Source organism: Peromyscus eremicus, chromosome 4 (genome assembly GCF_949786415.1).
Source record: "Peromyscus eremicus chromosome 4, PerEre_H2_v1, whole genome shotgun sequence".
Classification (NCBI taxonomy): domain Eukaryota; kingdom Metazoa; phylum Chordata; class Mammalia; order Rodentia; family Cricetidae; genus Peromyscus; species Peromyscus eremicus.
The window spans coordinates 128,209,825-128,270,023 of NC_081419.1; the positions used below are offsets into that span (position 1 = coordinate 128,209,825).

At 44.1% G+C, this 60,199-nt stretch overlaps 1 protein-coding gene and 1 long non-coding RNA gene across 3 annotated transcripts; one reads left to right on the forward strand and one right to left on the reverse strand.

Annotated features, from left to right (window-relative positions):
* Nucleotides 1-40,568: 40,568 nt before the first annotated feature.
* Nucleotides 40,569-54,367, reverse strand: LOC131909836 (uncharacterized). Of its 2 annotated transcripts, none has more exons than XR_009378936.1 (3): nt 52,283-54,367; nt 50,644-52,189; nt 40,569-41,031 (listed from the first exon to the last, which is right to left on the reverse strand). It is a non-coding gene; the product is annotated as an uncharacterized LOC131909836 (long non-coding RNA). The 2 variants fall into 2 exon arrangements; XR_009378935.1 differs by having other exon boundaries at nt 50,644-51,804; nt 52,075-54,367.
* On the forward strand, nt 51,166-56,220 carry Asip (agouti signaling protein). The gene is made up of 3 exons (XM_059261705.1): nt 51,166-51,328; nt 53,038-53,126; nt 56,050-56,220. The coding sequence occupies exons 1-3, from the start codon at nt 51,169-51,171 to the stop codon at nt 56,218-56,220; spliced, it is 420 nt and encodes a 139-aa protein (XP_059117688.1). The 5' UTR covers nt 51,166-51,168.
* The last annotated feature ends 3,979 nt before the right edge of the window (nt 56,221-60,199 follow it).

Below are 60,199 nucleotides of genomic sequence, written 5' to 3' on the forward strand. Positions count from 1 at the left end.
AGGGCTCCTCCTCCATAAGGGATCATCCCAGGGCTGATGTCAGATCTGAGCTCCTGATTGGATGCTGGTAAAAAAGAGTCAAGGTTCCTCCCTCATGTGTCTAAGCACTAGGGCTGAGTGTCTTGTGGCATATTGTCATGTTTTAGTTGTCAATATGACACAGCCTAGAATCATTTGGGAAGGGAGTCTCAGTGAGCGGCTGTGTAAATTAGATTGGCTTGTGGGCACATTTGTGAGAAATTATCTTGATTATGTTACCTGAGTGGGAAGACTCATCCTCTGTGAGTGGCACCATTCCCTAGGCAGGGGATCCTGGGTTATATAAGAGAGGAGAAAACAAGCTGAGCACTTGTATCCATGTATGAATTCACTGCTGTCTGCTCTTGACTGTGGATGTAGTATAACCAGCTGCTTTAAGCTCCTGGCACCTGGTGTCCTCACAGTGATCCAAATAAACCTCTTTTTCCATAAGCTGCTTTTATCAGGATATTTCATCACAGCAACAGTGTAGTGGGTAGCTGTTCCAGCTTTGACCTGGAAGTACTACCCGCATTGAGACTTCCAGTAACTGTCACGCCTATGAGGCAGGCTGAGACAGGAGCCCTTAAGACCCGAGATCTAGATGTGCCGGCTCTTTAGGTTCCTGGATCCTGGATGCTGGATGCTGGATGTAGACCGAACAGAGTTCTCCAGAGAACACTGCTGGACAGCACTTCTCCTCTCCCGGACCCTGTAGCCTATCCCTTTACTTGTAAGTTACCCCACAAAATAAACCTCCCTTTTAACTATGTAGAGTTGCCTTAATACTTCCACCAATACAGCAGGAAACAAAACTAAAACACATGACAACTGGTTTCTTAGGCCAATAAAACTGGTGACACACGCAATTTTGGGGGAGACACTTTAAAAGCAAAGATGTGGTTGGAAATCCTGCTTCTTCTTTTCCACAAAACAGGCATATCTCAAAAAGAAGGGTAAAGGAATTGTGGATCAGAGTGGCATGGGCAGGTGGAGAAGATGAAATATAAACCATTTCTGCTACAGGCCACTAAGATTTAAATATGGTTTGTCAACCCAGCATAACCTAGCCATCATGACTACAATACCCGCTTGTCACTGGCCACAAAGAAGTACAGTAGGCACAGTAAAGCATCTAACAAGTAGCATCCCATTCAGTACTAGCATCAGTGAAGGGCCTCATTATCCCTACAATAGGTTACAGATGGGAAAGGCCAGTGTGCCAAGTGGCCATGACAGACGTGTACAGCTGTCATGGTGTCCTTTTCTTCATATGCCACTTCATTTCAACAAACCTTCCGTTTGTGTACAAACAGCTTCCTGGCCCTCAAAACAAACAAACCGTAAAACATTGCAGATTAGAGAATCCCAAGGTTAGAAGAGATCTTAAAGATCTCTTAGTGTAAATAGCTTTAAAATGTTGAGTTCAACATAGTGGTGGAGTGCTACACATAGCAAATTCAAGGTCCTGGGTTCAATCCCCAGCTGTGAATGAATGAATAAACAATATAAAGCTATAACCCCGAGTTCAGGTTGTTGTCAAATATATGTGAGAAACACCTTGTTACCAATCAGGGAGCCCATTCCATCTTGGTATTGTTCATATTGTACTCTATTTTCCTCTATATCATCGTCTCCTGTAATGGTTACTCAGTAGTCTTGGTTGGGCTCACACAAAAAGTCTCCAATGCATTCTGCCCGGTTGGTTTTCCAATAGTCTGAGACAACTCTAGAGCCTGCTGCCTATGACCGACATGTGGTCCTCTTCCTCTAATGAGATGAGTTCCCCACAGACTCCAGGCATAACTCCCTTTGCCCACTTCTTCTTCTCTTCTCCTTCTTCTTCCTTCTCCTCCTCCCCCTTTTCCTTCTTCTCCTCCTTCTCTTCCTCTTCCTTCTCCTCCTCCTTCTTCATTCTTCTTCTTCCTCCTCCTCCTTCTCCTTTTCATTAAAATTTCACTTTCTAAAAAGAAAAATATCCAATGGTTATTATTTGTCTAGCTTTGAGAAAACAAATTTTACCAGGGCAGTGATCTTTTGTTACTGGTGTATTCCACTATCAAGAATAGTACCTGGCGCTTAATAAGGACTCGATGGTGTTTACTGAGTGGTAAATCCTGGTTCCTATCTTCTCCCATTAATGCAGAATAGTTTATCTACAGATTTTCTGAATATTTTTGGTTGACGTCTGTTCTTAAGCAACTCTGACCTCAGAAGCTGAATGTGTGTGTTGGTTCTGTTCTCACTACTGTGACAGGATGTTGGTGCTGTTCTCACTGCTGTGACAGGATGTTGGTTCTGTTCTCACTGCCGTGACAGGATGTTGGTGCTGTTCTCACTGCCGTGACAGGACACATGGCAGAAGTGCCCTGGCTCACAGTTTCAGGGAACACAGTCTGTCTTGGTGGGGAAGTCATGGAGGAACAGAAATGAGCTTCAGACAGGGCAGGCTTTCACCCAAGGCCTGTTCTCAGCGACCCACTTTAGTTAGCTAGACTCACCTCTAAAATGCTCCACAGCCTCCCAAAACAGCAGGGACAAAGTGCCCAAGCACATGAACCTGGGAGGGTCACTTGACATTCAAAGTATATACTAGATTTCTAAGATCTAACTGAACTCTCCAGTAAATGTACTGACTCTGGTCAATATTGTCATGACATCTTCTGACTGTCACTGGTTGCAAGTTGTAACAGAAACTTCCACTTTCTTCTTATAGCTCTCTTTACTGTCCTTATATCTATTTTTATTCTTCTAGGGTTGTGATATTATTTGAGTATTTGTGCATTTTAACAAGCAACTTGGTCTCAGATAGTTAAAATAAAGTAAGCATTTTAGGCAACACAGAAGGTTCTTAAGAAAAATATTGTTGGCTAAACCATGTCACCCCAGAAGAGACAATGGCAACATTGTCTGCCTGACATTTGCATTAGTTCTTAGAGGAGACACAAAGATGTTACAAATCTATCCCTGAGCTTTATATAGTACACTTAAATGAAATGCATTCTCCATTTATTAAAATGTTTTTACAGAGCTAATAAAGAAACATTAAAGGCAAACCTTTTTTTATCCAATAACACTCAAGAGTGGGGTCTGCCTTTTCTCTAAAAACAACTGCTTGGTTAGATTGATTTGTAAAGAGAACAAAAGGGAAAGCTGTGTTCTGTTTGCTGACACCCTTCCTAATGACTACGGCCTGAGGAGAACTTATGGCCACCTGGGGCTGTAACAAGGAACAGAAGATAAAACACGGTAAGATGAAGTCAGTGTGTTGGAGTGAGAGAAGAAAAGACTAGAAATCTAAGATCTGCAGTCCAGTCCCTGCTTTGCCACATGTATGGCATGAGCAAACTGCCTCTTGTCTGGGTCTCAGTTTCTCTATAAAGGGTTAGGTTTAGAATGGATGGCTCAGGAGGTCTTTTATATGTGAGTGTGAATGTGGGCGTGTGTGGAGGACAGAGGACAACTCTCAGGAGCTGCTTCCCTCCTTCCACCAAGGATGGAACTCAAGTTGTCTGGCTTTGCACAGCAAGTAATTTTAAAAGAAAAACAACAACAAAAACAAGTCTCATTGTGTAGCCCTGGCACAGCCTGGAATTTGCTATGGCTATATAAACCAGGATGCCTTTAACTCATCAAAATCCACCTCTGCCTCCTGAGTGCTGAGATTCAAAGCATGAGCCACCATGGCTTCCCGCATCAAGTGCTGTTACTGTTGCGTCATCTCACTGGACCTCTGTTTGTTATTGGTATTGGTATTGTAATGAACTCTCAAACAAAAGCACCGCACAGCTAGAGTAAGGTAACCACTCACACACCAGTCCAAACTCTGTCCCTGTCAGTGAACTGCTGCACAGTCACTGTGGCCATTCTGAAACAATGGAGCTTATATACACATTTCTGGTATCAGAAGGGTGTGCAAGATATGTCTGATTATCATCTAAAATTATATAATTACTGTATCTCCTCGGAAAAACATGTACAACAAATGACGGCATAGCTGTTTCCGCTACAGTCAGTTTTCCTTTCTTTCTTCCTTCCTTTCTTTCTTTCTTTCTTTCTTTCTTTCTTTCTTTTCTTTGGCTTTCAAACTATTAATAGTCCACTAGCAAAATCCCTGAGACTCTAACCAGCAGACAATGAGAGCAGGCTGCCATCTATCACTGGACACCCATCATCCCACTTATTTAATTGACTGTTCATTCACTCAGCAAACACTCAGCATTTCCCATGTGCAAAACACTAAACAAAATAGAATGCATAATGACTCTTGTCCCCTAGGGACTCAGCCTCTAATAAACAAACAAACAAAAAAAAAACAGATAAATAGCAAACCAAAGAAAACAAGACAAATAATATAAAGTATAAATAAAGTAGTTAAAAATTCATGGGACAAAAAAGACTACTTCCTACTGAGGTTATATGGGATCCTTGAGAGGAGGAAAAGAGAAATTCAAAAGGAACTGGTTATTTTAAGGGGTTTTGTTTTGTTTATCTAAAAGAATAATAACACTGTTTTAGGAAAGTCAGAACCAGAGGAAAAAAATACTTAGAGGAAGCTAGAGATGAGGAGGCCAAGAGGTGGTTATAAGTCTGGAAGAAAATAGACACCACAGTTTCCCCTCCCTCCATTCTTCCCAGCTCCCTTCAGAAAAGAGCAGGCCTCCAAGAGACAAACACGACAAAAAAAAAAAAATACAGTAAGACAAGGCAAAAGGCCTCACACCAAGGCTGGACAAGGCAACCCAGCAGGAGGAAAAGAGTCCCAAGAGCAGGCAAAAGACGCGCCACTCCCACCATTAGGAGTCCCACAAAAACACTAAGCTAACAGCCACAACGTACACACAGAGGACCTGGTGCAGACCCCTGCAGGTCCCATGCTTGGCTCTTCAGTCTCTGTGAGCCCATATGCTCCCTGCTTAGTTGATTCAGTGGGCAGTATCCTGGTGTCCTCCATCCCCTCTGAGCCCTATGATCTTTCTGCTTCCTCTTCCATGGGACTCTGTGAGCTCCAAGAGGAGGAACCCAGTTTAGACTCTTTCTCTGATAGTGTCTGACTGTGGGTCTCTGAATCTGCTTCCCAGAGGAAGCTTCTTTGATAAAAACTGGACAAGGCACCCATCATGGTTGTCTTTCTGGGTCTGGGTTACCTCACTCAGGATAATTGTTTTTAGTTCTATCCATTTGCCTGAAAATTTCATGATGTCATTTTGTTAAACAGATGAATAATACCCCATTGCATAGATGTACCACATTTTCTTTATCCATTTTTTGGTAGAGGGATATCTAGGTTGTTTCCAGTTTCTAGCTATTATGAATAAAGCCAAAATGAACATTAGTTGATCAAGTGCCCTTGTGGTAGGATGGAGTGTCCATTGGGTATATGCCCGAAAGTGGTATAGCTGGGTCTTGAGGTAGATTGATTCCCAATTTTCTGAGGAACCACCATATTGATTTTCATAGTTACTGTACAAGTTTGCACTCCTACCAGCAATGGAGGAGTGTTCCCCTTGCTCCACATCCTCACCAACATGCTGTCACTTGTGTTATTGATCTTAGACATTCTGATAGGTGTAAGATGGAATCTCAAAGTAGTTTTGACTTGTATTTCCCTGATGGCTAAGGATGTTGAACATTTACGTGTTTCTCAGCTATTTGAGATTCCTCTATTGAGAATTCTCTGTTTAGATCTGTACCCCATTTTTCCTTTCTTTTTATTTATTCTATGTGTTTTTTACATCATGTATCTTGATCTCATTCATTTCCCCATCCCTTTGCATCTGCCCTCCACCCCTACACCACCCCCTAAAATAAAACAAAATTTAAGAGAAAAAAAGGGGGGAATTCAAATCTCATCATGGAAGCTGCAGTGTGACACAGTGAGTCACCCAGTAAACCCCTTTGTCCATGTATCATTAGTTGCAAGTGTTCATTGCAAAGAGTCATTGGTCTGGTTCCAGGCCTCTGGTTTCTACTACACATCGATGCTGGGCCCTCACTAGGACTCTTCTTGGATATTCTGTTGTTGTCCTGTGTCATAGAGATCATGGAGCTTTGGACTTGCAGGTCAGGCCCCTTCACATGCTCCAGTAGATCATAGATGGGGTGGATATTTTCAGTTTCATGAGGTCCTATTTATTAATTGTTGATCTTAGTGCCTGTCCTATCGGTGTTCTGTTCAGAAAGTTGTCCCCTGTGACAATGAGTTCAAGAATATTCCCCACTTTCAGGTGAATTCTTTTTTCTTTTTTTTTATTTTGGTTTTTCAAGACAGGGTTTCTCTGTGTAGCTCTGAGCCTTTCCTGGAACTCACTCTGTAGCCCAGGCTGGCCTCGAACTCACAGAGATCTGCCTGCCTCTGTCTCCCAAGTGCTGGGATTAAAGGCATGTGCCACCACCACCACCACCACCACCACCACCACCACCACCACCAGGCTCCTATTCCCCACTTTCACTTCTATCAGGTTCAGTGTATCTGGTTTTACAACATCTTTTAATAACAGATCAGAGAATCAATATAACCTATGCCTACAGAATTAATTTATGGCTCCAAAGTAGAAGTCATATATAAAATGGTGAGTAGCAGAACCAGACTGAAAAAAAGATATCTTCAAAGATAGTACCAGTGGTGTGATACAACTACAATGAAAAGAAAAGAGACTTGAAATATATTATCTAATAACATTTAAGATCCCATTTGGAGTGTAATGTTTCACTACTTAATCTCTTTGAGCTATTCTCCTATTTGTAATACGGAGATAACTATAGTGACTAACGGCAGAAAAATAAGATCATGTACTAAGGAACTTAGCAGGGGAGCTAAGAAGATGTCTCAGTCAATTGCTTTCAGTGCAAGTAAGAGGACCTGAGTCAAGTCCCAGCACCTGAGTAACAGCCAGGTGCTGGTAGTCCCAGCCCTGGGGAGGCAGAGACAGGGTCCTGGGGGCTTGCTGGCCAGCGGGTGTAACCAAATCAACAAGCTCCGGGTTTGTAAGATCTTGTTTCAAAAAATAAGGTGGAGCATGATTAAAAAAGAGACCAATGTGGATCTTTGGCCTCCATACATATGCACACCCATGTGTGTGCACACATATGCCATACATATGCACACAAAAACAATTTAAAAAAATAAGGGCTGGAGAGATGGCTCAGAGATTAAGAGCACTGACTGCTCTTTCAGAGGACCCAGTTCAATTCCAAACACTCATATGGCCCCTCACAGCTGCCTATACCTCCAGTTCCAGGGGACCCAACACCCTCACACAGACATACATGCAGGCAAAACACCAATGCACATAAAATAAAAATAAATCAATAAATTAAAAAATAAAAGAAAGAGCTTAGCTATAGTAACTGCCATCTGTGGTAAGCAGAAGAAATCAGAAGACCAGAGACAACAGGCTCATGCCACTGTGCCCAGGTTTATGCAATGTGGGGACTGAACCCAGGGCTCTGTACAGCCCAGCCAAGCCTTCTAGCAGCTGAGCTCCATCCCCAGCCCTCCTAGGTATTGCTTACAAATTGTCCCAAGCTGTTTCCTCTTACCCAGATGACAGAGGCTCTTGCTTATCAGGCTCCATCTTCCTTGCTATAATTCTCTTTGTTTATTGACCACAAGTTATATTGTCCCTACTAATAAGGACTTGAATAGAAGGAAGAATGGGAATTAAAATGTCTAAATCTATGCCCCGGATTTGCTTTTTCTGTACTTTGAATAAAATTTTTCCTTTCTATAAAAAAAATATAATTCATTAAGATGTTCTTTCTTTGGGAAGAAAATAGATTGTTTCGTTTTTTATGTTATTGTTTAGCTCCAACTTAATCATAAATTTAACAATGAAAATAGAATTTTCCTGCAGCAAATAAAGTCTCCTGTCATTCCAGAAAAGTGGAGGGAATTATAAGATCATATAATGAGAAACATTGTCCTGATATTAACAATCAATAAATCTTGGGAACATTTATTTGGTGCCCAATTAGAAGCAGAGCAATAATAAAGGATATCTGGGAAATTTCAGAGGCAAAGATAGAGTTGGTGATTTCAAATTCACACAGTTTAATAGAGACTGAGTTATCCTTAGCAAGTACACTGGGGGCACATGTGCCATTGAGAGGGAGTTAGCCAGAAGCAGCTCTTTTTAGACATTATTCGCCACAGCTAGCTTCTGGGGTAAACAGGGGAAGTGGGCGAGACAAAGAAAATAGTGGAGTTGAAGTCCTGGAGCCAGGAAGTGGTAGGAAGGGGATTTGAACATAGATTTTTCTAGGTCCATATAGAAGATAGTCTCATGACATTCCCTCGAGGGAAGTACCTCATGGATGATTCAAAATATCTACGACATTGAATAGACATTTAAAAGGTCAGTTACTGTGACTGAGGAGAACTAACAAAAACACCAACACCAACACCAGCCTTTCCAGCCCCTTCCTCACATTTGGGGCCCTGGTAGAACTTTTCAAACCCCAAACTAACCATGATGCCTCAAAGAAAATGGCTTAAATAGCTGGGATTTTCTCATCCTCAGACAACTCTCTAATATTCTCCCTGAACCTCACTGCAAAGGAAACTCATGATGAGCTGGAGTGAAGCCTTGGTAGTTAAGAGCATTTGCTACTCTTCCAGACAACTGAGCTCAGTTCCCAGCATCCACAGAAAAAAGGGGACCCAGTTCCCCTTCTGCTTCCAGATAGAGACATACATATATATATATATATATAATTTTAACAAAAGCAAAAAGAAAGTTCGTGTTAGTTTATATTGTAGGTCTGGGTAGATACTAAATCTCTCTAATGTTTATTGAGATAATTCTTGCAAATAGTGTTAAAAACATATGTGGGACTATGATGAAGCTGCAGTTGGAAAAATGACTGGAATATATTTTCACATGCATACACACACACACACACACACACACACACACACAAATCTATGAAACACACATACAAAATTTAAAGGTGGGAAAAGTGTCCTCCCCAAAGCCTGAAACACCCTGTGGAACTCTTTCTTCTCTTCATGATCACCAATTTTTTCCCAGATAAAACCTTTTGCCACTATCTCCTGTAGACATTTTAAACATTTGGGGGCTGCCATCCATCTTAAATTGAGTTTTGAATATGGGGAACCACAGGGCCCATGGCTGTCTTTCCCACAGACATCCATTTGTTGCAGCAGATTGTTTTTTTTTATTATTAAGAAATTTTCTATTCATTTTACATATCAACCACAGATCCTCCCTGCAGCATAGATTATTAAATAAGCTTTCTTTCCCCCATGGCACTGATGTGGCAGCCGGTTCGTAATCATTCAACTGCATGTGTACGCCTAACTATGAACCTTGTATTAGTCTATTAACTTGTACAGTGATACATCTTGAACGCAGAATCGATATTCTTCGGTGCTGTTTTGGTTGCTCAGTGTTCTTCGAATTTCCATATCAGTTTTAGAACCACACACTCTCGACATCTTCCAAAGAACCTACTCGCTCTGTAGGTGATATGAAATTCTAGATCATGGAATCTGTCCCCAGAGAGAACTTGTGTTTCTGCCACATAAAGAGGTTGACAACTGGGCAACCTCTTTATTTATTTACTGAGAAATTCAAAGCTGAGTTTGTGAGAGCTGCTTTACTGCAGCTGTCCCAATTCCCAGGGTGGAGCCAGCCCCTGGGGGCTATGGATGCCTGGAGGGGGCTGTGGATGCCTGGACATTTGTATGGTCCTTCATCTTCTCAGCCGCTTTCTGGGGGTATCTATCTGCCTTGTTGGTCCGGCTAGGACATGCCCAGAGCTCTTTGTGGGTTTGTAACTGTCAATTACCTTCAGGGTAAAGGGTCCCCAGACACTAGCCTCATCTTTCTTGGCCTCGCTTGTCTTCCAGATCTTGAACTAGCGATCTTCACTGATTTGGTAGCTCCTCCTTGCCTTAGACTTGCTGTTTAAAAACTATAATTTGTCCAGCCTTTCTCATTGTCCTCAGCAAGAGGTTTGTCTGAAACAGCCTAATTAGCCAGGCTTTGCTGGAAATGGCACCATGACATACATTTCTTAGAGCTTTAAGTTCATTAAAGTTAACTTTGTTTTGGAAAAATATGTTCAGGACTTCCCTAATGATTCTGGAAAGAACTGGAAATTCCTTAGAAGAGTGGGCATTGCTAGCATGGAGGGTTTCAGCATTGTTAAGGAGAAAAACTACCACAGACCCTCAAATTAGAGAGAGAGACCACAGCAGAACATGATCCTGGGAGCTGCCCACCAAGGCTGCTTGGTGTGCCTCCTGGATTTACTGCTCCCTCACCACCACTTCCCCCGCAAAAGAGAGGCTTGAAAAACATCCCCCTTGCTCATTACCTCCATCCAGTCCCACTGAGGCAAAGCGGCGTCATCAGCTCATCAATTTTCATTACGGAGCTGTAGCCACATGTGGGTTCACAGGCTCCAAACACGTCCATGTTACATGTCTAATGAAGCTAGACAAAAACTCAAAGCTCCTAAGGAATGGGTCACATAAGATCAGGAAGCCAAACCTTACGTTCAACTAGAAAATGCCACGTAATCCTACTAAACGTTGTACAGAAAGAAGTGACCCAAATGACTCTTCAGAAAGAACAGAACCTAGGAATAAGACCCAACTTTTGCTGAGCCTTATTGTGCACCATATATGATGCTAAGGCACCGTTAAAGATTGTTATATTTACTTATTTTGTGTGGGATAGGGGATCCATGCTTTCTCCACTGTGTTGGTCCTGGGGACGAACTCAGATCATGGCTTAACGGCAAGCATTTTGTCTTGTTAGGGTTTCTGTTGCTGTGAAGAGACTGAGAGTGTTACAGCTCTGAAGGGAGAGGTATCCTGACTTGTTGGGAAGTCAGGCTATACCTGAAGCTGGGGAGCGGTGGGGGATGGTCTCCCCACCGGATGTAACAATCCTGCTCCTCTCCTGGAGAGAGCCACTACAAGTGAGCTTTGGCTTCCCAGAAGAGCTCTGATTATTCTTCTCTCCCACCCAAGACGTTGCTTCTTCTGCTTCGCTCTGCTGAAGGGGAAACCCCTGCAGAAGTGTAGCAATCTCCTCCAGCTCCTGTGAAAAGCTGTTACTTTTTTCTGCTCAGTCTCCCTTAAGGGAACATCTCAGCAAGGTTCTTCTGTTCTGTGCAGGTGAAAAGATCTTCACCCAAAACTCTTTTAAGAAACAGATTTATTTGGGAAGGAGGAGTCCAGGGCAGCCAACAGCTAAACAGACACCGTAACCACAGCAACTCTCATTAAGGAAGGCATTTCATTGGGGCTGACTTATAGGTTCAGAGGTTTAGTCCATTGCCATCACGGCAGGAAGCATGGTAATATACCAGCAGACATGGTGCTAGAGAAGGAGCTGAGAGTTCTACATCCAGATCATCAGGCAGCAGGGAGAGAGAGTGAGACACTGGGCTGGATTGAACTTCTGAAACTCCAAAGCCTGCCCTGTTGGAGGAGTGACACACTTCCTCCAACAAGGTCATACCTCCTAAGAGTGTCACTCCCTATGGACCAAGTATTCAAATATATGAGCCTATGGGGGCCATTCCTATTCAAACCACCGCACACCTTTACTCACTGAACCATCCTGCCAGCCCTAAGGCATCTTTTTATAAAGGCAGAGAATTTACAGGATCTGAAGAGAACGCAGAGTAGAGGGACACCTTACACATATAGTCACATATTCAATCCTCATAATGATTATCTTTTTTTTTTTCTTCTTTTGAGACAGGTTCTTCATGTGTAGCCAAGGCCAGCCCTGGTCACAATCCTCCTGCCTCAGTTTCCCAAATACCCATTTTAAATTTAAAAACCATAGCAAAGGTCTGATAGCTAGTGTCTTGCAGACCGAAGATTCGAATCCAGTTCTTCCAGATCCCAAGCCTCTTTGAAAGTGTGAAAGAGAAGCAAAGAATCTTATTTAAATGAAATCCTAGCACAGTCCCTGGACAGAGGTTTAATCACAGTGTTTGTTTACAGTTTCCCTTTCACAGGCTCATTGGCATTATTTACTGTGAACAACAGTCTGCTGAACACTTAGTAAATCTTCTATTCTGAGGTTTTCACCAGTGAGGGCGAGGTTGGCACAGATGGTGTGAGGAACAGAACAACAACCATTGGCGTTCACGAACTTCTCCCATCTCTTACACATTCACAATACAAAGAAGAGATGTGTAAAATACACTTCCTATCTCCCAAATCTTTTTTTTTTCTTTTCTTTTTTTGTTGGTTTGTTTTTTGTTTTTCAAGACAGGGTTTCTCTGTGTAGCCTTGGCTGTCTTAGAACTTACTCTGTAGACCAGGCTGGCCTCGCTCTGCCTCCTGAGTGCTGGGACTAAAGGTGTTCACAGCATTTTTCCCCCCAAAATTTTTCAACCTAGACATTTGGCAATTGTTTATCTATAATGCATACAAAATTTTCATTCCTGTAAAAGGTACAAAGAATGTAAGACAAGTAAGCCTGAACTTTACCCCATGAAACTCTGTGTAAGGGGGAATTAGGTTTGTAAATGGATATTTTCATTATAAGAGACCAAGAGCCAGAACAGCCAGGGCCAGTGAGATGGCTCAGCACATAAAGGCGCTGTGGCACAAGCCTGACCACTGATGTAAGGTGGAGAGAAATGACTCCACAAAATTGTCCCCTAACCTCTACATACATTGTAGCACATGTGGCCCCCATCATGTAATACGCATACACAATAACATTTTTTTAAAATGTTAAGTAACCGCAGTATGACGGTTAATGTTGACTGTCAACTTGACAGGCTCTAGAATGCCCTAGGAGACAAGCCTCTGGTCATGCCTGTAACGAGTGTGTAGACTGGGTCCCCTGAGGTGAGAAGCCTCAATAAATGCAGGTGGCAGCAGCCCACAGGCTGCTGTCCTCCACTGACTACAAAGAGGAAAGAGGCTAAGGTAAGCCTCTCTGCTTTCTGGGGACACAACGGGGCTGACCTCCTCAAGCTCCTGCGGCCGTGACTTCACCATGTGACCCAAAAGAAGCCCTCCCTCCCTGAGCTCTTTAGTCCCAGCGATGAGAATAGTGACTAACACACACAGGATATCGTAGAACTGTGGAGAGGGACCCAGGAAGCAAGAGCAAACCGCCCCAGGCTAACATGGGGAGACAGCGTGAAGCACTGGACGCCTGGCAGGAAACACTAACTTCGGTTTGGGATGGAACCATACGGATTATACGGCACTACAGAAAGTCTGCTAGTGTGCTGCAGCTGACCCGGGCCATGAACCTGCAGTGACAGCGAGCAGGCCACCAACCTTTCTTTCTCTTGCTCTGGCTTTGCAACTCCCAAAGTTCTTCTCTATTGTGAGTTTGTTTGGGGTTGTTATTTGGGGCAAGGGAGGTTATTTGTTCTTTTCTTTTAAAAATATTTGTGTATGTATTATATATGTATGTATATGGTGTGTGTGTGTGTGTGTGTGTGTGTGTGTGTGTGTGTGCGCATGTGTGTTTGGGAATTGCGTTACTACCCTCTCAGCTAGTAATGCAATTCCCAAAGCAAGCTGGCTAGAAAGACTAGCCTTATCCATAGCTCTGAGTTTGACCGAGAGACCCTGCCTCAGTGAATAATATAGAAAGGTAATCAATGGTGATTCTTGATATCAACCTTGGGCAGATACACACACACACACACACACACACACACACACACACACACATAAAGTGAATAAATGTTATTTTTAAAATAAACAAAATATTGAAGATCCAGTTATGAAATAATTATTTAAAAATACATGGGTTTTGGCCAGGCATAGTGACATAACCTTTAATCCCAGCATTCCAGAGACAGAGGCAGTAGGAGTCTCTATGAGTTTGAGGCTAACCTGGTCTACATGGTGTGTTCTAAAATATCCAAGGCTATGTAAAAAGACCCTATCTCAAAACAAAAACAAAAACAAAAACAAACAAACAAATAAAAACCACAAAAAAAGCCCAGAAAACCCCAATCACACAAGTTTTGTGTATAGCAGAAAATATAGTAAGAAAATAGTGGTTTGCATGAGTGGTCCCCATAGTCTCATTTATTTGAATAACCTGGTGCCTGGTTGGTGCTGTGGGATGGTCTGTATGTTGTGACAAGTGTGTTGCTGATTGGTCAATAAATAAATCACTAATTGGCCAGTGGCCAGACAAAAAGTATAGATGAAACAAAAAAAAAAAAAACTAAAAAATAAAAAGTTAAGTCAGAGACACTGCCAGCCGTCACGATGACAAACAACATGTAAAGATGCCAGTAAGCCACGAGCCACGTGACAAGGTATAGATTTATAAAAATGGATTAATTTAAGCTGTAAGAAAAGTTAGCAAGAAGCCTGCCACGGCCATACAGTTTGTAACCAATATAAGTCTCTGTGTTTACTTGGTCGGGTCTAAGCAGCTGTGAGACTGGTAGGTGAGAGAGATTTGTCCTGACTGTGGGCAAGCAGGAAAACTCTAGCTACAGGTTGGTGGAGCTATTTGGAAAGAATTAGGAGGTGTGGCCTCTTTGGAGGAGACATTGTCATTGGGGGTGGGCTTTGAGGTTTCAAAAGCCTCACTTCTCAGTTAGCATGCTCTCTCTCTGCCTCATGTTTGTGGATCAGATATAAGCTCTCAACTGCTGCTCCAGTGCCATGCCTGCCTGCCTGCTTCCATGTTCCTCACCAGAATGGTCATGAACTCTGATTCTCTGGAACCATGAGCCCCAAATTAAACACTTCCTTTTATAAGTTTCCTTGGTCATGGTGTTTTGTCACAGCAATAGGAAAGTAACTAAGACAAGACCTTACTACTGATAGAAATTAAAAATACACTTAAGCAGTATGAGGATTTACATGAATAAACTACCAGGACTGGAAAGATGGCTCAGTGGTTAAGAGCACTGACTGCTGTAGTTAGAGTTTTCCTGCCTGGCCCACAGTCAGGACAAATCTCTGTCACCCGTCAGTCCCACAGCCGCTAAGACCCAACCAAGTAAACACAGAGACTTATATTGATTATAAACTGTATGGCCGTGGCAGGCTTCTTGCTAACTGTTCTTACAGCTTAAATTAATCCATTTCTATAAATCTATACCTTGCCACATGGCTTGTGGCTTACCGGCATCTTCACATGCTGTTTGTCATGGTGGCGGCTGGCAGTGTCTCTCTAACTCAGCCTTCCACTTCCCAGCTTTATTCTCCTCCTTGTCCCGCCTATACTTCCTGCCTAGCCACTGGCCAATCAGTGATTTATTTATTGACCAATCAGCAACACATTTGACATACAGACCATCCCACAGCAGACTGCTCTTCCAGAGGATCTGAGTTCAATTCCCAGCAACCACATTGTAGCTCACAACCATCTGTAACCCAGGGGATCTGATGCCCTCTTCTGGCTTTTGGCTTCCATGGGAACCAGGCATACAAATGGTTCACAGATATACTTGCAGGCAATACATCCATACACATACAAATAAAATAAATTTTAAAAACACTATCAACTCTGAGAGATACAAGAAAAAAACTTGAATTAATACAAGACAACCTATTTTCTTCAATAATGAGCATTATTATAAAACAAAATTAGCCAGGCAGTGGTGACACACTCCTTTAGTCCCAGCACTTGGGAGGTAGAGGAAGGCTGATCTCTGAGTTTGAGGCTAGCCTGGTCTACAGAACAAGTTCCAGGACAGCCAAGGCTACACAGAAAAACCCTCTCTCAAAAAAACAAAAACAAAAAACAAACAAACAAAAAATATCCCCAAAACAAAACAAAATTATTCAGATTAATATAGAAATTTAATGTAGTATCTATCAGTATTTCAGTATAACTTTATGTGTTTATTTACTTAGTTAGAAACAAGACTTCATGTAGCCCAGGCTGGCCTCAAACTTCCCATGTAACCGAGAACGACCTTGAGCTTTTGGTCCTCTGCCTTCTTCACGCTGAGATTCCAGACGTGCATCTCAATGCCTAGTTTGTTTGTTTGTTTGTTTGTTTGTTTGTTTGTGGTACTGGAGATCAAGCCCAGAGCCATGTTGTGCATATACATTAAACACACATTCTACAAACTAAGCTACAACCCCAACCCTGTACATTGATTGTTGTGTTCCCTATACCACTTAAGCTTTTTATTTCACATTACAAATTGTCCCCTGAGCTCAGTTAAGTCTCATTTATTTTTAATCTTTTCAGGCCTATAGAGTCTAGGATGTTTTATCCAAAACCACAATTTTGTCTATTTGTTTGGTTTCAGGTAGGCAAGTCAATGGTTCAGAACAGAGTCCAGCATAGACACATAGATGCATGGCTGACTGTAACCGTCAAAGGTGCAGTCTCATTTTTTCAGGAAATGGTGCTGGGATAATTAGCTACATTCTATAACTTCATGCCATATAAAAAGTTAGTTTAGAAAAGCTACTTCTCTCTCTCTCTCTCTCTCTCTGTGTGTGTGTGTGTGTGTGTGTGTGTGTGTGTGTGTACCATAGCACACTTGTAGAGATGAGAGGACAACTTTCTAGGGTTGGTTCTCTTCTTCCACTACACGAGTCCTGGGGATTGAACTCAGAATGTCAGGCTTGGCCTCAAGCACTCTTACCCTCTGAGCCATCTTGCCCATGGACCTACAAATATTTTAAAACATGGATCTCATATTTCAACTAAACATATCTAGGAAGTCACACTAGGGAGACAGAGCTGACTTCAAACTGTGAGATTACAGGTGTCACCAAAGCCACCATGCCTCGCCCAGATCTTCTAAAATTGGCCAGGGACAGGTAATGTAGCTCGGATGGCAGGGTGCTTGCCTAGCATACACAAAGCCTCAGCTTCAGACTTCAGCACCACATGAAGAGGGTGTGATAAAGCACACCTGTACCCCAGTATCAGGAAGTAGAAAGCAGGAAGTTCAAGATCAGTTTTGGCTACTGTCATAGTTAGCTTTTTTTTCTATTTTCTTTGTCTTTCTGTTGCCTTCCATTTTTTTTTATTCTTCTCTCATATGATATATCCTGACCACAGTTTCCCCTCCCTCCACTCCTTCCAGTTCCCACCCTCCCACTACCTCCTCTCTCCCTCAGATCCACTTCTCTCTGTTTCCCTTTAGAAAAGAGCGGGCCTCCCCAGGGATGCCAACCAAATACCGCATAACAAGTTACACTAAGACAAGGCACAAACTCTCATATCAAGGATGGACAAGCCAACCCACCAGGAGGAAAAAGGTCCCAAGAGCAAGAGAAAGAGTCAAGAAATACCCCCACTCCCACTGTTAGGAGTCCCACAAAACACCAAGCTAACAAATATAACATATTTGCAGAGAACCTATTGCAGACCCATGCAGGCTTCCTGACTGTTGCTTCAGTCTCTGAGCCCCTATGAGCCCTGCTTAGCTGATTCTGTGGGCCATGTTCTCCTGGTGTCCTTGACCCCTCTGGCTCCTACAATTCTTCCTCACCCTCTTCTGTGGGGTTCCCCAAGCTCTGAGGAAAGGGACCCAATGGAGATCTCTAATTTGGGCTCTCTTTCCATGTAATATTTGACTTGACACAAGCCTAGATATAACTTGGAAGATGAATTCTCAGTTAAGAAATTGCCTGCTACATCAGATGATCATCATGTGGAAAAGTCTGTGGAAGTACTTTCTTGATTGCTAATTGATGTAGAAGAGCCCAGGTCACTGTGAACCATGCCATCCCTGGATAGGTGGCCCTGAATTGTATAAGAATACCGGCTAGGCTGGGCATAGTGGAGCATGATTTTAATTTAATCCCAGCACTTGGGAGCCAGAGGCAAGTGGATCTCTATGAGTTTGAGGCCAGCCTGATCTACATAGTGAGTTCTATGCCAACCAAGACCATATATCAAGACCCTGTATCAAAAAAGCAGAATAAAACAATACTCCCTGCCCCCCCCCAAAGAATGCTAGTTAAGCACAAGCCGGGGGGAAAAGCCAGTAAGCAACTTTCCTCCAAAGTCTCTGCTTCAGTTCCTGCCTCCAGGTTCCTGCCTGAGTTCCCACCTAGGTTTCAATCAGTGACAATTGTGAGCTGGAAGTTGTCAGATGAAATAAACCTTGTCCCTCAGTCATTTTTGCTCAAGGTGACTTATAAAGTAACAGAAAGTATCCTTGAATAGCTATATAGCAAGTTTGAGCCCATCTTGGCCTACATAAGACCCTGTCTCAAAGCAAACAAACAAACCTAATTGTATTAACAAAGAGAAGATGGAACTCATAAGTGTCAGGTCTGGGGTTTTAATTTTACCCTTCCTATGAGTTAATAAGTTAGCTATTGTTTATTTATGGATGCTGGCAGAAAGATGTAACTTTTAGGTCTTTAGGTCTTGCACAGCAAGACACAAGAGCCTTTTGCATGCATTTCTTCTACTCACCACACCGCCAAGTACAATCTGAGCAACACAGAGGGCCAGATGGACCCCACACCCATGGTGATGTGTATTACAGGAGAGGAACATCCCAAACATGGGAAGTCTGTTTCACAGCAAGCAGCCTGCAACCCTGCTTTTTGTCCTAAGGAGACGATCTCAAGGCTGTTGCAGCAAACGACTCTGAGATAGAGAAAGGCTTGTGCCTACATTCTTGATTACTCTGTAAGATATGCTGGCATGTAAGGACCCATGGCAGCATGTCTCACATCTACCCTTGATTGTACGTCATCTTGACTTCTTTTTCTCATGATTATACCACCCTGTAAACCATCCAGATTAATAACTCTGTTAAAGCCGGGCGGTGGTGGCGCACGCCTTTAATCCCAGCACTCAGGAGGCAGAGCCAGGCGCATCTTTGTGAGTTCAATCTCCAAAGCAAGTTCCAGGAAAGGCGCAAAGCTACACAGAGAAACCCTGTCTCGAAAAAAAAAAAAAAAAAAGAATAACTCTGTTAATTTTACCCCACATGACACCACAAACTTTATTATTCTCTGTACAGCAAGAGACATGGGAACCTTTTGTACAACAGTAGGATAAGGCCTGCAGGATTGACCTCAGATGTAGCCTAGACTATAAATAAGTTCTGGGAGGATTGGTAGGCTGTATTTTAAGACATCCAGAATGCAGTCCAAAGCCATCTCAGTTACTATACACAGCATAGCCAAAGCTGCTGAACACCAGTGCTTCCCAACCAGTGACCATAACTTTTCTCCAATTCTTTTCCACTCATACTAACCATTTTCATCTAGGAAAAATGTGAGTCCAACAAGGGCATTTTTCAAAACCATTTAGATAGCTTGTTTTAGTTCCCCTGATCAACTTCATTAACAAAAAGGATAATCAAGACATTTACTACCCAAGGACATTCACTGCCAGATGCCAAAACTTCACTGAGAGTCTATCCCCCTGACCTTCCCACCCCCTCCGCCCCCCACAGTCAGATTTACAGTTATCAAAGAAGACGAGGGGGAGGAGGGGGAAAAATCTCAAACAATAGCCAGGTGTAATGACATAAAACCCCAGCACTTGGGATATAGAGGCAGGATCAGGAGTTCAAGTCCAGCCTGATCTACACAGAGCGAGTTTCAGGACAGCCAGGGCTGTTACACAGAGAAGTAGTAGTACACCTCTCTGGAAATCAGAAAGAAGATTCCTCATAAAACTAAAATTAGGCCAGGCGGTGGTGGCGCACGCCTTTAATCCCAGCACTCGGGAGGCAGAGCCAGGCGGATCTCTGTGAGTTCGAGGCCAGCCTGGTCTCCAAAGCGAGTTCCAGGAAAGGCGCAAAGCTACACAGAGAAACCCTGTCTCGAAAAACCAAAAAAAAAAAAAAAAACTAAACAAACAAAAAAAAAAAACTAAAATTAGAACTCCCATAAGATTCAGCTCGCCCACTCCTGAATATAAATGCCTGAAGGAACCGGAGTCAGCTTCCAGTAGTAGTGATCTGTGCACACCCATGTTTATTGAGGCGCTATTCAAAAATGACAAGTCATGCAATCAGCCTAGGTGCCCATGAACAGACGGATGAATAGAGAAAAAAAGGAGTGGTACTCTGCCATAAGAAAGAGTAAAATTATATTTTCTGTAGGAAAATGGGTAGAACAAGAGATCATGTTAAGCAAAATAAATCAGACTCAGAGAGGCAAGTACCACACATTTTCTCATGTTGTTGTGGGATACCCACCAGAGAAGACTGCTCAGGCATGAGCTTAAGCCAATAGAAAGTCTTTACTAGCTGGCTGGTGACTACACTGGGTGTTCGGATCCCACTGTAGCACTGACTGCTGAGCTTTTAAGCACAAAAACCATATTCTGAGTTGACTTACAAGAACACTAGCCAGAAGCAGAACTACAGAAGCCAAAAGCAACATTAGTGCATTTAGAGACCTTCCCAGAACTAAGGACTTCGATGGATTAGGTCTTGGTTTTAGTTTTGGCAGGTGGTGCTGTTGATGTGCTAAGTTTGACAGCCTAAATGGTACTTCTGTGATGGAAGTCAGTTGTGCTAAGATCTCAGGGTCTACTAAGCCTGGGGCCTGCTACAGTATCCAACCCCTTTGAGTGCTGAAGGGGTTATGGACAGTCCAGAGAGATACACTTCATGCCTTAGATTCCATTAGCGGGGAGGAGCCCTGAGCTTGGAAAAGCTGCCAGTTTATAACAAGCGCTGAAGCAAACCTGGGTTTTATCCCAGAGCGCAACAATACCACACCACTCAGGCTTGCTCACGGCATATGAGCACAGTCCTGAGAAATGACCTGGGTAGATGATAGTCAGTCCTTTGTACTCTTGGCACACCTAGCAAGATAATACTGGAAGAGTGTCTCACACAATATATTGATGGAAGAAGTGCAAAATGATGCAATCACTCTGAAAAATTGGCAGTTTCCAGTATATACTTTGTATACAACCCAGCCATTCCACTCCTATGTATTTACTCAAGAGAAATGAAAGTGTATATCTCTACAAAGTCTCTTACATGAATACTAATAGCACTTTATTTATAACAGCTAAAAACTAGAAATGACCTAAATTTCTGTGAATAGGTGCATGGATGAACAAATGTAATATCTATGCAAGAGATTACTACTCAGCTATAAAATGTAATGGATGAACTGTTGATATATGCAACAACATAGAAAAGCTAATATAAGCCGGGTGGTGGTAGCACACGCCTTTAATCCCAACACTGGGAGGCAGAGGCAGGTGGATCTTTGTGAGTTCGAGGCCAGCCCAGTCTACAGAGCAAGTTCCAAAACAGCCAAGACTGTTTCACAGAGAAACCCTGTCTTGAAAAAGACCAAAAATAAATAAATAAAAATAATGATAAATGGGGAACCTGGAACAGGAGGACTTGGCTCATTTTCAACCTTATAAACTGAGGTCATAACTGAATTTGAATGATCCCCAAGCCTAAATTCTGAGTCTCTCGATATACTACACTATTCCCACCTCTAGTACGGTGTTCTCCCTTTCTTTTTTAAGAACATATGTGGTGCATTGCATAGAAAGTGAATTTGGAAGAAAATGCATTCAAACGATTATATGATTTGTGGTTAGTTATGGGTATCCAATTTCTTAGACATCAATCTCTCTCCCTGACTCTTGTACATTTTAATAATGAACATATATAAAATGTCAGTTCTAAGCAAAAAAAAAAACATTTATTTTTGTGGACTAAAAAGAAAAGCATTGAACTTCTCTTTGATTATGAGATACTGTTTATGAGAAAAGTCTCGGGGATCCTGCGTGAGTTTGAACCCAGCTTTATGGATTTTCCAGCTGCAAACTCTGGAGTGCTCTAAATTCCAGTTCCCTCCTCTGTAAAATGCTGGCATCTAGAGCTACTGTCAAGACTGAGTGAGGCAAGGCACAAAAAGGGTTTATCACAAAGCCCGACATATAGAGACCTGTCAATCAATATTAATTATTTTATTATCGTTATTCTGAGTTTGACACACAAGTTGTCTGACGTTGGCTTTTTAACAAATCAGAACATCATCTTAAACACAGGATCTACTTACGTATTAGAGAAAATGTTGTATTTTTAAGTAGGTGGGAAAAAACCTTTTTGTTAACAAAAAATCAAAAGGTCAGATACATGGCCCATCTCAAGAATCTCAGCACTTGGGTGGAGGAAACAGGAAGGTGAGTGCAAGGCCAGCCTTGCTGCATAACAAGTTCAAGGCCAACCTATACCACATGAGACCCTGTCTCAAAACAAACAAACAAGAACAAAAGACTAGGAACTAGCATAGTGTAGGAACAAATGCTAGAGGATTGTTCTGCCTACTACATCTATAATTTCTGATCAGTGCAATTTAAATTAAATTAAGTGAAAATAATTTTAATTAAATTAAAATTGCTGATCTAAAACTTTTTAACACAAGTACAATAACATAAAGAAGTGGAGATTTAAGAGGATTAGTGTGAGTATTTACCCCACCACAATTAATGTGTGACGAAGAAACCCTTCAACTCTCTGGATCTGTTTCCTATTCCATATAAACTAAACCATTAGACAAAGCCAACTTGGAAGGCTTCTCAGTTCTTAAACCCAATAATTCTCACATCACACATTTACTCATCTTTCCCTGGACATTAATTCTCCATTTTAGGGCCAGGCCCTATATTAGGCCCTGGAGAATCGACATTCTTAAATGTCTCTGCTCCCATTATGAAGTTTACACTCTAAAAAGGAAATATAAAACATGTGTGTGTGTGTGTGTGTGTGTGTGTGTGTGTGTGTATTTCTTATCAAAGTACCACTGCCATGAGAGTGAGAGGGAGCCCTCACCAGTGCTAAGATTTATTAAGACAGCAATAGACAAACACTACTTATGGCTTATTCTGTCCCAACCTCTAACTGAGTATTCAGTAATAAACAGTAGCATTGAACCACGACACCCTTGGACATCTTCAGTAAGTTCACAAGTATAGAAGACCCATGAAAAATTCGGGTACAGTGCATTCCTATTCATTAGGCATTGCTAAATCTTTCAGCAATTTATGAGCCAGTTAGGTCTATAAAAACAAGGAAATGCTGTGGTGGGATAATCTGTCATATGGTGCCTCAAATGGATGGCCCCCTATCCCTCCCTAAGATGGCATGAAACCTTTTTCGAAGCGTTTGCTCCCAAAATTGAAAACAGACACTTTCTTTTACCCTCAGATTCAACTCAAACTCTGTGAAACTCCAGGTTGTAGAATCCTGAGGCAGATCCCCCAAACTCTCTCCCATTGTTTCTTAGACAAAATGAGGCCTAGGGTTCATGGCCTCAGGGGACATGGAGCATAAATGATGCTGGGTCTTGGGGCAGAGCTGGAGTCCTGGGATTGGTGTTGACTGCCAGGTCCACAGCTGGGGGGGCTCATGTCTTGGCCCTGACTCATGGTGTGACTCACATCACACCAGTCACCTCTGCTCCTCTCTGTAGTTGAAATATTTGCCTGACTCTTCCTGGAAGAAAGATGAGCTCCTTAAAATCAAGAACAAAATTTACTTTTTCTGTTTTCCCTATAGGATGAGTCCAAGGCTGTATACTTAAATGTTGCTAAGTGTATATTAGTATTTTTAGTTATTTAAACAAGACCTTCTGCTTGGATGATAATGTTTAGTAAATATGTTTGTCTTGAAAGCATACTTTATTGTAGTTTAGCTTTTTCATTCAACAAACCTAACACCCACAAAACCAGGAGTAATACAAGGTAATTGTCTGACATGTTACTGTTTTTTAAGTAACAGTTGACACAGTTATTGTAAAAATTCCAGTCCTCCACTGATGATCAGCCAAGCCCCAGACCACAGGTGGGCAAGATGATCTATGGAATCTACAAGAGCCAGATGTGGTAGCACATGCCTTTAATCCCAGCACTTGGTAGGCACAGGGAGGTGGATCTCTGTGAGTTCAAGACTATCTGGTCTGCATAAAGAATTCCAGATCAATCAAGGCTACACAGTGAGATATTGTTAAAAGAAAAAAAAACCTACAAGAGGAACAGTATGAATATATGCCAAAGTAGACCATGAAAGAGTCTATATGCAAATGAATCAATTGATTCTAAGAAGTCTAGCAAAAGGGTACTTGGCAACTTAAGAAGAATACAGCCACCCTGGGGAGGTGGTCTTACTGGAGTTAAGTACCCAAGGTTTTTAGCATCAGAAGAAATCATCTCTTCCACTGCCATGATCCTTAAATAACCTTAGAACTGCTGGAATCCATGAGAACAATCTCTGGGGTTGACAACTCTGTCAAAGTCAAACAAGAAACAGACCTCCACACAAAAAAGCTGGGGGGGGGTGCACGCCTGTAATCCCAGCACTCAGAAGGTAGAGTGTGGCATCCTCATACTGCCCAGGGACTTGACCTAAGTAGGGCAGCAAGGGAAGAGTCAGACACCAGGACTCAGAAAGAAAAGCTGGGATAGATGGGCTGAGCTCTCTAATGGAGAAGCTGCAGCAGCCAAGAAACCCAGATTTTTGTTATACACAGCTGAACAAAAGAGGTGGGGTTATTATACATGGCTGAACAGAGAGGCGGGGTTATTATACATGGCTGAACAGAGAGGCGGGGTTATTATACACAGCTGAACAAAGAGGCAGCGTTATTATACACTTCGTAACAGACAGGGTTATTATACACTGCTGAACAGAGAGGCGGGGTTATTATACACTGCTGAACAGAAGGTAGGCTTAACTAATCTTAGTAGGAACAATCTCTGTAGGGGAACAAGCAGTCTTCAGATCATTAACGTGGGGATGGGTGGAGCTAGGGTGGACATTTTCTGCACACACCACTAACATTCTCACTCAAGCCAGGAAGCTCCGAATGACTTGCCATTTCCCTGAGCTTCACCCCAGAGAAGGCTGCTCACCTAGCTCTGTCCTTTTTGTGAAGTCCAAGACCCAGCCCAGCGGTTTGTTTCCGTGGTGGTTATGAATTCCATGAAACTTTGAACACAGTTGAACCATCACAGCCTTGCCTCTTCAGCATCAGTTCTGGGAGAAATGCTCTCCTGGGGACTGAGGTAGAAATGATGGCAGGGTCACCAAGATTTCTCCCTGACTTGTGCTAGCAAACACTCAAACCGCTCTGGCTGAAGCTATGTCTTCAGGGGCTGAGGCAATCAGTTATGATTATCATGCGGTTTTTCTCCAGGTACACTCTCAAGAGGTGTTCAAAATGGTGCTGGCATAAGGGTAGCCATTTGATTGACAGCCCTTTTACAGCAAGGGAAAATCTAATGGCTGCCAGTTAGGGAGTCAAGTTGTCTCATCCCACACATCTTTGCTTATATATAAGAAAATAAACATCAGAAGGAGTACCTACAGTAGTAACATTAGTAGTGATCTTAGCAGATTTTAAAGTCTTATCAGGACTCAAGTCCAGTGTCACAGAAATAACTTCAATTTGTATAATGCATCTTCACATTTTTTTAACCTTTAAATCAGATTTAATTTTATGTGAGTGTTTTGCCTTCATGTATGTGTCTGTGCATCATGTGGTTGCTTTGTACTTGAGGAGCTCAGAAGAGAACATCAGATCCCCTGGAACTGGAGTTACAGATGACTATGAGCTGCCATGTGGGTGCTGGGAATCAAACCTGGCTCCTCTGAAAGAGCAGTCAGTACTCTTACCCACTGAGACATCTCTCCAGCCCATATCTTCACAGTTCTTACAGACTTTATCACTTTGCTGTAGGGATTCCTAAACCTTACCCTGCTGCAGGAGTCTCGAGATGCCTGCTTTAGCTACAGAATCCATAACCCGGGTGATGGAGAGTAGAGCCTAGACAGCCACACATTCTACAGCCATTGCCTCTACACCATGCCACGGGCGCAAACACAGAGTGGAGAGAACTGCTATTCAGTGTTTGAGGGTATAACAGCCCTTGTACCTTATTTTGAAGTGTCTTGAATCTGACACCATAAAGTCATTAAGCAAATTTCAAATACGTGAAAGATGATAAATGCTGGACTTGGCAGGCCGAGGCAGAAGGATTGCAAGCTCATGGGCGATAAGAGTGAGTTCAAAGCCAGCAGGGACAACTAAATAAAACTCCGTATTAAAAGGAAAGAGAGGGCTGGGGGAGGGGGGCAGATCAGGAGTAGAGCTCTTGACTAGTATGTTCCAGAGCTGGAGTGCAATCCACAGTACCAGGGGGCAAAATGCTGATAAAGTCTTGGGGACATCAGGGCTAGAGAGATGATTGGGTGGTGGAGTGCTTGTGCCTCTTCCAGAGGACCAGGGTTTGGTTCCCAGCACCCAGGTCAGGTGGTTCACAACCGCTTCTAACTAGATCCAGAGGCTCCAGCACTCTCCTCTGCCTCCTCTGGCATGCCCACTAATAAGCACATATTCACATACAGACACACACATTTACATGTGATTAAAGATAAAATAAAATATTTTTTTAAAAGCTTTGGAAACATCATGTTTCGGTACAATACACTCTGTGATTGTCCTAGCTTAAGTGTAAGTTCTGTTCAGATTTACTTTAGGCTTTCGGTCCAATTGGCTAGTGAATATTTAGAATGTAGAAAATAAATCACCTCTATATCCCTGTCCTCAGTACTTAACATAATGCCTGCTGAACACTAGGATTTATGTAAATGGGTGCCTAGGTTTTCTACTGTTACAGCATTTGTAAATCATGCTGTGGTAATTAGGTTTGCTTTATTAGCTCCAAAGATGGTTTGGGGCTAGGATTAGTCTCTGTTTTTTAATTTCTGATGCCTTTACCCTTGCAAAAGAAAAACTTATTATTCTGTTGCTGCTCTGGTTAAAATTCTTCATTATATTTCTTGACTTCTCTCAGTGCATAGTTGGCATTTGATGTAAAGTTGCTATGTTGCATCATGATGTTTACTTTAAAAATAATAAATCCTTCTTTTTTACTATCAAGATCAAAAAATTCCTTGTCATCCCCAAGACCATCAAGGTACTAAGAGACCTCTGTCATCGTAGTGCCATTTGGGACAAGGCACTAGCCAATTACAATGTAATCTAAGGTGGCTTTAATGTTGTCCTACCTTCTTTAGAATTCCATCTGTGTTTTACAACCTCTGGCCCATGCCCCTTGCTTCCCTATGCCTTGGCTAAGCCTGCCCTAAAGTTCATGCTTCCATCCTTTCCCTCAGCTCACTGCTACCATTAACCCAACAGGAGTCTCACTCTTTGAAGTCTATAGGATCTCTTTAAGACTCAGAATTTATTCACACTTTAAAGTCTCTAGCATTTAGCTAGGTTACTAAATTACTAGTACTTCTCTCCTACAGCCTTTCCAGGCCATGTTTCAGCCTATGTTTCCAAACCTTCGTACTGGGAGGCACTGAGTGAGTTCAAGACTAGCCTGGACAACTAAATACGACCCTATCTTAAAATGAAAAGGAGAGAGAGGGTTTGGGGTGTAGCTCAGCAGTGAAGCTCTTGACTAGTATGTTCAAGAGCTAGAGTGCGATCCACAGTGCCAGGGGGCAAAATGCTGATAAAGTCTTGGGGATATCAAGGCTGGAGAGATGGCTCGGTGGTGGGTTACTTGCTCCTCTTCCAGAGGACCAGGCTCTCTGCACAGCCCAGCCCATCTCAGGACAGTTTCTACCATAAAATCCTTCTTTATACTATAAACTCTCTTTCCTTGAAGATGCACTCAGTAAGTAAAGATTAACAAAGACTTTGTGCTGTGACAAGCCCTGGGCTAAGCATTAGAAATGTGGTAAATAAGGCAAACTTCTACCACAGCTGATGGTGAAAACTTTGGAGTCTGGCATCCCAAATACCAGCAAGAATGTAAGGGAACATAAACTTTCACACACTCCTATGGAGTTATTAATTAGTACAAACCCTTTAGGAGAGCAATTTGGAAATATCTAATAAAGTTTAAAACATATACTTACCTTCCATTTCTGACAGCATTCTAAATTAATGAAGTAAATATCCAAGGTATGAACTTGAGAGAAATAATAGAATAAACTTAAAGAAAAAGAGTAATATGAAAGAAGTCAATTAATGGACAGAAGGGCAAACTGACAAAGTCACACACTGACGTTTTAAAAATACCTCTAATACAATTAAATTAGCTAAAGAGATGCAGCGCAGCAGCGGGTGCTGGCCGAGCACGCAGCAGGCCTGGCTCTGTCCCCAGCAACACACGAACCAGGCACGGTGACTATTCCAGTTTGCTTTCTTGCTTCTGTGGTGAACACTATGACTAAAAGAAACTTGGGAGTGGAAAGGGTTCATTTCAACTTACAACTCTCAGGGCTCCATCATAGAGAAGTCAGGGTAGGAACTTAAGCAGAAACGAAACAGAAACCGCAGAGGAATGCCTGCTTGGAGACTGTGTCCTCTGTCTCACGCTCGGTTAGCCCTCTTGTCTGTAGAAATGGGATCACCCACAGTGGGCTGGGCTCTCCCACATCAGTTACCTGTCAGATCGGTGCCCCACAGATGTGCTCACACGCCAATCTAATCAAGAAAAGAAAAACTTTCAGCTGAGGTTCTCTCTTCCCGGGTGACTCCGGGCTATGTCAAGTTGACAAAAAACTAACCAGAAGATTGGTGCATGCCTGTAATTCTAGCACAAGAGACAGAGAGGTAAGAGGGCCAGAAGCTCAGGAGAGTTTGAGGATAGTCTGGGATGCATGAGATCCTGTGTGGGAGGGGAACAAAAATAAAATAACCATTATAAATTATTAAAGATTTCACTGCTTCTGTGCATAAATACCAAGCTACAAGATAAACAAAATACAGAGAGAGAGAGACAGAGAGAGAGACAGAGAGAGAGACAGAGACACCGACACAGAGAGAGAGAGAGAGAAGAGAGAGACAGAGAGAGAGAGAAGAGAGAGAGAGACAGAGATATCCAGGTATGATAGATCACATCTGTAATCCCAGCATAGGCCAGCCAGGGCTATACAGTGAATTCTAGAATAGCTTGGGTCACAGAATAAGACTCTGTTTCACACAACCAAAACTCAAACAGAAAAGTCTGGCCCCCTTGCCACTGCCTTTTGCTGCTAGACATCCTATGCTGGTAATAAAGAGGTTAAACAGGACCAGCACAATTATCTCAGGCCAACAAATTTGGAAAGAGACAAAAACAGAGGAATGAAAAATTGTCTTATGACAATAAAATCAATTGAGTAATAGGATAAAATATCTTGCTGCATTCTAAACAATGTACTCTGATCAGCCTAGATTGATGAGTCCTACTAAAATTTCAGGAAAGAAAAAATCTTACATACATATACAATCTTTGCATATACAGTCTTTACATATATAATATATTCATATACAGTGTTTCTAGGGGGAAAATGTAAAGAAAAGACATGGACTGCAGAGGTGGCTCAGCAATTAAAAAAGCTCTTGCAGAGGACCTGAGTTCGGTTCCCAGCACCCACGTTGGGCAGCTCACAACTTCCAGTAACTTCAGCCCCAGGAGTATCAGACACTCCTGGCCTCCAAGGGAACCTGCACCCCTGTACACATGCCCACACACAGACACACAATTGAATTTTAAAACAATTCTTTAAAGGAGAGACAAGCCTAGGAAATCAGCTCAATGGTAAAGGGCTGGCCTTGTGTGCAAAAAAGCTCTGGGTTCGATCCTACTCATGAAGCAAGGGACATTCAGCTCATTTTATGAAGGTGACATAACTTTGAGACTATAATCAAACAACAATAGTGAAATAAAGGAAAGCGTGTGTCATTTCCACTCATAAGTAAATGAAATTATTTTTAATACTAGACAATGAGATCTAGCAATCTATAAGACTTTAACACTACACTCATGAGTTTGTATTAGGATTGTAACATCTGTTTAAAAAAAGGAAATCAAATTAACCTAATTTGCCACATTAACAGATTAAAGGAAAAAAAATCACATGAATGTACCAACTAAAAAACAAAAACAGAACATCCATTTGTGATTTTGTTTTGTTTTGTTTTGTCTTTTTGTTTTGGTTTGTTTTGGTTTTTTAAGACAGGGTTTCTCTGTGTAGCTTTGCACCTTTCCTGGAACTCTGTAGCCCAGGCTGGCCTCAAACACAGAGATCCGCCTGCCTCTGCCTCCCAGGTGCTGGGGTTAAAGGCGTGCACCAATACAGCCTGGCCATTTGTGATTTTTTTCTTACATTTATTTATTTGTGTGTGTGTGTGTGTGTGTGTGTGTGTGTGTGTGTGTGTGTGTGTATACACTCAAGGGAATGTGTCATGACACAGATGTGGAGGTCAGAGGACAATTGTGGGAGGCGATTCTCTCCTTCTACCATGTAGGTTGAGGAATCAAACTCAAGCTGTCAGGATTGGTAACAATGACTTTTCCCCTGAGCCAATCTCTCTGGCCCCCGTTCATGATTTTTTTTTTAAAGACAATAGAAAAAATTCTTCTTAATCTCACAAAGGATGTGTTCATATAAAAAGAGATGAGTGGAGGCACAGACCTACAACCAAAGCACTTGGCGGGAGTAGCAGGAGTTCAGACCACCCTCAACTACAAGGAGTTTGAGAACAGCCTGGACCACATGAAACACTTGGGAAAGTGGGTGGGGTGATGAGGAGATAGTTGTACAAGCATAAGGACCTGAGTTCAGATCCCCAGCACCCATGGAAAAGTTGGGTGTGGTGATGCACATCTGTTACCCTGGTACTTTGGGAGGCAGAAATGAGGATCGCTGGCACTTACTGGCCAGTCAGTTCTAGCTGAGCTGGCAAGAACCCTGTTCAGTGAGTGTCTCAAAAACCAAGAGAGATAAAGACACCTGAGGTGAGCATCTGGCCTCCACACACGTGCATACACATACACATACACCTGCATACATGTGCACATACTCTACCCACATATACACAATCGTTAAGGAGAGATGTTCACATAAAAATATATTGTAGAGACATTTTCCTTATGCTACCTACAATTATAAAATGTTGAAAGCATTCTCTTTGTTAAAATTAACACAAATTTTATTTTAACAGCATCCTGGAGAGCCTAGTCATACCAAGAAGACAATAACAAGAAATAATATTGTAAGGATTGTGGGCTGCAGGGTTGTCTCCCCAGTCAAGAGCACTTGCTACTCTTGCAAAGGACCCAGGTTCAGTTCCCAGCACCTACATGACAGCTCACAACAATTCATAACTCTAGTTCCAGGGGATCTGATACCCTCTTCTGACCTCCTCAGGCACCAGGAGCACACATGGTACACAAACATATATGCAGGCAAAACACTTGTATACGTAAAATAAAAATAAATTAGAAAAAGCTTTTTAAAAAGAAAAATAAATCCGCTGGTCATGGGGGAGGGAGACAGCTTGGTGTGTGACATGCTCTCAGCAAACATGAGCATCCAGGTGAAAAGTGAAAGTCAAGAGTGCATAAAGTCACTCTCTTGCCTCCGTGAATGAACACTCAAGAGCATGTACACACACACACACACACATACACACACACACACACACACACACACACACACATACACGGAGGGAGGGAGAGAGAAACAGAGAGACAGAGAGAGAGAGAGAGAGAGAGAGAGAGAGAGAGAGAGAGAGAGTAGGGGAGATTCTCATGTCCTTCTTTAAAACTCCATTTTTAAATTTATCTGAATTTATTATTCTAGGCTCCTGACAAATTACCTCAAACTTGAAAAAAAAAATTTGTAATCTGCATCTGGCCTGTGGTGATGCCTGTAATGCCAGCACCTGGGGAGTAAAGACAGGAAGATCAGGAGTGAAAAGTCACCCTTGGTCCAGCCTGAGCTGCATGAGACCCTGTCTCAAAACACTAACCAACAAGTGAAAAGATTCACATCATCGAGAGGGTCCTAAATTGTGGCCTTATAAATTCTAGCTGGTTCAAGGAAAAACCAAGAGAAGAGAGGCCAGCCACAGCCTAATCCTTAACGGAGTCAGCATGGGAGCTACTCCTCCGGTGCTGAAAATTTGTAGAAATTTTAAAATTATGAGACCAATATTGATAATCCCCCGAGAGACTACCAATCGGGCAGGCCGGGCCTCAGCCAAATCTGCCTATCTAGTTGATTTAGTTTCTCTACCCACTGCTCTTCGCCCACCCAGAATCTCCCAGAGAAGCTCAACCAAGCCTTGCCTTGGTGGGATTCGTTTTTTCCAGGTTAAGTTACTAGGCCTCGGTCTCTTGTGTCTCCTGGGGTTAATTCTGAATTAAACCCTCATTAACTGTGCCTATGGAGTAACCTCAGATCAACCACTTCTCTTCCATCCTCTCCTAACCTCCGTGTCAACACCAATTTCCATTCCTAAGACTCAGGAGAAATAGAGGGTGAGCAGACCACAAAACTTGCAGCCACTGGGGTGAGTCTGAACCCACAGCATTCACTGGGCTGGGAGCAAAAGGGTAAGATGGGGAGGGCAGCCACCGGGACTTCTGGGGGCTTTAAAAGTGATCGTTTCCTCCGCTACCCAAGGACAGGGAAGCTGCTCTGGCCTGGCTTCCCTCAGAGAGGCTGATTCGGAGCTGAGTCACTTGTACTGTGGGTAGGTGGAAACTATTTTCTTTATTCTACTGCCTTCCAGGACTCTATCTCCTTCTCTGGGGTTCCCTTTCAGACAGCCTGGGCTGCTGGAGACCTGGCTATAAAATAAACAGCGCCCCTTCCTTGGGCTGCTTCAGAAGAATCTGCTCTCCTTGCTTGCTGCTCATCTACCTCTTTTCAGTGTAGACCCACCAGTCAGTACCTTGCCCTTGAGACAGAGTGAAGTTTGAAATCATGTTTATAGTATGACCGGTTGTTTTCTTGTTCTTTTTTTTTTTTAATAAATATTTTTATTTTATAATTAATTTAATTTTACATATCAGCCACAGATTCCCCTGTCTTCCCTCCTCTCACCCTCCATCCTTCCCCCCCAATCCACCCCCCATTCCCACCTCCTCCAGGGCAAGGTCTCCCCTGGGGATTCAGCCCAGCCTGGTAGATTCAGTCGAGGCAGGTCCAGCCCCCTCCTCCCTTCACCCAGGCTGAGCAAAGTGTCTCAGCATAGGCCCCAGGTTCCAAAAAGCCAGCTCATGCACCAAGGACAGGTCCCGGTCCCACTGCCTGGGGTCCTCCCAAACAGTTCAAGTTAATCAACTGTCTCACTTATCCAGAGGGCCTGGTCCAGTTCCATGGGGGCTCCTCAGCCATTGGCTCACAGTTCATATGTTTCCGATAGTCTGGCTATTTGTCCCTGTGCTTTTTCTTATATTTTAAATACCTAACAAGTGGCAAGCTCCCTCTGTTAGATGGCCCCTACTCCTTGATGGGGTACAGATGAGTTCAGTTGACAATTTGATCTGCTTCTATAACAACAAAAGAACTACTTAGCCACCCATTTCTTGGAAAGTTAAACAAAATCTATTTGATTCAGGGATGAAGGTCAGAGCTGTCAAGAGATTACCATAAAGGATGCAAAGTAACTTTTTGCTGACCAGTCCTTTATGCTCCTCACTTCTCTTTACCCTGCTTCTGCCCTTCCCTAGCCAGGAAAAACAGAAAAAGCAAATTATTCTAAGAAGTACTCCAAAGTGTCAACCTTGACCCAGAGTCACGTATGAATGCTTTTTCAGATTTTCTTCAGAGAATTGCTTGTAGGCTCTGAGTTCAACCCACTCAGACAGAGCAAAACTGAGCATCTGGGAATCCATCTGCCTGTAAATCAGCTCACCTTGTATTCATTAGAGTCAAAGCCAGTCACCAAAATGTCATTTATTCCAACGTGCCATTTCCTTCATATGTGTTGAATGTTTTAGAATTGATACCCACTTAGCCTAACTGTCCATTAGACAAAAGTTTGGGTGATGTCTGCAACTGTGGACGAGGCTGATATGTTTCACAGACATTGGATATTGGTTCTGCTGCTTCCTGTGGAGAGGCTGTGAGAAGTTAAATGGTAGACACATCGATGTCACTTTTGGTTTTCTTTGTTTGAGGGAGGCCTTAATAGATCAAGAGAATCTTGACCTACTCCAGAAAGCCCGTTTCCAGGGCTTTGGGAGCCTTTCTGCCTTCTCCAGAGTTGTCCCATATGTATTCTGAAGGTTTGCTCAGCTGCATTTCCCGGGCTCTGCCTTCTTTCCAGCAGGAAGTTGCATCTGTTATCAAGGCCTCCTCCCCTCCTTCTGCTGTGAAGTCATGGGGAGCTAAGAAGACTGGATAATTTTCATCCACACTGAGGGAGTTCAGAACACACTCCAAGTACACGGAATTCAGAGGGGCTGTGATGGAGCTCAATTGATAGAGTATTTTGCCTAACATTCATGAAACCCTGGGTTTGGTCCCTAGCACTACATAAAACTGGACATGGAGCCAGGTGTGGTGGTAAACACCCTTAATCCCAGTACTTGGGAGGCAGAGTCAGGCAGATCTCTGTGAGTTCAAGGCTGACCTAGTGTGCATAGTGAGTTCCAGGTCAGCCCAAGCTACATAGTCAGCCCCTGTCTTAAACAAAACAAACCAAAACAGGATACAGGGTACATGCCCATAACTTGGAAGGTCGAGGCCAGGAGGATCAGAAGTTCAAGGTTATCCTTGGCTTTAAGACTATATCCCAAACAAATAAATGGAACTCAGAAAATCAGAAGATAGCATGACTCCTGGGAAACAGGGCGGGAGCGTGATTTCTTTTTTTTTTTTTTTTTTGGTTTTTCGAGACAGGGTTTCTCTGTGTAACTTTGTGCCTTTCCTGGAACTCACTTGGTAGCCCAGGCTGGCCTCGAACTCACAGAGATCCACCTGCCTCTGCCTCCCGAGTGCTGGGATTAAAGGCGTGCGCCACCACCGCCCGGCGTTAATTTCTAAAGATGATAGGTAAGCAGGCTGAAGGGAATATCTGGAGAGAGCGTAATCATTCCATCAGCTCCTACCTGCAGTGTGTTCCTTGTTCCATAGGAACGAGTGTCTGGGACCTGGGAGACAGGTTCCACACTAACAAGCAGCTGCCTGGGTAACTGGCCACAGTTTCAAACCGTCTCTGCACTTTGAACTCAGGGGCCTCAGCTGAACCCTGAAGCAGACTATGTGTCTAACATCCAACCACCTGAGGACACAGGAAAAAATAAGCCCAGACTCGCTTTCTCCTGTTTGCTCACTCAAAACTCCACACAAGACCGGAGCGACAGTCCACACACCAACCAAGCTAACCATTCTGAAGTAGACACCCAACTGGGCGTCCTCTAGCTCAGGTGTGACACTCTTAGAGACAGTGCCAGGTCCCACAGGTAAGGGCACGTCCAGATGCCATTCCTAAGCCTCAGGTTGTTTTGCCCGGCCTCTAACCATCCATCAATGAGTTGGGATTTCCACAAGCCCTCCTCAGAACTCAGGGGTATTATTACGGTAGATTGCAGCTTATTATAAAGGATATCACACAGGATACTGATGGGTGGCACATGAAGAGATGTGTGGGGTAAGACTTAGGGGGAGAGGGGCACAACTACCATACCCTCTCCGGGTGTGCCACCTTCTGGGAACCTCCATGTGATCAGCTGGGCAGTTCTCTGCACCCTGTCCTTGGGAGCTTTTCTTACATCAGTATGAGCGATTAACTAATTGGCCAGCCTCTCCTTTACCCTCCCTCCTCCCTGGAGGAGGGAGGGCACAGCACCAAAAGATCCAGCACTGGCCTCCTGCCTTGGTTCTTCCTGACCAGTCAGCACTCGGCTTACAAAAGAACACTCCCCTCTGCAGATTCGGAGACCTAAGGGTTGTATGCAGGTATCCAATATATGTTTTATAACATCGCTGTCAGGTTTGGAGGAGGAGGAGGAGGAGGAAGAATTAAAGAGAGAGGTGCTAAGTCCAATTGTCTTCAGGCAAGAGACTTACTAATGCTGAAGCTAATGGTACAACAGGGTCTGAAGTAAGAATCTTCAATGGTGCCGGGCTGTGGTGGTGCACGCCTTTGGTCCCAGCACTCGGGAGGCAAAGGCAGGCAGATCTCTGTGAGTTTGAAGCCAGCCTGGGCTACAGAGTGAGTTCCAGGACAGCCAGAGCTACATAGAGAAATCCTGTCTTGAAAAACCAAAAAAAAAAAAAAACCAAAAAAAAAAAAAAAAAAAAACTTCAATGCTGCCAAAGCAAGGTGTCTACTCTTTGTGTGTGTGTATGTGTGGTGTTGGTTTATTTGTTGAGACAGGGTTCCTCTGTGTGGCCCTGGCTGGCCTGGAACTCACTATATAGACCAGTATGGCCTTCAACCCACTGAGATCCTTCTGCCTCCGCCTCCAGGTGTAAAGAAACCATCACTTGACAAGGCGTCTTCTTTTGAAGGGTTCTGAGGGAGAGCAAGACCTTACATTTGGGGGAAGCAGGCTCAGTTAATATGTGACTCATGCCACCTGATATAAGGAGGAAAGAGGGCCATATGTGACTTAGGCTACATGACAGGAGTCATTCTTTCTCTGGGTAGAAGCGCGGGACTTGGTTAATGTGTGACCCATGCAATGTCAGGCTGCCTTTGCCTCCCAGGCAGCAAGGGAGTTCTGTGAGTTTCCATCCTGCTAAAGGCCCTCTCTGATTAGGGTCGGTTACTTAGCCTGTGTCCTCTAACAATCACACCACCCATTAGCATCGTTCCTTTGGCATCTGTTAGATGCAATGATTAGACTAGTTAGTTTAGTCACTATTTAGTCTGGACATAGAAATACTGCTCAAGAGACCATAAATAATTTTAATGTTGTTAAAGAAAAAATATTCTGGTTTTTCCTTAAATGATAAGGCAGAGTTTATCCAACAGTATTTCAGTCTGAACCTAGTGACTAAGGCCTATAATTCTAGATATTCAGGAAAGTAAGTCAAGAGGTTTACAAGTTCAAAGTCAGCCTGGGCTACAGAGTGAGTTCAAGTCCTGCCTTGGCAACTGAATGAAACCCTGTCTCATAAAAAAAAAATGTCAAAAGAGATCTGGGGATGTTATGTGGTAGTAGAGTGCTTGCCTGGCATGCATAAGGCCCTAGGTTCAGTCCCTAGCACTAACAAAAATAGCCCTGCTGTAGAAGAGAGGAATTGTGCTCAACTCTGAACACAGCAAAGGCAACTGAAGAGAGCAGAGTGAGGAAGATGAGATAACAGGGAGAAAAAAAACAGTTTAGAGCAGCAGTTCTCAACCTGTGGGTTGTGACCCCTTTGGAGGTCACCTAAAGCCATCTGAAGACATAGATATTTATATTACTATTCATAACAGTAGCAAAATTAAGGTTATGAAGTAGCAATGAAAATAATTTTCTGGCTGGGGGTCACCACAATATAAAGAACTGTATTCAAGGGTCGCAGCATTAGGAAGGTTGAGAACCACTGCCTTAGAGGAAACACCAGTTGTAAGGGGATTCATGCTAACATAATGGAATATTTGCTAAAGGCAGGCCAAAGGAGCTTAGGAACTTAGGTAGCGGACAGTGGACGATTGTGAAATTGACTTAGCAGAACTCTTGCTAAAACTGGACCAGAGGTCAAGATCAAAGCCTAGCTGAGAACAGGCTCAGAGGAACCTAGCTGAAGTTTGGTCAGGGAGAAAGTCTTGGTCAGTATCCACAGCCTTCTCCTCCTTCCCACGCCGCTGCCCCAGCTCAGCTACAAAAGAGGGAGAGGTCTCTCCTTCCCTCAGCCAGCCCCTTCCTTTAGACCTCCCAGACTCTCTCCTTGTGAAGACCGAGAATGGCAGACTCTGCAGACTCCAGATTTGGCCTCTCTACTGGCAGACATATTTCTGACTCAGTCTAGTCCCTGCTGCGGGAGCCAGGGAAGCTCGCTTCCCAGAAGCGGAGCACCATCCCCGACAGCCCGCCGGCAGCCTTAGTCAGCGGAGGCAGAAGTAGAGTCACTTTGCTGGCTCCTCTTCAGTCATCTGACAGACAGCGTCCACTGTGAATGGAACTGAAGGAATCCAGGCCTTAGGACAAGAACAGCTGTTCTGGTTCTGTTTTAGTTTCTTCCACAATAAGCTGGACTTGGCCAGGGCAGCAAACTACAGTCCATAGAGGTTTTTGGGTGCTCTTGTTCTTGTCTTTGAGACAGAGTCTCATGCAGCAGCCAAGGATGGCTTTGAACTATATACAGCCTTCACATGTTGAATGCTGGGACTGCAAAGGGTTCTTTGGCGGCTTGCTTTGTTCTGCCGTGGGAGACTGTTTTTTGTTCTTTTGTCTTATTTGAGACAGTCTCACTGTGTAGCTCATAATGGCTTCAAACTTGTGAGCCTCGTGCCTCGCCTCCCAGGCGCTAGAATTGCATGCAGGTATGCAACATCACTCCTCAGGCCGGTCTTCCTCCTTCCCTTCCACTCCTGGAAAAGTGCAGAGTTAGGTCTAGGATTGACTCCTTCCACTGCCGTACTTCTGCAGTTTTTATTTCCACCACTGTGCTACGTAGATTTTTTTTTATAAATTTGTTTATTTTTAACTGTATGTGTGAGAGAGGCGGGAGGGGGGGGTGTTGTGGCGTGAGTGTGGAGATCAGAGGACATCTTTGGGAGTAGGGTTTCTCCTTCTGCCTTGCTGAGGCAGGGTCTCTCAGGGCTCTGCTGCTGTGCTGTGTACACTCCAGGCTTGCTGAGCCCTGCACTCTGACTAGTTCTTCTGTCTCTGACTCCCATCTTGCTATAGGAGTGCTGGGATTACAGAAGGGCACCACAGAATCAGCTCTTTAGAGGGGTTCCAGGGATCCAATGCGGGTCTTCAGGCTCATACAGAAAGTGTCTTAACCACTGAGCCATCTCCATCTCCCTCGGCCCTGATCTGTAACTTTTTAAAGGTGTGTGTGTGTGTGTGTGTGTGTGTGTGTGTGTGTGTTATGGACATCATATATGCACAGGAGTCCTCAGAGGCCATAGGAGGGTGTTGGGTTGCCTGGAACTGGAGTTACAGATAATTGTGAGCTGAAATGTAGGTTCTGGGAACTGAACCTGGTCCTCTGAAAGAGCAGTACTTACTGCTCACTGCTGAGTCATCACTCCCGCCCCAAGAGCTATACTTTTTTTGTTTGTTTGGTTTTTCGTTTTTTGTTTGTTTGTTTGTTTTTTGTTTTTTGAGACAGGGTTTCTCTGTGTAGCTTTGCGCCTTTCCTGGAACTCACTCTGTAGTCTAGGCTGGCCTCGAACTCACAGAGATCCACCTGCCTCTGCCTCCTGAGTGCTGGGATTAAAGGTGTGTGCCACCACCGCCCGGTTGAGCTACACTTTTAAAGAGGGTTAAATGTATATAATGTACCTACAACAGAGCCTGCCATATAGCAGGCACCCAACGAATGGTAGCCACTGTGACTCACATTCCCGGTTGGTTGTTTGTTTTCCAGTAAATAGTTTGTTTTCTTACAATGGAGAGAGCAGTACAATGACCTGGACTCCTAGGTTTCTACCCTCCTTCCTACTCTGCACTTTGGTCTCCTTATCTATGGAACCAGGGTGGAAGAACCAAATTAGTGTTTCTCACAAATCACAGTAATCTGAGAGCTTATGAAAAACATGTCTCTTGAGGCTGGGGATGTTGGTCAATGGTAGATAGAACACTTGCCTAGCGTGCCGAGAGCCCTGGGTTTGATCCCCTATATTGCATAAACTGGGTATGATGGCACATGCCTGTAATCCCAGCACTTGGGAGAGAGAGGCAGGAGGATTAGCAGTTTCAGATTATACTTGACTACATATTGAGTCTGAGATCACACTGATTTACAAAACAAGTTGAGTTGGTGGTGGTTCATGCCTAAAATTTCAGCACTTGAAAGGCTGAGGTAGAAGATGGTTGTGAGTTCAAGACCAGCCTGGACTACCAAATGAGTTCCAGGTCAGTCTAGGACAGTACAAGACTCTGCCTCAAAACAAAACAAAGAGGGGTGCCTCCTTGGTTATAGGGTTCATGATATAGGGCTTGTCTAGGATGCATGAAGCCCTGGGTTTGGTCCTTACCGGGGCGGGGCAGAGAAAGAATAGGCTAGGATAGAGAAAGCAGGACAATTTGACAATTTGACTTAAAATAGACAAAGAAGGAGATGGTCAGGTGCCGAAGTTGGCCAATGATCCAGCCATGTGAAGAAGTGGAAGAATCAGTCTCAGTCCTAGAGAAAGAGCATTAAAGGTCAAGGGAATAGCATTGAGAGTTTGGTATATCCCACCAACAGAAAGTACCATATGTCTATAATATGATGCTTTGTAAGGGGAAATCTATCAAATGAACTCAAAGAATATAGCAAGACCTTATAGGAAATGTGAGTTTTCTTTCAGGAACAGTGGTAAACTAGCTGGGTGTGGTGCCTGTAATCCCAGCACTCAGGGAGTGAAATAAGATCAAGGTTTCGACCCTAGTTGCTAAGTAGTGAGTTTGAGGCCAGCCTGGGATACATGAGACACTGTCAAAAAATCAAAAACAGCCAGGCAGTGATGGTGCACGCCTTTAGTCCCAGCACTTGGGAGGCAGAGGCAGGCAGATCTCTGGGAGTTCGAGGTCTACAAAGGTCTACAGAGCGAGTTCCAGGACAGCCAGAGCTACACGGAGAAACTCTGTCTTGAAAAACCAAAACACAAACAAAACCCACAAAAAACAATGGGAAGTTTAAAGGTTTATAAGCAAAGAGTAATGTGATTTGAACTGTTTCGGGGTGGGGGGGGGGCAGGGCCGGGAACCACTATGTGAATGGATGGGACAGGACAGAATGGAGGTTTGTTGAAGTGGTATCCACTTGTCCAAGCAGCAGCGAGGGTAGCTCAGCCGAGGGTGGTTGTAAGCTTTTGGTTAGTGGCTAATTGCTCAGCACTAACTTCTAGGATTGGGCTAACCAATGACAGCAGATCTACAAGCTCAAACGTTGACAAATTCCTCATGCTTAGTGGACCTTGACTTTCTAATGTTCCCCATCAGTCATGGCTTAGGCTGGTTTTCAAAATCCCTCAGCATGCTGGGCTCAGTGCCTTGAATTGCCTCTCTTCAGACCCACTCTTAAGGAAACAGTCTTGAGAAGCAAGCAAAATTTATGGCCAGGGCTTCTTTTCGTCAGTCTCTTCTTCCTTTAAATGTTTCTTTCCCAACCTCAGCAGAATGTGTCCTCCTGATACCACGCCTCAGAACGCTGCTCCTGGGGAAAGAGAAAAGTAACCCACTAACATAAACTGCTACCAGCTTACCGTGTCTGAGGTCATTTGTTCTATTACCCTAGTGACCTGTAAGACATGCTTAAATAAAGGTGGACATCTTGAGGTAGGATGGACATAAATTCCATTTTATTCCAGGGACACAGCTCAGTGGGAGGGTGCTGGTCTGGTGAGGACGTTAGCTAGAATGAGCTTGGACTTCTGTAGCTTCACTCACAAAGTAGCAGGACTTCAAACAACATAAGTAGGGCCTGGCACTCCATAGGGATCTCAGGAAAGATGGTGGGGGGTGGGGTGGGGGGTGGGGGGGGGTGCTCCTGTCTGCCAAAGGTGAGAGTCCAGAGGTGGGCTAGAGAATTTGAGAAGGTCCCAAGGGGAAAGGAAAAACTTAGAGGCAGAGACGGAGAATAGCCATGACACCCTAGACAAGTTAGAAAGTCTCGTTGGCAAACTGGAAGGTACCAGAGCCCAAGTGCAGAGCTGTGCCCTCATCTTATCCCAGCTGCCCAACCATGACTGTAGAGAGTAATGCTACAATTGAGCACAAGCCCATATCTGACAACTTATTCTGACCAATGCTGACTGATCTTGATTTTTTTTCTCCCTTCCCCAATTCCTTTTCTACCTGGGCAGGCTGGAGTCTACTGAGGGGTGAGCAACACGAAAATCACAATCCCTTGCCTTGCAGGTAGGGCAAGCGTGCATCATTTTGCTTTGGTTACGTCATCTTTTCATTTGTTATATTCTCCAATCCACAGATGCTAATTAACTTCACACTGAATCATCTTTGTCTTCTATACTTGATAGTTTCTAATTATTTCAAGCTTATTCATCTGAATTTACTATGATTATCTCAGGTTTTTCCCTTGTGACAATATTGCTTAGTTCTTCAGGAGTGTGTGTTCTCTGTAGCTTTAAATTATTAGTGTCATAATGGTATAATTTGGGCTCTTGTGTGTCTGTATATGTGTGTGTACATGTGTGCACATGTGTGCTGGTGCATGTGGAAGCTAGAAGTCGATGTCTGGTTTCTTCCTCTATCATTGTCTACCTTAATTTTTTTAAGACAGGGTTTCTCACTGAACCCAGAGCTCACCGATTCCGCTAGACTAGCTGGCCAGCAAACCCAAGGGATCCAGCTGTCTTCATCCCTCCAGCACTGAGTTTACAGGCACAGCCTGGGTGGAGGGATTCAAACTCAGGGCCTCACATCTGCACAGCAGGCACTTTACTACTCAGCCATCTCCCCAGACCCCAAGACAGAGTCTTCTTATGCAGCTCTGACACTTCCTGTACAGCCTAGGCTGCCCTCAAAGTCAAATCAACCCTCTAGCCTGGGCAACCCAGCCCTTGCTGGGACCACAGGCATTGACTCACCACTGCTGGTTTATATGGTGCTTTTTCTTGTATAACTATTAACTTGCCTCTGAAGACAAGGCAAGTTTGAAATCCAAAGATATTTTAAGCAACTTGCAACATTAGAGCAAATTTATGGCCTTTCAAGCTTTATAGCTTTGGGGAAAAGCACTCAACTTGACTGTCATAATTTTGGTCTCATCAGCTACAAATTATGTTATTTCTATAATTAAAAGCCCCATGATCTAGGCCACACCTCATTTTTTAGCAAAAACACTGCTATTTTTACCAGAGTAGTCTGCAAATCATTATCTATTTCCAAAACTCAGGCTTATTCTCAGAGGGGAAACCCTTGTCCTCAAAAGGAAGGCACCACATATGACAGCTCTCTGGGAAACGGAAGTGCCGTCGGCCATTGTCTTCAACACTGCTGCCCTGTAGGACAGCAATGGCTACATCGCTATCCAATGCTAACACACATGAGGCTTGGATGGGCCCAGAAATCGTTACATCCAATTACAAACCCTCCAATTCTGAAACCTGTAAGTCCTCTCACACCTTTGGTAACTCATTTGGCATCAAAATCTGACCTTACCTGAATTCATTTGACAATAAAATCTGTCCTGAATCAGAGGAATTAAATCCATAGTCTTTATCCTGCTTATTATAAATATTCCTGAGACGGCTCAGCAGTTAAGAGCACTGACTGCTCTTCCAGAGGACCCAGGTTCAATTCCCAGCACCCACATGGTGGCTCATGGCTGGCTGTGACTACAGTTCCAGTGATCCAACACCCTCACACAGATATACATACAAGCAAAACACCAAAGCACATAAAAAATACATAAATTAAAAAAAAAGTTAGGGCTGGAGAGATGGCTCAGAGGTTAAAAGCACTGGCTGTTCTTCCAGAAGACCCCGGTTCAATTCCCAGCACCCACATGGCAGCTTACAACTGTCTATAACTCCAGTTTCCAGGGTACCTGACACCCTCATGTAGGCAAAACATATGTGCATAACGTTTTTAAAGTTTAAAATAAATAAATAAATATTCCTTTTTTTTTTTTTTTTCCTGTTGTGGGAACATCAATTTTTCTTGAGACAGAGTCTGGCCTAGAATTCACTATGCAGACCAGGCTGGCCATGAACTCTTGGGTAGTCCTCCTGCCTCGGCCTCTCAAGTGTCACCTGCCCAGCTCTCAATATTTTTAATTGGGGACACCTAGACACCTTATACGTGGTTGAATATAATATATAAGTAATAATTGCTTTTCAAAAAATCCATAAAATTATAAATTCTAAAACCTTTATGATCTCAGGACCCTCACACACCCATGTGTTCTGCTTCTGTATTATGTTTAGCCCTCACCCAACACCAAGTATAATTAATTACACTGAGGCTTTATTGTTCTCAAACTCAGCCCGTTTCTAAATCTATCAGGAGAACTTTCCTTTTTTTACTCTATCATTCATGATGTGTCCCAAGTTCATTTGGGCATTTGACCTGGTCAAATTGCCCACCCCTCCTGGCACAGTGCAGTGTCTGTGACCACTCTGGTGACCAAGTTCAGAGTAAGTGATAAATGTGCACTTTGCCCGCACTATGGATGTCCATACCCCCAGGTGCTGACTCCTGAGTCCCTCTGCCCCTTGAATTTGTGATATTGGATTAGACTATTGATTCAATCCCATCATGCATGTTCTGGCTCATGAGCTCTGTCCCTGGGTCTCAATCATCCCCCAAATCCTTTTCTAACTCCCGATTTCCCAGCTACCTGTTGCTAGAGTTTTTCTGCCTGGCCCACAGTCAGGACAAGTCTCTCTCACCTGCCAGTCCCACAGCCACTCAGACCCAACCAAGTAAACACAGAGACTTATATTGGTTACAAACTGTATGGCTGTGGCAGGCTTCTTGCTAACTGTTCTTACAGCTTAAATTAATCCATTTCCATTAATCTATACCTTGCCACATGGCTCGTGGCTTACCGGTATCTTCACATGCTGTTTCTCATCGTGGCGGCTGGCAGTGTCTCTCTGACTCAGCCTTCCACTTCCCAGCTTTATTCTCCTCCTTGTCCCACCTACATTTCCTGCCTAGCCAATGGCCAATCAGTGTTTTATTTATTGACTAATTAGCAACACATTTGCCATACAGAACATCCCACAGCAGCTACCCTTCCTCCTCTTTGCAGGAATTCACAGTAAGCGTGTCTAGCAACATCATGTCATTTATGGTAGAGAATGCAAGGAGGCCACACTGCCTCCTGACCAATGGTGTCGCCTCTTATGTTTTGCCATGATCAGAGCTGTTTTCTGACTCTTTCACCATATTTCCATGCATTTGTTCTTCTAATTAGTATACTAACTGCAGCTCTGCTATTTGGAGGGCAGGGAGTCTCCTTGGAACACTTAGAGGCCAAAGTTAAACAAACACTTGGTTTTGGAAGAGACTAGAGCTACAGAATAAAATTTAAAATATATACTTAACTGCATGCAACTAATTAAATATTTTCTAATAGATTTGTATTTGTAGTCTAAGTTTTATTCTTTATCATTTCTAAGCAGCATAGGCTAACTGAAAGCTTCAAAACATCGTGCTAACTGTCCATGAGGCAAACTTGTTTTTCTTCTAACAATCCAAACTTACCAGTCCTGACTTTTGTCTCATTAGAACCCAACTCTGCATTAATCTGTTCTGATACATTAATGAGAAATACCATTGGTTAATAATAGCACAAGTTACCTTTCTAAGATCACATCTGCCTTGTTGTTTATTTTTATTTATTTTTGTGCATGTGGCACCAGAGGTTGACTTTAGCTGTCTTTTTCTACTGCTGTCTGCATTATCATTATTGTTGGTGACTTTTTTGTGTGTGTCTTTGTTTTTGTTTTGACAGGGTCTAATATGTAGCCCTGGCTGGCCTGAAACTCACTATGTAGACAGGCTGACCTCAGCCTCACACAGATCTACCTACCTCTACCTCCCAACTGCTGAAATCGCAGGTGTATACCACCGTGCCCAGATCCCACCTTATTTTTTGAGGCACAGTCTCTCACTTAACCTGGTGCTTGCTCTCTGGCTGGACCTGCAAGCAAGCTCTGGGGCGTCTACTTGGCTCCCCAATCCTTCACCTCAGTCCTGGGATTACAGACAGGCTCCCCCAGCTCTTTGTGGGTGATGAGGACCCAAACTCAGGTCCACATTCTTCTACAGCAAGCACTTTACCCACTGAGCCAGCTCCCCAGCTCCTTGCTTATCTATGTTTAGATGTCATTTCATTAGTATTATCAGGGGAGCCATATGCGCCACAGCACAAGTGTGGAGGTCAGAGGACAATTTCTCTTTGGGGTCAGTTCTTTCCTTCCACTTTTATGTAAATTCTGAGAATCAAATTCTGGTCTCCAGACTTGCAAAACAAGAAGCACCTTTATCCACTGACTGAACCAGGTCCTCTTTATTTATATTTTGAGACAGGGTGTTATGTATCCCAGACTGGCTTTGAACTCAATATGTATCAGAGAAAAATCTAGTGCTAATATTATAGGTGTACACATTTACGGAGTGGGAGGTGGGGAAATCCAAACCCTATTTGTTAGGCAAGCACAACTAAATTACATCCCACCCCCCATTTGCCTTTTAGTGTTGGGGGGGTGAGCACATGGGTGCTTATGTGGGGGGGGGGGGTGCAGACACACAAGTCACATCAGTATACCTTTCCACCTTGTTTAAGACAAAGTCTTTTCCCCATCGAATATGCCAGGCTAGCTGGCCTGGGAGTCTGGGGATTCTCCTGCCTCCCATCTCTCCACAGGGGTGGGCTAGGATTACAGATGCCTATGTTTCTGTGTCTCACTTTCACACGGGTTCTGGAGATCCAGACTCAGTTTGTCAGGCTTGCTTTCACGGCAAGTGCTTTTATCCCCTGAGCCACATCCCCAGCACCACATCTGCTTTTTGTTTTTTTGAGGCAGGGTTTCTCTTTGTAACAGCCCTGGCTGTCCTAAAACTCCCTTTGTAGACCAGGCTGGCCTTGAACTCACAGAGAACTGTAGCTAGAGTTTTCCTGCCTGGCCCACGGTCAGGGCAAATCTCTCTCACCCGCCAGTCCCACAGCCACTCAGACCCGATCAAATAAACACAGAGACTTATATTAGTTACAAACTGTATGGCCGTGGCAGGATTCTTGCTAACTGTTCTTATATCTTAAATTAATCCATTTCCATTAATCTATACCTTGCCACATGGCTCGTGGCTTACCGGGATCTTCCCATGCGGCTTGTCATGGTGGCGGCTGGCAGTGTCTCCATCTCAGCCTTCCACTTCCCAGAATTCTTCTCCTTGTCCTGCCTATACTTCCTGCCTAGCCAATGGCCAATGAGTGATTTATTTACTGACCAATCAGCAACACATTTGACATACAGAACATCCCACAGCAGAGACCTGCCTGCCTCTGCCTCCCGAGTGCTGGGATTAAAGGCGTGTGCCACTGCTGTCCGGCTGGCACATCTGCTTTTTAATAAGTAAGGATCATCAATATCTTTACCCAAAGCAGCAATTAATTATGCCACAATTTAATAGACACTCACAGGACAAATATGATGTTCTTAACTAAGTATGAGACCCTGTCTCAAAAAAGGAAAAAAAAAATTAAAAGAAAAAGTGGGAAGAATGGGCTTCACACAGGGGCCAAGAAGCAGCTAAGTCTGGCTGGAATTTATACTTCTGCACACTCAATCACTCAGTTCCAGTGATTGTATGGGTGTGTGTAAAAAATGAACACAAGAAAAATAAGGCTGGAAAGATGGCGGGAAGCAGGGTGTCGCTAGCCCTGAGCCCAGCCAGCATCCACCTCCTCATTGTCTTCCTTCCTCCCATTCCCACACAGCAGCCACAGTGATTTTTCTACGTCACAAATCTGATTAAGTCCTTTTTCTCATGCACAATTCTTCGGTCATTTTCAGTTGAAGACAATGTTCAAACTGCTTAGCATCATTTACAAGTCTCATCCCCTTGTGTCTACCTGCCATCTCAACGAACCTTTTGTAGCTTCTTAAATGCAGCATCCCCTCTGCCTTAGATTTCTCTCACCCCATATATCTCTTAGCAACAATTCCATAATTTACTCCCCTCATCCAGATAGCCAATTGTCTTGTCATTACAAATTTATTATTCTTTGTCTAAAGAACATAAAAGCATCGTGCTTTGGGCATTTCTTCAGACTTTATTCTCTTGTGAAGATCCCCATATACATGTAAATTTAATAAAACTTTATGCTTTTTCTCTTATTAATCAGTGCTTATACTAATTGGGTTCCTAGATCCAACCAAAGAGCCCACATAAGAACGTAGAGGGGGTCAGAGGACCTCTTTCCCCTCTACGCTCATATAACTGGTAAGGGATGGAGTCACGTCTGTCTAACCACAGATCCGACCTCTCTCAGCTTCACTGTTACCTACTTTACACAAAGCATTGTGTCTAGCTGATGAGAACAGCCCCTGTGAACAATTAAAGAACAATGAAGCTCTGAACAATGTCCATGGTATTGAATTGAAGAGAAAGGGGGTTCGAAAAGGGAGAGCGTACCATTTGGGCCGGCCTGGCTGAAAGAAGAGAAGTGCTTAGAACCAGCCTTTGAACAGGGCCCTGGGGGAGTAGTTGAGAGGATGAGCTGATAGATGAGCAAGGTGATACATAAGCAAGAGAAAAGCAGGGGGATGGAGTCAGTATGAAGTTTTCCCATTGAGAGTGAGGCTGGGGAGCCTTTAATCCTGCACTCGGGAGGTAAGGGCAGGCGGATCTCTGAGTTCAAGGCCAGCCTGGTCTACAGAGTGAGTTCCAGGACAGCCAGGGCTACTCAGAGAAACCCTGTCGAGAGAGAGGGATGGGGTGGGATGAAAGTAAGGCTGGAGTAAAACACAAGGGGACTGTTTGAAGGGAACAAAGTGAAACTTGGTGAGGAAATAGAAAAGTCAGGAAGAGGAAGAGACAGACAAAGGTGGCGACTGAGATTCTTTTCTGGGGAAGACGGTCAGGTCCCTGGAGGAAGGCCTCCAGTAGAGTCAAGTTCTGCACTTACTCCCCATATTCCAGGCCACCTCTGCACTGTGAGTGAGGGAAGCCGGGAGAGGGGTTTTATGCTAGTATAGACGATTCTGCCCAATGTCCTGTTCAGAGAGGGTCTTTGAGGATGGAAAGAAACAGTCACGTGTCTTCGTAGCCAGTCTGCTGCTGTACGCGTCTGTCTCAGGATGTAGGCAGTGATCGTGGTGTTCAAAGAGAAGAGATGTTTTTTTAAATATGAGCCCCAAAGGCAGCCTAATACATGCTAGCTTATTCTGCTGCACATTGAAAGGGGGTATCAGAGGAAAGAGAGGGAAAGATAGAGGAGAAGGGAGAAGAAAACTATCAGCCACTATTTGCCATGTTGGAGAAAATTTGAACTTTGATTTTGTTTGGTTTTTGCTTGAAGTCTGGTGCTAGATCTAAGGCACTTTTAAGATAAACCCCTATTTCAGATGTCAGGAGAGTACTTCTGAGGACGCCTTGGGTTAAAAGCTGGGTATGGTGGCGTATACTTCTAATCCCAGCACTCGGTGTCTGGAGGCAAGCTCAAGGTCAACCTGGGCAACATTGTGAGTTCCAGGTCAGCGTGGGCTACACAGTGAGAGCTTGTTTGAAAAGACGAAAATCTGAAACCAAAACAAATAACCCCCTTTCCCCTCAAAAAAAGCCTTGGGTTGAGAAGAAAACTCTCAACTCATACTAGCTTAAAACAAGGGAAGCAGTGGCTTACATGGAAGCCCAGGTGTAAGACGGTCTTCAGGTGAGACCTGATTTAGTGGCTTCTGTGTTACCTATTTATTTATTTATATTTTTTGGCCGGGGATGGGGTCTTAGTTACATCCTAGACTGACCTTGAACTCACTATATAGCCAAGGATGACCCTGGACTTCTCATTCTCCTGAGTGCTAAGAGTGATCATTGGTATATACTACCACCACCAGTTTATGTAGTACTGGGAACTAAACCCAGGGTTTTGTGTGCGCTAGACAAGTACCCTGCCAACTGAGCTACCTAGCCCCATTTTATATATTTGCCACCTTTGTTTGGAAGAGTCAGCCTTATATGAGTGCAAACCACTGATGTAGTCCATTCCTCTCACCTTATCAGGAAAGAAACTGGAGCCTGCAAGAAGGGCACTTTTGCCCAGAGTTGAGCAAAACTGAGCCAAGACTAAAGACTAAAAACGAGACTGAAAACACAGTGGTCGGGCCAGTGCTCACTCTCAACTAACTAGGCTTTGTGAAAGCAATTTGGCGGTGAGTTTATGCCAGGCAGTGCCCAGTGATGAGAAAGATCCGAGGCGACCAGAAATGGCACCAGGGCCATATGGGTGGGTGGACTTCTAAAGGTCAGAACCATCCGCTACAACTTCAAGAAGATTGGAAGGGGTGGAGGCCAACTGCTTGGGTCTTCTCCTACAGTGTAACGGACATGCAGAACGCCTGATGCCAACCATCTGAGTGTCTCTATTGCTGCATTAGAACACCATGACCAAAAGCAACTTGGTGGGGAAAGGGTTTATTCCAGGTTACAACTCTCAGGTCACAGCCCATTACCAGAGGAAGTCGGAACTGAGTCAGACGCCATGGAGGAATACTGCTTACTGTCTCACTCTTCGTGGCTTATTCAGCCTGCCTTCCTATAGCACCCAAGACAACCAGCCCAGGGGTGGTACTGCCCACAGTGATCTGGGCTCTCCCACATCAGTCATCAATCAAGAAAATGCACCCCAGGCTTGTCCACAGGCCAGTCCGGTGGGGGCAGTTTCTCAACCGAAGTTCCCTCTTCCCAAATGACTCTGACTTGTGTCACACTGACATAAAACTAGCCAGCACACCCACCAAGTGGGGAGTGGAGAGGAGGAGGCTGGAGCTGGCCAGACAGCGGCACAGGGAGCCCAGGAGTAGGTAGGATCAGGATGAGCAAACTATGTTATTCTCTTCTCTCTCACAGTACTTGTGTCTCGGGTGGAGGGAACATTGGAAATGCAGACCCTAGGCTTTTCCAAAACCAGAGAGGGAAATGGGGCAGTTGGGTGGGGTGGGATGGGAATCCCATAGTGACAAAAGGCATTTGAGGAAAGAAACCTGCTAAAATCCATCTGCCCCTTCAAACTCCAGCTAGTAAATAAAGAAATCCATTTATCTTATGTTGACAAGCCCTAGCACATCCCTACCTGCATCTGTTCCCTCTGGGCCAGCAGGGAATCTGGTGTATGAGATGGCATCCACTTGTCTTCAGGGACCTTCATCCCTCATCCCTCTCACTGACCTTTAACTTGTACTTTCTTCACCTTGGTAAGACCTCTGCCACTGTGAGGCACTCCTGGGGGGCCAGGGGGCACTTTCAACAGCTCTGCTTAGGCCTAAGGTCCCCTGGGACTGCTGCTTATACAGAAAAAAAAGAAAAGAAACAGAAAGAGTCAGTACCCCGCCCTCTGGACAGCACAGACCAACACAATGCATTCTTGTGCTCTTTCAATCTCCCTCCCTTCCTCCTCTTTCTCTCTTCTCCCCATCTCTCCTTTTCTGTCATCTCCCTATATCGACATCCCTGCCCTCAGCCTTGCCAGACTTCCTGCCCTGCTGAGATACTTTTATAGCAGAGTCAGACGGCCAGCCCAAAGGCACATCCTCCTACCACCATCTTCTCTCCGAACCCACCACCAACCAGCTTCTCTGTCCAATTTAGGCTTCTCAGGATGGATGTCACTCGCCTACTCCTGGCCACTCTAGTGGGCTTCCTATGCTTCCTTGCTGTCTACAGCCACCTGGTACCCAAGGAGACGCTCAGAGATGACAGGAGTCTGAGTAGCAACTCCTCCATGAATTGCAAGGATTTCTCTTCTGTTTCTGTTGTGGGTAAGTAGCCTGGCCTGGGACCCAGCCCCTAGGCTCTGATCCATGAGAGCGGGTACAGTATGTCAAGCCTGTTGCCCAGGCTGCCAGCAGCTTAGCTATGGTTCTTTCTTGCTCATTCCTAGGGAAATACAGTGTCCTGGGTTTGGGAGAGCTCTGCATGCCACCAAGTTGAGTGTGTCAGAGATCTGAAGAGGTCTCAAGTCAAGATGCTGCTGGATTTAGTTTAACTTAGCATTTGTAAAACTTAATGAATCCCAAAGCTCCCCAACAAAACAAACCTTAGGAAAACCATGGACTAGAACTAAGTCTGCAATAGACCAGTCTTGCCATAGGATGGGAAGTTACAAGGAGCATCGAAGTCTGGCATTAACTAGCCATCTCCTGGTTTGATCTCACCTGATCGTAAAGGGCATAGGCTCAGGATGAGCACAAGGGCAGAGCACATGCTTAGCATGCAAGACGTCGAGATTCAGTTCCTGTAACCAAAATAAAAGGGGACATGCATAGGTTCCGTGAGGCAGCTCTTGGTTTTCCTTATATTTCACCGCTGATGAAACTGGAGCTTACTGACATCAGTTCCTAATGGCCAGAGCCAGAATTCAAACAGGCAAATTATACATGTGAGCTCACAACTCTTTGTTGAGTTGCATTTCACTGAGCACAGGAAGGTGGTCTAGAGCAGTGGTTCTCAACCTTCCTAATGCTGCGGTTCTTCATGATGTGCTGACCCCCAACCATAAAATTACCTTTGTTGCTACTTCATGACGGTGATTTTGCTACTGTTATGAATCTTAATGCAAATATTCTTGGAGATGGAGGTTTGCCAAAGTGGTCGCAACCCACAGGTTGAGAACTGTAGGTCTAGACATATCAGAGAAATCAAAAGAGGGAAAAGGAGAGACACCAATATTCCTTAATCACCATTGTTATGTCAGACTTTTAAAAATATCTTACTTTTATGTAGATGGTTACTCTGCCTTCATGTATGTCTAGGCACTATGTGCAGTCCTGGTACCCTCAGAGGCCAGAAGAATCTAGAAGAGCCCCTGAAACTGGAGTTATAGACAGTTGTGAGTCACCTTGTGGGTGCTGGGAAACAAATCTGGGTCCTCTGAAAGTGCACCAAGTGCTCTTAACAGCTAAGTCATCTCTCTAGCCCCATGTCAGACTTTTTGTTTTACTAACATACTTTACTCACAATGGAGTCCTTTTTGTAGATGAGGAAAATTGATTGTCAGGGAGATCACACAGCTGTTACATGGACTCAAGTCAGGCGAACCTGGCTCTGAGCTCCGAGAATTTAAAATAAATAAATAAACAAAACCATAGATAACACAGATGTGTCCAGTAACAGAAGACTGAGTCCATTTCCAGAGACTCACAATGCACTTGCACCTGCAAGGCTAAAGGTACCTGTGGTGATCAAGGGCTAGCAAGGTCAAAAGACCAAGTCCAGGTCTCTAACAGATGTCACAGACAGTCCTAGGTCCCTTTCGGACTTCCTCTCTGCCCCCTCTCAGAGCACACTGCTCTTTAGGTCTGAAGCCAGGCTAATAAGAACCTGTTGGCTTGATTCCCATACTGTGATCCATCCCGAAGTCCCTTTCTCTCTTCCACTCCGAGACTTCCCAGAGCCCCCTCTACCCCTCCCTCTTCACAACCTGGACCCCAGAAACATCTGGCTTTGCTCTTTCTGCCCTTCTTTGAAGCACTGAACAAGAAATCCAAGAAAATCAGCATACAGGAAGCCGAGAAGCAGAAGAGATCCGAAGCCGAGAAGCGGAAGAGATCATCTAAGGTAGGCCTGGGAGTTCTCACAGTGTGGGTGGGAGACCTGCAAGCCGTGGCCGAGAACTAAATGTAAGATATCTCCAGGCCTACATGAAACAAAAGAAGTGAAAACGACCTAAAGGTTTCCTGGCCTAGAGCCTTGAGGCGGACCTCCATAGAAGCCAGAGAGCCTGAGTTCACTGAGCAAAACAGCCACCCGCTAAAAAAGTTGCCACTTCTAGTTGAGAACCCCCAGCCCCTTCCTGAAAGCCGCCACCCATTCTTTTGGATATTTACCTAAACCCCAATCGCTGCAGACCCACTCTTGCTGGACCTGAGTTTCTTTTTTGAACTCCTCCTTTACAGGGCCTTGTGCAAGCTAGGCAGGCATTCCATCACCGAGCCATACTTTCAGCCTTAGAGCATTCTCAACAAGCTTTTGCTATGTAGTGCAGGCTGCCTTAAACTAGCGATCCTCCTTGTCCTGAGTGCCCCAAGTGCTGAGGTTACAGATCCACACTACCCTGCCCAGCTGTCTCACCTGTTTACAAATCAGAACATGTCAAGAACAGAAAACAGAAGTTGGGTGTGGTGGCATACAGCTGTACTCCCAGTATTTGAGAGGTGGACGCAGAAGATCAGGAGTTCACGGTCATCCCAAACTACATGCCAAGTTCTGAATGAGCCTGGGCTGCACAACCACTGAAAAATAGAAGTATGATAGAAGACTAATATCACTTGCTGTAGCTAGAGTTAAAGACTCAATGAAAATAAGACACTGTTAGTTGAGCCTAGCAGTACAGGCTTGTAACCCCAGCTGCTTAGGAGGCTGAGACAGGGGGACCCCTAGTTCAAGGGTTGCTGGAGCCATGCAGCAAAATCAAGGCCCACATGAGCAAATTGAGATGTTGTCACAGAATAAACATTTTAAAAGTGTGGGGATATGAAGTAGTAAAGCTTGCTTATAACATGCAAAGCCATGAGTTCAATTCCCACTATGAAAAAAAAAATATATGTATGCAATATATATATGCACTGTTAGTGTTGAAGTCAGCTGGATATTATTAGCTGCTAAAAGCTCTAAAGCCTGCTTTGTTAAAAGCCAGTAAGAATGTGTTCGAAAGCAATAAAGGACATGTTAGCACCAAACAGAGCCTTTCAAGTTGAAAGACAGAAAAAAGAACATCTTTTCACTAAGTGATTAAGGACCATTTAATGTTTTCGTACCCACCACCTAAAACCATACTGCTAGGATACAGGTTCACACACTTTGATGAGGCATTGTTGAATTCACACACTATCCCTGTTTTAGTGTGCCTCGGCTAATTGGATCAGCTGTAACCAGCAGGGAGGAGAGAACAAAGTATATGTACCTGCTAGGTGCTGGGAATTCAGCCATGAACAAGAGATATTGCTGTGTGGAGCGTACATCTGTGTGGGGACACCAGGCCACAAGTAAAACACTAAACAAGCCGGGCGGTGGTGGCGCACGCCTTTAATCCCAGCACTTGGGAGGCAGAGCCAGGCGGATCTCTGTGAGTTCGAGGCCAGCCTGGGCTACCAAGTGAGTTCCAGGAAAGGCACAAAGCTACACAGAGAAACCCTGTCTCGAAAAACCAAAAAAAAAAAAAAAAAAAAAAAAAAACCCACTAAACAAGTTTACATTTTTACATGATACAGTCTGTGAAGAAACTGAAGCATGGTGAAGGCCTACAAACATTTAAATGAAAAATTTAGTAATCTAGATTAGCGGTTCTCAACACGGGGGTCACGACTCTGAAGGGGTCACATACAAGGTATTCACAATATGATTCATAACAGTAGCAAAATTACAGTTATGAAGCAGTAATGAAATAATTTTAAGGTTGTGGGTCACCACAGCATGAGGAACTGTATTAAAGGGTCACAGCATTAGGAAGGTTGAGAACCACTGCTCTAGAGCAATGTCTAATAGAAACACAGTATAAGCCATTTTATATATAATTTTCTATTTTCTAATAGAACATTAAAAACGTTAGACTTGGCATATTTAAAGTATTAATATTTAAACATATAAACTTTTTTTTTTTTGAGACAGGGTTTCTTCGTGTATGTAGCCTTGGCTGTCCTGGAACTCACACTGTAGACTAGGCTGGTCTCCAACTCAAGATCCACCTGCCTCTGCCTCCCAAGTGCTGGGATTAAAGGTACATGCCACCACCGCCCCCCTATATAAACAACTTTTAAAATTATTTTTATGCAGTCTTTGAAATCTGGTGTATAGCTCACACAGCAAACCTCCATTTCAATGCTAAATGTGGTCCGAGTAAATTTATGTTTAACAGGAAAGTGCTTTATATGCTTGCTTTAAACTTAGAAAACTCAGTTCCTCTGTTGCACTGTACGCATTTTAGTACTGAACAGCACACAGGCTGTGACTACTAGTGCTTGCATGCCCCTAGGCTATGGGGTAGCCTACAACAGGAGAGGAGGGCAGAGACCAAACACAGAGGTAGGTCCTCCAGGGCCAAAAGAAAATTTGTTTCTCCCCAGAGAAATCACTGGAGAGCCTTAACGCAGGTGATGCGGTCATAGGAAGGGCCTTCTTTGGTGCCCTGGAGGATGGTAACTCTAGAAGACAGGGCCACTAAGGGGAAGAAGGTAATGAGGCCTAAAACAGTGGCAGCGGATGACAGGGATGGCGGATGAGACTTGAAGTGAAGCCGGAAGGTGTTTAAAACTGGGGCTGAGTGGGATCTCCTAAGAAAAGGGCCAGGTCGGAGCTAGGTAAGCTTGAAGACGAAGGCGGTGTGCAGGTTGGGGGGCGGAGGGCAGGACCCCCTAGGATGGCCTGTGCGTATGAGTAGAGGTGGGCAGCAGGGCCGAGGTCTCTGGTCCCAGACCTCCACTGCAGATGAGGACGCGTGGGACCAGGGTGGACCGCTCAGCAGCCTCCCACGTCTCTCCTACAGAAAAAGGCTTCGATGAAGAAGGTGGCACGGCCCCCGCCACCCACGCCCTGCGTGGCCACCCGAGACAGCTGCAAGCCGCCTGCGCCCGCCTGCTGCGACCCGTGCGCCTCCTGCCAGTGCCGCTTCTTCCGCAGCGTCTGCTCCTGCCGCGTACTCAACCCCAACTGCTGAAGCCGCTGACTCGCTGCGCGCGCAGCTTCCGGGATGGGTGCCTGGGCGGGGCTTCAGGGTCAGGGGCGCTTCTAGGCTGGGGGAGGGGTCTCTGGTGGGTGGGACTTCGCGAGTGGGCGTGGCCTATGGTTGTGGGTAGTGGAAACCTAATGGAGGCTAAAATCAGAATACAGTATCTTTAGGCTGCTGGGAAAGTGTGGCTGTTTCTTTAAAAGAGCCTAAAGCTTCCGGCTCCTTTACCGAGCTCTGGTCCTGAGGACTGAGCGCGCGCCGCTCTCCAGCGCGAAGGGAAGCTCGCGCGTGGCTGGTACTTGTTCGTCTTGCAGCCGGGCACGATGCTGCCCGGTTACTTCCAGCCTTCCACTACCGGCTGCCTCCAGACCAGGGGAAAGGGACCATTAGGGAACGGACTTCCAGTCTTTTCACCCATTCTCCTCCTGGGGAAGACCACAAAAATCCAAGACGTGCTAGAACTCCGCAAGCAGTCTCAGCCGGGTGAGGTCGGGTCCGTGGGTTTCTAAAGCCAGCAGGATCTGGGTTGAGGATCCCAGAACTTTTAAGAGGCTCCCAAACAAAGGCACTAACGAAACCCACTCCTCCCTTGCTCCCAAGGGCAACACAGATGTTTTCTTACGCCAGGCATTAGTCCCAGGCATTTATTATTATTATTATTATTATTATTATTATTATTATTATTCTAATAGCCTAGAATTTGGGCTCCCAAAGATGCAAAAATCTACACAACCTTCCTTGATCTTCACCCTAATTCCGTTGGCCGGTAAGAAAGCAGTGTGGGGAGTTGGGGCGGGGGCTGAAAAGAAGCAGCAGTCGCACTAAATTATCAAGGACCTATTGCCAAAAATGTTTCAGACTGTTCCTGAAATCCCCCAGATTCTCGGTCTGTGAAAAGCTGAGGTGCAGCGTTGTAACTTTGGAAGAACCGTGGGAGGGAGAGCACCTGGAGAAAGGAGTCAGATTTTGGGGAGCAGGTTCGGTAACAAAGGACAGGGGGGTAGTGTAAATAGAGGAAGGGCTCTAGATAATGTCATCTGTTTGTCCACCTGTGCCTCTTAGTGCTAGGGAGAAAGGCTGAGAGCTTGCCTAGCCTGAGCTGCCGCCATCCCCAAATCACTACAATGCAAGTACCAAAAGAAAACAAAAAGGGGCCTTGCCGGAAAAAGATTCTATGGAGAGACTTTAAGACAGAAATGTATGAAGCCCTTCTCTCAGCCCTGGTAACCACCGTGTGGCTCTCTATTGTGGGACTAGTAGGGTGAAGACAGGAGGAAGGTCTGATACAGGTGTGACCAGCTTTTCAGGCCTTTGTGTTCGTTTGCTATCATTCTCTTTCAAATGCCTTAAACAGGCTGGCAAGATGGCTCACAAGCCTGCCAGTCTGAGTTCAATCCCCAGGACCCATGTAAAGGTAAGAGAAAACAGACTCTTCAGTACACATGCATCCTCAAACACACATCACACACACAGTAAGCATAATAAAGATAAATCTCACTCCCTCAAACCACCCTCCTTGCCACAGACCTTTTCCCAAATAGAGACCCAGGTTGTGCCTTTGGTGACATACTTACTTACATAGTTTGGAAACAATGAGACAAACACCTCTACCCAGCCACCACCTGGACAGAAAACAAGAAAAGATGAGTGCTCCGGGCAAAGCTGTCCACACAGTGCTGACACCGGGCAAATCCTAATGTCTGTCTCCCTGGCTGCCATTTACGTATCTTTAAAATGAGAAATAATAATTCCAGCTGCTGGTAAAAAAAAAAAAAAAAATCCAGGAAGTTGTTATTATTTCTCAATGCCTTAACACAGCACCACCACACACCCACGTCCATGCTCACAGAAAAGCTGCCTGTTGTTTGCTTTGTTTTCTGTCATTTGGGCTGCAAGCCCACAAGGCAAGAACGTTTTGTTCCTTGTACCACAGCTGCTGCTGAGTAAATGTCATCAGTAATGAGAATATTGGGAACACATTGCAGAAACTGCTCCTGTGTTTTCCAGACACTGTTCACTCACCAAGTACTATTTGGCTCCTAGCAGTGAAGCTGGGATGAAAAGCTAAACACTCAGCCCATTTATTTGTTCTTGTTGTGTGCGGGTTTGTTTTTGATGTTGGTTTTGTTTTGAGACAAGACATCACTATGTGTCGCTCTGGCTAGCCTTGAACTCATAGAGATCTGCCTGCCTCTGCCTCCCACTGCTGGGACCAAAGCCAAGTGCCACCACCCCTGCAGGCCACTAGTTACAAAGCCATTGAGTTACTGGATTTAGACAACATGGAAGACCAGTCCAATGGTTCACTCATTCAGCATGTGTATTGGCCACCTACTGTATGCCGGGTACTGTAACTACTGTAATGAAAAACTCCAATACGGGTATTGTCCCTACAGAGCTTAGGTCTGACCACTGGTCCTGATAAGAGACAAGAACAATTGTTAGCCTACGGAGTCTCTTCCCTCACACTTAGCTCTTGCTGCCATTGACTCAGACCTAGTTAGGTAGTTCCCTGCCCAAGTTTTCCTTCAGCTTTGAAATCCCAAGTTCTACTGTTTCATAATTCCTCTGTAAACTTTAGAGTTCTAAGATCATGGCGTACTTTGGTGACCAGAACTGAAACTCACATTTATGTCAAAAAGTTATGGTTGTATATTATGAGGATATGATTACCCTAGTCCATCTCCAACACAATCATATTTTCTACACACACACACACACACACACACACACACACACACTGAGCAAACTGTCCTGGAAAGATTTGTTGCACTATTCATTTCTTCCCACACCCTTAAACTTGTGCGCCTGAAGTTCTCATAATGTAACCTTGAACAAGTCACTTAAGTGTTTTTCTGACATGCGGGAGGGGTGTCTCATGTAACCCAGGCTGGCCCAATTTAGGCTAGCTTCAAATTTCTGATCCTCCTGCCTCTATCTCCTAAGTACTAGATGACATGCATGCAGAACCATGTGTGGTTTACAGTGTATGTACTGCTAGGATCCACCCCAAGGCTTGATATTTGCTAAATGAGCTCTCTCCAACCTACCTACGTCCTCAGCCCCAGAAGTTGAAGTCTTAAGTGAGAATCTCATCATATAGTACAACATAATGTTATAATAATGCACACACACAAAAAATTGAAATTAGTGACTATATACTAACAATTGCTCTTCTATACCAGCCTCATCAACCAGTGTGTCTCTTAGTTTGGTTTCTGAAGAAAGTTTCAATCACCAGGAGATGAAAAGTTTTAACAGCTCACCTTTTACCTCATACAGCCTCCTATGAAATGGGAACAGCAGGGTTTATGTCAGAATTTGATCCAGGTGGTTTTTCAGCATGTTAAACTTTAATGCATAGAAGATTTAAACATGCATGTTTTTATTACATTTTTTAAAGGCTTTGATATTTTTAAAAGAAATTAAAGCTTATGATTTCACAGAAGCAGTATACTTCAAAAAAAATCAGTAGTCTCAGAGGCAGAAGGCCCCAGGGCCCCAGATGCCTTGGACTGTGGACATTAGGGCAATCTAACTGGCAATCACTAGGTCCTGATTCTAAATCTTTCCATCTGTTGCCAGGAGCACAGATGGGGACCACTAACCACTGACAGGAAATTACCCTTCTCCAAGAGGAACTTTATAAAGAAACCTAGCTCCCGGGGCCAATTCCCATGTGTGGAGGGAACGGTATAAGTGAAGATAAGAAAGTGATTTGAACCAAATTAGCCAGGCCATCTGTAGTAACTTTCAGATTCATCTAAAGTAGACTTTTTACTCTTTCTTCTTCCATGGACTAAGAGGATAGACATGTGCTGAAAGAGAAGGCAGTTGAAAGTTTTTAAATTTTTTTTTTTTAAGGTTTTTTTCAAGACAGGGTTTCTCTGTGTTGTTTTGGTGCCTGTCCCGAATCTCGCTCTGTAGACCAGGCTGTTCTCGAACTCACAGAGATCCGCCTGGCTCT

Excerpts from the sequence above, each read along its gene's own strand:
- Asip (XM_059261705.1), top strand. The coding sequence starts at position 51,169 with ATGGATGTCACTCGCCTACTCCTGGCCACTCTAGTGGGCTTCCTATGC. Across the intron at positions 51,329-53,037 it reads CTCTTCTGTTTCTGTTGTGG|CACTGAACAAGAAATCCAAG; the intron begins GTAAGTAGCCTG and ends CCTTCTTTGAAG. Across the intron at positions 53,127-56,049 it reads AGCGGAAGAGATCATCTAAG|AAAAAGGCTTCGATGAAGAA; the intron begins GTAGGCCTGGGA and ends TCTCTCCTACAG.